Genomic DNA, 72,089 nt, shown 5'->3' on the forward strand with positions numbered 1-72,089 from the left:
AAAGAGCAAACATTGAAAACTAAAACTTCTTTATTCATAACTAAAATAGGATTGATTGAAAATGGGGTGTCATTGAATTCGGGAAGGATTGCCTACATATCTCCGGAATAGAGAATCAATCACTGTCGTAGTTCTAAGAAAGATGATATGATATAAAAATTACATCATGGATCACTTTGACAATAAGCCTATGGAGGGCGTGAGGAGATGAGTTCTTCGTGGACTTGTCTTCAAGCAAACGGCAACGTTACAATTGAATCTGGATTAGACTACCTATGTATCCTTAAAAACGAATTAAATCGCATGTAGTTCGGGTGGTGTTTGTTCTTATTTAAGCTACTTAGAGAGACATGTAAGGGGTTTGCCTTTTGTCAGCAGGGGTTCTTCTTCACAGCATCGGTTCTTCAGTCTATCTAGTATTTGACCTTTCACTACTTGCCATCATAGTTGGGTAGCCGGGCAAGGGTTTGTCAATAGCTAGAGTTTTACCCATGCTGTGCAGCCATTCCTAACCGAAGATAGCATTGTACGGAGATAGATTGTCCATCACATGGAAGGTCACTAGATGTTTAAATTGTTTTGCTTGTACCTTGACCTATATTGTTCCTATAGTGCAAAGTGGGCTCGCATCGAGGATTTGGATAATAGACCTTTTAAAGTTGACACTGTTGAGGATGCCCATCCTTTTAGCTATGCTTTTGAAGAGGACGTTACCTTCGACCTACCATGGCATCAAAGATTTGCAACTTGACAACAAGAGCATCATCGAGGGGATAGTGGGCAGTTTCTGGTCTGGAGGCCGTGGGGGTCTTGGGCTGATTTCATTCTCACATCATCATCATCCTTCCCTTCTGTGTCTTTTGGCAATGTTCCTATTTTCCCACTATGCTGCTGAGAACTCTGATCATTTCAGGCGCGCTTTTGAAGAGAATTGTTACTTGTTTAAATTTGTTTAGATGTCATAGAGGGTTAACATGTAAGTATACTTTTGATGTAATCAGATGTCATAGAAATTGAATAATTTAGGGGAAATTGATCAATATTGGGGAATTACTTTTTCATAACATACTAGTGGAATTAAGTATAATTGGTTATGGCACACCCAGATTGGGAATATCCACTTAGACACCCAAATCAAGATGTGTTGGCTGACACTCGGAAGGTGACGGAGCCATAAAGTGATGGTGATATGGAAAGTGCTACTAATTTAAACATAAAGTAACTAATTCTTAAGTGCGCATGTGAGCAAGATCAACCCATTTCACACAAGTGGTGTTCAGAGCATAAGTAAATTGGACTAAAATAATAGTAAGGACATTTATACCGGAAGGAAAAGTCTTCTACATGAAAAATTTTACCAGCAATCATCATCGTCACGAAACTTTGCCTCTAAAATCCTAAAGGGCCGAAAAACAAGGGTAACTGGGCTAGAAAATAAAGTTTTGTAAAACATTTTCGAAAAGTGTAACCCCTCATTGTGAAACAAGTATATAGTTTCTCGAAAATATCATAATAATAATGTGTAATAGTAACCTACAGCACAAGTGAGTCAAATGATGTAGAATAATACAACATGGTATCTCAACATCAAATCCCAATTCATTATCACAAGAAATTGATGCTCATTAATTTATGTAGGCACACAAGTCCATTGTAAGATATTCAGACTATGGAATAGGGTGGTGTAAGTTTTACATTCTAGTACTACATCATGTGAGTTGCATTAGTCATATCGCATATGAGTCCAAAAAATCACACACAATGACAGGCTAGCACCTAACTCTGGATCCAGAGCGAATGTAAACGGTGCATGTGAACTACACATGAAGTTGGTCCTTGGCCTAGAACAGTACAAATATATAAAAGAAACCATGCAAACATGTAATAATGAGCATATAAGATGCAAGGATGTCATGCCACAAGTTTATGCTCACAAATAATATTATAAATATAAAGTGTACGAAAAGTCTGTAAAGCTAAACGTGGCATGTCACATTAACTATATGTAAACCGGTATCAAGGAAAACCATATCTATATATATATATATATATATATATATATATAATACTCATCAAAACCAAAAGACCCACTCATAAGTACATGCAGGTCGTAACAGCGCAATTATTTTGCCAGCGGTTTGGATGGTCCTCATTTAAAGTATGACCAAAAAGTGGCCGGAGGTGGTCGAAAAAAATATTCCTCAAGGCTCTCGGACAAAAAGGGTTCTTTGTCAAATTCGAGTGGATTCAAACATGCAATGCTCAGATCCTATGTTTTGAGCCTCGAGGAGAAGGTTTGTGACCTTAAGTTTGACCAAATCAGTGTGGTTAGCCGAACTTCGTTCGAGAACCTATAAAGCTTGCCTGAAAAACAAGAGTTAGAGATTTGTCCTTCAAATGCGCTGAAAAGTGCATGCATGTTAGTAGAATATATCGGAAACTCAAGGAAAAGCTTATGGTGGAAATCCTGAGCTTACCGTGGTCGGAGGGTATTGGCAAAGCCACATAGGGGTAAGGATGGGCAACTACCCCTCCACTCACCAAAGATCCTTCCTACAACTCAGGTTTCCGTCTCTCTCCTCTGGTCTTGCTACTCTAGTGCTTAAGTGCTACGCTAGTTTTCTGCAGCAGCGCTACTGCGTTCTATTTTTTTTTTCATCAAAAACCCAGGCCAAACGACATCATTTTGGATAGGAAAAAATGGAAAATTTAAATGAAAACGAGTAAACGACATTGTTTCATTTCAAAATGAATAAATTTAAAAAACTAAATAGTAGAGGACAACTCGTCCCCAGTATACACACACCTACACGAATTGAATCCCCCCCTTTGATTAAGGAGATATTGAATAGGGGATGGGTTGCATGGGAGGACCAACTTCTACAGATATTGCAGATGAAACTCTATTTTGTAGTTTTAACAGCTAAAATTCCATTTTTATTGTAGAATTTCTAACAAATAAAAATTAAAATGAGATGGTCAAGAAAGATAAGCATATGGGTAAGGAAATGAGGCTATAAATGGTAGTTTAAAGGCTCTTTCTCTGGCTTTTGAGTTCTTCCTAATTCGGGTAGTGGAGATGATGAGAGAGGGAAAAACATACAAATACTTAATATATTTTTAAAGTTTTTATGGTCCCAAAACCACAATGTTAATGGTTAGAAGCAAGGACTTCGACCGTCAAGTGAGTTGATAGGACTCACTTTTTGGGCAAGTTGTTAGGACTCACTTTTTGAGCGAGACGGTATCCTTAACATTCTTTTTCATAAGTTTTTTTGTTTTAACTCTAAATTATGTTCTGCTTGCACTCACATATTTGTGGTGACAAGTACTATAAGATTATGGCAAGAAAGGAGACCATATATAAAGTAAGCTCAAATGTCTACGTAGGATTCCACTTAATTCAACAGGGGCATTTCGCACCCGAAAAACAAAGCACAAAACTCCAAGACTCACAAACTTTCGCCCCTCCACCCGACAATTCCTGGCTTTGCCATTGTCGGAGGGGCTAAGGTTTCACCGTCATTCGTAGATTCTCGAAATGGGAAAACTCCGATTTTTCTCCCTCAGTTTTTGTTGTAGCCAGAGGTTAGGTAAAGTTCAAGAGGACCTTAGGAAAATTTAGGGTGTTTTTGGGTGCGTTTGAAGGTGGTATTCTGGTTGTCTGGGTTGTGTCAACACGAACAAAAGAGTGCAGGGAAAGGGAGAACTACGGGAGAAAGTTAAGAGAGAAAATAGCACAGATAGTCTGTGAGGGAGTGAAATAAGAGTGATTGAGTGAGGTAGTAGAGAGTGCACACGGGGAAGAGGGATAGAACCATGGGGAAAAGAAGATGTGGAAAATAAAGAAATTAATGTAGATGATTAAAATAAGAAAAATTTGCTACAATTCATAGGTAATCACGATAAGGGATTTCAAATCCCAAAGTTAGGGAAATAGACAAAAATAAGACATTTTCTTAATCTTGGGATAGAAATAGGACAACTCGGCCATGCACAAGTCATGCACCTCATGCAAAACAGAAATTACTTAAATACCCACATAGATATACTAAAAATCATCAGCCTATTGCATCACTTTTTTCATTTGGAAGAGAGGGATGTCGAGAGACCTTTGTGAGCACTGAATTTCTGGTTGAGCTTAGATTTCGAAGAGATGGAAGTCCAAAAAGAGGTGAGAAGAGTGAGATGGAGTTTGGGTTGACCTCATACCTCTAATTTCGAACAAAGGGATGAGAAAAAGAGTTGAGAAGAATAAGCTGGGTTTTGTCCCATATTTTCTGTTGTGGCTTGAAAGTTCCATTTTTTTGGCGACTAAAGCTTCGACAGGCATAGTAAGGTAGGGTGTTTAGTTCTAAGTTTCTACATCAATGATTTATGGAATAAATGAGTTGTTTATAAGATGAATTAATACTTAGAAGTTAAATTAAGGTTTGTGTTTCATGTTAAGGCCTATGGGTTGTGGAATAAACTTTACTTTTTGACGTGCTACAAAAATGGGATGGAACAATTTCTAGTTTAAGTGTTCAATTGCAAAAATTTGTGAAATTTTTTTCGTAATGTGCATGTGGTGTGCATATGGTGTGCACAAATACAACTTAATATGAGAAGCATGAATTTTCACTAGTTATAATGCACATATGTTGGGCCCTGGAATTTAGCGAGTATGACCACACCCTGGTTGGGCTCGGTGAAAAAAAAATTAAGAAAAAGATTAGAGGACATTAAGGGTCATGCTTGTCTATGAAATAACAATAACGAGTATCTTGTTTTCCACGTGCACGGTTAAGCGATGGTTGATATACGTAACAAGACTTTTCAAACTACCACTGTAACCTTATCTACGTAACGATTATGTTTTAAGTGTATCCACTATACCATTAAGTTGCCGTTAAAGTTTCTTATTCATGCGAAAAGTAGCTCATTGCTCAATCTTCAATTTTGTGCATATCATGTGCATGTATTGTGCATATAATGAGCATGTGTGTATGTATAGTGTATATAGTGGTGACATCACAAGTGACGACGTCATTTTTCTAATTTCAAAGAGAGAGTTGTGAGCTCTAGGTTTTTGGGTTAGCTCAGATCTATTAGCATATCATGTAAATGTCATGTTCTAGTCAAAGATTTATAAACTACAAATCTCTAAGGGATTTCTAGAATCTAGTGTAACGACCCAAAATTTCTAATTCGGAAGCTAATTACTTAGATAGGCCCCAAATTCATTTTCTTAGCAAATTTCACTAAAAGATTAATCTCAGGTATTTTATTATGGCTGCATCTAACCTTCTCGTTAGATTGCCTACGTACCTTACTAAGGGATTAAGCCATTAGTAGTTCACATTACGCTTCTAGAACAACATACTAAAATTTCATTTCGATCCAATGATCGGACCTCCGCCAATCACAACATTAGAGTGGCGGTCGACGTTTTAATTTACTAACTTGCAAATCCAATTCGGGAAAATCCGTACGTCGGATTCCTGATCTGTAAGTTCTTAAGGTCCTCAAATATTATGTACTATAATGTCTCAAAGTTTGGTGACGATCCAATGGTTGAATGGTTGTCAATTACGAAAAATCGTACGATGGTACAATTATCCAAAAATTTGAATATTCAAATCATCGCATCAAATTTCAACGAACAGACTTTGGATATGGGCTCAGGACATCAAGGATGTCCCATTGACCAAAATCCATGTAAACAAATTCTCCCCCTCGCGTCGCTACATACGCCGCCGCGCGTGGTGGTTTCTGGCGACTGGAAACCTACTTTTTCGTCGAACTCCAAATTCTACGAAAATTTACAAGAAGATAAAGCTCAACAAGAGGAACAAGTTTTATACCTTTAACAAAGTCCAAAAGTGGACGGAAGAGGGTCAATTTCATTGATAAAACCAGCGGGTGCCTAAAGCTTCCCGATGTTGATTCGTCACCCACGGTGGTCTAACAGGATCAAAGCTAGTCGGGATTTACTCCTGGGATGATGGGCTACAAAACCCAGGTGGTGGCATTGGCCATCGCTTTGCTTATTCATCGAAAAAATGAAAAGGGTGGTCGAAGCACCATTGGTTTTCATCGGTTTTTATGGCCTCATACCGCCACATATGGTGGCTTATCAAGGTGGTTCTTGGTTGGATTTTGTAGAAGAGAGTGAGAGCTTCAAGACTAGGTCACGAATTGGGTTGGGGTTTCTGGGCCTTTTGGGTCAGTTTTCCTCTTTCTGGAAACTTCCTAATTTTGGTTGTCTAATTATAGAGACTTACTACTAATAGTAAGTCCACTTGTCTAAAAGGTTTCACTACTTCCGAGGCTCGTAACTTCTCCATTCTAACTTGGAATTAAGATCCGTTTGCACCTACATGCTTGTAGGGTCGTCCTCTATTCAAATATATCAAGAATTACGATAACCAAATAGGGCATTTTTCGTCATTCCCCACTTAACGAAAAATTATACGACATAATTAATTGGGTAAATCGCTGTTTACTACTCTCAAGTTTCGTGGTTTTCAACATTTATTACATGAAGTTTTTTTCGTCCCAGAGTCATACCTAAAGTGTTAATTTTGGGACAGTCTCATACATCCGTTAGTGTGGCTATTAAGTCTTCCGTTAACTGATGACGTGACACCCACGTGGACAATGATTAGGCGCTGTGTGTCATTAAAAAATTAAAAAAAAACTTAAACTATTAAAATAATTAATTAAATAAAAGTTAAAAAAAAAAAGAAAAAATTATTCCCCAGATCCCCTTCCCCACCCTGATCCCCTTCCCTTTTCCCTCTGCACCTCTGCACATCCGCTCTCACCTTCACTCTCCATTCTTTCTCTCTCTCACTCTCTGCTCTCTCACTTACTCTCACTTTCCGCTCTCACTCCCCAGATCCCTCTGCACCTCTACATATCCATCATTCTCCAGATCTCTTTTGTCTTCCCCACCCCGAGTGACTTGTTGTGACACGTGTGACGATAAAGGCCTTTCTGTGGAAGAGAGGGTCGCCGTGCTTCCATCCGAGGACGAGGGACTTGTCGGGTTCTTGGAAAGGTTGTGAGAGTTGAGGATGGTGCAGACGGTGTTAAGTTCTTGGATGGTGAAGGGGTCGAGAGGGTGGTGGGGGTGTCGGAGTTGTGGTCTTTGAGGCGGGGCGTTGGGATAGGAGGTTTGGATTGGATGCGGTATTTGGAGGAGCACTAGGCGGATTTTGTTGTGCAGTCAATGAGGTTGAAGACGTATGGGCGGCGCGTAAGGGAGGTGGGACCAAGTGAAGATGAGGACTAGGCCTATGCAGAGGTAAAGGGAGAAAAAAAACGTAGGAATCTCCGATTGTCCATGTATTCTGTGTTTCAGAGTTTGAGGGATGGGGAAAGATGGATGTGCAGAGGTGCAGGGGGAGAAGAGAGAGGAGTCGAGGTGGGGAAGACAAAGGGGATCTGGGGAATATTTTTTTATTTTTAGTTTTATTTAATTAATTATTTTAATAGTTTATTTTTTTTAAATATTTTTAATGACATGTGGCGCCCAGTCGTTGTCCACGTGGGCGCCACATCATCAGTTAACGGAAGACTTAACAGCCAGATTAACAGATGTATGAGACTGTCCCAAAATTAACATTTTAGGTATGACCCTAGGACGAAACATGTACTAAATGTTGAAAACCACGAAAATTAAGAGTAGTAAACAGAGATTTGCCCTAATTAATTCTTAATCCGGAAGCGGGATTTCACATTTTCCCCATTCGAATTTCATAACCATAAATCGATCTATTTCTGATTTCCTCCACCTAAACATTAACATGAATATCCACATAATTTCTAAAATTTTCAAGGTATTACATTCGACCCCCATTAAAATAAATCTCGTCCTCGAGATTTCTACCCTTGAAAAACGAAAAAGGAATTAGAGCTAATTCCACCATTCCGTTTTTAGTGAATAAAATCATAACCTAAATCTACGATTTTATTCAAGCTCAAAATAAATAATTCAACGAATCAAGTATCATGATTCTCACACATATCTCAGATTTCCAGCCACATTAATTGGTGGAAAATTTTCAAAAATTCTAGCCACACACGTTGGCAAAATAAATATCACATCAAGCCATAATTCACATTGGAAAAATAAATATCACAATCATTGGTAAACTACTTACCATCATTGGATATATGCAGCCGTCACCATGATTCTTCCTTGAAATTTCTAGCCACAATCACTGGCAATATCAACATCAGAAAATTTTGCCATTTTCATTATTGACAAACAAATATCATAAATTCAAACCATAGCCCTCATCGGCCAAATAATTATCAAAATACCAAGCCATAATCATAAGTGGCTAAGTGCATGTCCCAATTTCAAGCCAAAACCACTCAAATTGGCAAATCAAATATAAGAAATTCCCACCAAATCATTGGAAATTCAAATCACAATCACTGATAAAATCACTTACCATTATTAGTTATACACAGCCGTCACCACGATTCACCTTCAGAATTCGTGTGCCAACATAATCCAACCTGATCACCGGTCCCGCGGTAGATTACCCTCTCTTCAATCTAACCACAAGAGCACGAAGTAGGGTAACGAGATTTTCCATTTAATCCTACACCTCAGAACCAAGTACCCTCCCCTACAGGATATGGTACAAGTCTGACCGTGTAGGCCTCCAAAGGTTTAGGGGATCGAAACCCAAGGCAGTGCATGGTGCCCCTCACTCCTAGTAACTCTCAATCTAGGAGTGTCCATTTCCAAAGGCCATACCATATAGACTATCTCGCAGGAGTAGCCTGACCATATAACACCCTTTGAAGGTTTAAGGGATCGAAACCCAGGGGAACTTCACAGTCCCTTTCACTCTTAGATCATCAAAATCATCCTGGGAACCTGCATTTACAATCCACAGGAACCTGTGCTCGCAACAACACACATGAGTAATCCATAATACATGTATGTAACTCACATATTCATAGAAATTATGAAATATGCAACCACAATGCAATCATAATTTCCACCAACTGGACTCCATAATCACAATGGAGTCACACCATATATATATATATATATATATATATATATATCACATGAATGCCAACTCATTCACCAAAATTGTGAATAATGCATTCACCATGCATGTCACATGAAAGCCACTTCATTCACAAAAATTTTGAGATAATGCATTCACAATGCACATGCAATTCACATAAGTGCCTTATGATGCATAAAACTGATGAAATATTGCAATATCACAGCAATCACATTTCACATCATCAAACACGATACTATATATAAATATATGTATATATATTCCCTCTTTTACTAGTGCGAGATTCAAAACACATATATATCTCACATTAATGCCACATTAATCATAGAAATTATGAATAATGCAAAATCAATGCAAATCAAAATTCACATAGCATATTGTTCACAAAATTTATGAAATAATGCATTCACATTGCGTATCATATTTCACAGCAATAATAATTCAAGAATATAACAAATTAGGAAGTACGATCGTTCGCTCTGATACCAATTTTGTAACGACCCGAAATTTCTAATTCGGAAGCCAATTACTTAGATAGGCCCCAAATTCATTTTCTTAGCAAATTTCACTAAAAGATTAATCTCAGGTATTTTATTATGGCAGCATCAAACCTTCTCGTTAGACTGCCTACGTACCTTACTAAGGGATCAAGCCATTCGTGGTTCACATTACGCTTCTAGAACAACATACTAAAATTTCATTTCAATCCAATGGTCAGATCTCCGCCAATCACAGCATTCAAGTGGCGGTCGACATTTTAATTTACTAACTTGCAAATCCAATTCGGGAAAATTCGTACGTCGGATTCCTGATCCGTAAGTTCCTAAGGTCCTCAAATATTAGGTACTATAATGTCTCAAAGTTTAGTGACGATCCAACGGTTGAATTGTCATCAATTACGAAAAATCGTACGACGGTACAATTATCCAAAAATTTGTATATTCGAATCATCGCATCAAATTTCAACGAACGGACCTTGGATATGGGATCAGGACATCAAGGATGTCCTGCTGACCAAAATCCACGTAAACAAATTCTCCCCACATGCCACCACACCCGCCGCCTCGGGTGGTGGTTTCTGGTGACCGGAAACCCACGTTTTCGTCGAACTCCAAATTCTACCAAAATTTACAAGAAGATAGAGCTCAACAAGAGTAACAAGTTTTATACCTGCCGCGAAGTCCAAAAGTGGACGGAAGAGGGTCAATTCCACTAATAAAATCGGCAGGTGCCTAAAGCTTTCCGGTGTTGATTCGTCTCCCACGATGGTCCAAAGGGATCAAAGATGGTCAGGATTTACTACCGGGATGATGGGCTACAAAATCCAAATGGTGGCATCGACTATCGCTTTGCCGATTCACTGGAAAAATGAAAAGGGTGGCCAGAGCACCACTGGTTTTCATCGGTTTTTATGGCCTCACACCGCCACATACTGTGGCTAATCAAGGTGTTTCTTGGTTGGATTTTGTAGAGGGGAGTGAGAGCTTCATGATGGTGGTGGTGGCGTTGAAAAACTCCACCGGAGTTGGCCGGAATTGGCATCAAAAAATGGGATGTCGCGGGAGTCAACTGGGTCACGAATTGGGTTGGGGTTTCTGGGCCTTTTGGATCAGTTTTCCTCTTTCTAGAAACTTCATAATTTTGGTTGTCTAATTATAGAGAGTTACTATACTATTCCACGTGTCAAAAAGGTCTCATTACTTCTGAGGCTCGTAATTTCTCCGTTCTAACTCGGAATTAAGATCCGTTTGCACCTACACGCTCGTAGGGTCGTCCTCTATTCAAATATATCAAGAATTACGATAAAATATATGAGGAGAAAATACGTCCTCGTATAGTTACGCTAAACGAATAGGGCACTTTTCATCATTCCCCACTTAACAAAAAATTATACAACATAATTAATTCTTAATCCGGAAGTGGGATTTCACATTTTCCCCTTTCGAATTTCATAACCATAAATCGATCTATTTCTGATTTCATCCACCTAAACAATAACATGAATATCCACATAATTTCTAAAATTTTGAGGGTATTACATCTAGGCCCCAACATATCCTCCAACGCTGCCAATTGCATAATGCATGTCCACCAAAAAATCGATCTCGTTGCACGTATTGATACATATAACAAATTTGGGATTTTTTTCGAACTTCGAGGTAAAAGGAGTTCATCTGTAGAGGAGAGAGAGAGAGAGAGAGATTGCAACAGAAAAAATAGTGTCTTTAGTTTTCATAATGGATTTTCTTTCAAATTTGAAAAAAAATTAGACTGCAAATTGGTTTGGACCCAAATGGGTTTTGAATGGGATTTCGAATTTGGGGAAGAAGATGATGATTTGAGGAAGAAATTCTCAATCTGCAACTGCAAGTGATAAATGTGTTCATTTATCAAAAGGGCCAATCAACAAACACCAACTATCTCCAAATAAATCAAATCTTCCAACTAGGTTACAAAGAAGCAAAATTTGGTTGTTGTATGAATTTCAGAAAAATTAGAGGAGGGGGAGGGAGGCAGAGAGAGAGAGAAAGAGTAAAGACGGAGTAGAGAGAGGGAGAAATCAGAAAATGGAAGGAAATAACTCATTTATATACGAGGGCAATTTGGTCATTTCAAGGTGTAGAAATTTTTTTATTTATTTCCAATTGTTGTGCATGGAGTGTACATGTTGTGTGCATATTAAAAAAAATTCTATTTATGTCTCATGATTAAGAAAATGCCTATTTTGTCTATTTCCCAATTAAAATTAAATGTGGGTCCCACCACTTAATTATAGCAATAGGGTAGGAAATGTATTGAATTTATTTCTTTTAAACATAACTAAATCATATGGACTTCGAATTTGGTTCCACTCGTGCCCACACGATGACGACCACTACTAGAAACGTGTGTGTGTCTTTGGGTCAAGCCCAAATAATACTTAGTTAGGCACGAGGCCTAATTAATAAAAGGGTGACTTTGGATGCGGTCCCTAGCTATCAATATTTTTTTATTGAAGCCTTGCTGGTTTTCAATTTTTGATCGAAGTTCCTGAAATTAATGTGATAATTTATTTCTATGTATGTTACTATATTTTTTAAATTAAAAATTGAAATTTATAGTTGTTTATATTAATGAGATTTTAAATAAAAACTCATAATTTGTGGGATTAAAAATATTAAAATATAAATTATACTATTGTGTGTGTGTGTGTGTGTGTGTAAACATGGGTACATTCATCAAAATTAACAAAAAAATTATTGTACCAAAACATGGGTACATTCTTCAAAACCACAAAAAAAAAAAAAATAATAAAAAAAAAATAAGGGGGAGGAGGGGGGGGGGATATTAGGCTTAATAACATTAGTAAATTTCTTCATCTAAACTTGACATGGATACATTCTCAAATCAAAAGAAAAGAATGTCCCCATATAAGTTAAAAAATGGAGTAGAGAAAAATTGAATAGATTTTAAATTAAAAAAAAGGGTACATTTTACATATAACAAATTGGTATATTTAAGAAAGGGTACATTTTAACATTAAAATTTGAAAAAAATTACATGAAGGGTGCATGTAAGATTAAAAAATTGAAGAATATTTTATAAAAAGCTAATGGCTACAAACTTATTCTAATTTTTTATTTATTTTGGAAATGTTTTGAATTGAAAATTAGTTAGGACTCTAATAAAGGTGTGAGTATTAAAATTCTATATCAATTATTAATTTTTATTTTAAAAAATTATGTAACTAACATGTTAATTCATCATTACATCTTGGATCAAAATCTAAAAACCAATATGATTTCAGTCAATGAACATTAGCAACTAGGGGCCAGCTACTAATTTTAACTTAATAAAATACTAACAGAGACAGGCCTACTTGCCCACTTGCTTAACGAACCCAACGAATAAATCATTGATATTACAATCTGCAACCCGTAATACTGGCAACTCACTGTTGTTTGTATAAACAAGTAATGGAATCCCGATGGTGCAAAATTATCATTTTGCCCCTCTTTGGAAAAAGAGCATAAATCGTCCAATTTACACCTCATTCATGCTCACGTGTTCTTAAGGACACGTACTACCTAGAAAGATGTGAAAATGGACAAAGAGTGATAAAGAATCAAATGTCCACTTAGGATTTCCACTTAGCCAACCAAGGGCATTTTTTGAAAATTTTCAATGCTAGGGAATAAAATATGATTAAATTTGGGACGGGATGTGATAGGTTATGATGAATTTGGATGCCCTAGGTCTTGTTTCTTATGTTTTCAATCTATTATTTTCATGTGTTAAATTTGATGCTTAATAATTTTCAGTTTAATTCAAATTTTCATTCCACAAAGCTTCTCAATTAGATTTGTTAAAATTTCTGTGGGAAGATATTCGTAATTAATTATTATATTATTATTTCATCGTATAGTTGTGAGCACTAATTTCGAGATTAATGAGGTTAATTTGTGTTATTTTTGGAAAAGAAGATACTTTAGATATTTAAACAGTTAGATCTTAATTTTTTTTTAAAACAAATATCTAGTAATTAAAGGTTTTTTTTTTAATTAGCACCCCATATTAATATTTAATAATAATGAACCCATAAAATTTAGGTTTTAACCCAAAAACAGTTTTTCTCCTCCAACCCTTTTGAGTTAATTTAGCTTGATATTATTAAAGAATGAATTTAGAATAATTTTTTTCTTAATGTAACTTTTTACAAAAAAAAAATAAATAAAATTACGTAGACTATTCTAATCTATTCTAATCTAATTTTATGAACATTTTAACCTAAAAATATTTAGATTCTACTAAATATTGAAAAATGTGACAGCCCGTTCCTAATTTGAAGATTTTATTAAATTCTAAATGAGTGAATTGACAAAAACGCCCTTAGTCGCGAGATTATCAACTTTCGTTGACCATCATTACATGATGAGTTTTTATTTTACCATATTCTCGAAGTACTTGATGGTACAAACGTATAGGTGCAAGCGAAATCAAATTTAAAATTACGATGGAGATTTTACGGACTTACGAATATGAAACGCGATTTGGTAATTTTACATTTCGCAGGAGATATTTTCTGTTTCTCTTTTATGGCCTTGTCCCTTACACCTGTGTCTCCCTCGCTTTTTCCCCTTTTTTTTTTTTCTTTTGAAACACTCTCATCTCTCTCTTATTCTCCCCTATTATATTCACTCTCTCTCTATTCTTCAACTCTCTCATCTCTGTAAACACAGAGACTCGACAGCGGTCACCACTGCCTACCTCCTCTGGCAAGCTCCCCAGGAAATGCTAAACCACACCAGACCACCATGTCATATCCCCCTTTGTCTCTCTTGTGTTCTACACCTCTCTCCCTCAACCTCTCTGTCGTCTCTTTCACCCCTACAAACACTGGACAGCCATGAGGCTGAGATCATCATCATCGCCACTCCGGCGAACTCCAGACCACCACTGACTACCAGACTCTCTCCCACTTTCCTTACCTCATTCTCTCGTCCCTCCCTCTAAAAGTGCAGAGAAAACACATCATCGCCACAGCCATTTTCCTGGCAAAACTCCACTGTGCAACCATGGTAATTATCGAAATCCTTCAGATTTTTCCTTTCAAACATGATCTGGTACTGTTTGTAACCTCTATACTTGATTTGGAGGATAGTTGTTGCAGAAATGGCTAAGGGAGAGACTTCCCTAGATTATTGGAAACCTAGAACCGTGACCACCTGGCCACTTTTAGGCCATTTTTCCGGCCAACACATACCATAAATAGGCCCCACTTTGGCATATTTTTGTTCCATACATTTCTAGCTTCAAATTTGCTTTTGAATCATCGAGTTTGGTGAAGAATTAAGCATGGAATGAGCTCTCAAATTTAGTTAAAAAACCTGTAAAAATCTGAAAATCGCGATGACCGGCGCATGTATAGCGCGTGGCTGCCTATGTAGCCACCTTGTGGCGTCGCGTGCGGTGATGCATGGAGGAACTCGAGATTCCTCCTTAGGTTTCTCGACGTGCCGAATCCAAATCCGCCGACCGTTTTCTAAAATTCAACCATTTTAAAGTAGGTTCTTTATTAACCGTACTTTGTACAAAAACGTGTATATACGTTATATATTTATGTGAATGGTTTCGCTTCTAGGTGAAACGCATCGCAAGGATCTTTGATGTCTGGGGCCATTCTTTCACGTGTACATTCACATCGCACCGTAAGCTCACTTTAGATCCATTGTAGGTGCTAGTCTTGTCCTAGATTGCTATAGGTAATTAGGACTCGTATGTGATGCGCATAGCGTTAGTCTTCACGTGATTGTAGTACTATAGCATAAATCATTATTACACCCAATCCTGTTCATGTTGGAATATCTCTGCATGAACTCATGTGTCAGCATATGTCGATGAGAACTCGATATGATATGTTTATTTCTGTGAGATATTGTAATTAGTAGAAGTTATATGCTTATTTACGAATTGTTATGAAGTATTGCATTTTTTAGTTATTGCTGACTACGATAAGTACTTTCATGCTATACGTAGTATATTATATTTGGAAACTATACTTGTTTTACGGCGATGGGCTATTATGTTTTCAAAAAGGTTTCTACAAAGCTTTATTTTTAAGCCACTCACCCTTGTTTTTTCGCCCCTCCAGGATTTAGTGCCAATGTTCGTATCAACCAAGGATCTCTAGGAAACATTGATATCGGAGCTACTTCTGATGGTATAGTTTTTATTCTAATTTTACTATACTGTACTTATGCTCTGACATCATGTGTGAAATGAATCCATTCCCACCCATATGCGCACTGTTACATTTAGGCACTTTTAGGTTTAAATTTATTTACATTTTTTCACATCACTACACTTTATGGCTTCATCACCTTTTTTTGCCGACCAACAAAGCTAATTCGGAGTCCAAGTGGACATTTCAGATTGGGATGACAAAATCACTAAGCCGACACCGTAAAAATTGTGGAACACTATGAAGGAATATGAAACATATGAAATAATTTTTTTTAATTACTTTAACTGTTAGATTTAAATTTGGACTGTTAGATCTTTTTTTTTATCGTTGGATTTGACTATATTAGATCTTAGCAGTTGGATTCAATGAATTTATAAATATAAAATTAAAAAGAATACATGTATATGATGGCCAGCCCCATTAACCTGGAGGAATTACTTTAGTCTAAAGAAGGAGGCAAAATTGCACGGTAGAAATGAACAGTGTTTTGGACCACATTTCAGTTTATTTACAGGATTGCCACCCGGTTGCTTTTAACACACTTTCGTTTTATTTACACAATTGCCACTTAGGCTTAAGAACTGATTTTCAACCGTTCGCTGCATTTCAGCTTTTGACTCGGGGAGAGAGGGGAGGGGGATATCACGGCTGACAGATTGGAGAGAGACGATGACTCCCATTTTTAACTCGGAGACAGCTGGGTGTCGCTGTGTCGAGCGGAGAGAGGGGGACAGAGCGACTACAGAGCAGGGAGACACAGGGCCTGCATTTCAGCTTTGACTTGGGGAGAGAGAGGGGAAGGGGACATCATGGCTGACGAATTTGAGAGAGATAATGGCTCCCATTTTTTAGTCGGAGACAGCTGGGTGTCGCTGTGGCGAGCGGAGAGAGGGGGACAAAGAGACTACAGAGGAGGGAGACACAGGGCCTGACAGATTAGAGACGGATGGGAGCTACGGATTTGGACTGAGTGAGAGAAAGATTTTGCTAGCTCCTCTGCCAGGATCTATGGGATTTTCTCCCATTTTAGAGAGAGAGATGGACATGGAGAGAGATACAGAGCGGAAAGCATGGGTGTGTGTATTCTTTAGGGTTGACAGGTTACGAACAGAGTCGGTGATGAGGGGATGCCTCAGGGACGAATGGCAGGGTCTGGCCTTCATTTCTGTAGCTCGAGAGCTTCGGTGAGATGAAGGAGAGGAGCAGGGAGATGGGCTCGAGTTGGCGAACGACCGAAAAGATCTTCAGGGATTACAGTGATCGGAGAACCGACGCCGTCCACGATTTAACTAACGGTACTCCGATCTCTCTCTCTCTCTCTCTCACTCTCCTCCATTTCTCTCTCTTAATTTCCTTTTGGTTTTGGAAATCTCTGACCTTTTGGGTGATGTTGTTTTCTCATGTGGACAGAGAGAGAGGTCGAGCAAGGTTTCGTCCATTTCGGTCAACTTGGGCTACCCCCAACGTTTGGTAAGGTATCAATCTCTTCCTGGTTTTCACTTTGATTTTTTTTATGGAAGGTATGAGATTTCTTCAATCATACAATCAGCTTGCGCTTAATTATTCTTTCACTATATTTCACTGTTGTAGTCCTCAAATGACACAATAAAAATCCCAAGAAAAATTTTCTCACTCTGTAATTTCCCTCAGATCCCTCGCCGATCTCTTCTCTCGCCTATGTCGTCTTACTCCACCGTTCACGTCAGGAAGGCCCGTGCGTGGTTTTTTGGGTGGGGATTTCAGATTTTAAGGGGGAGAGAGGCTGTGCTTCGTTTCAATTGGGCCAAGCCTCTATCTGCAAATCGAGGCCCCGGTGAAGCATAAGCATTACAGGCCTGCAGTAAATTCTAGGTCACCTCCTCCGTCTCCGATAAGCTCTCCTATATACATAAGTATTAAAAGAACAATTTCCAATATTTAATTTCACCATTTTTTCACACTTCCAGTTGATTGTCCCTTGAATTTGTAGGGAAAGAAGAAGGAAATGTCGCGAGGTACGTCACCAGGTCACAAGCTGTCAAGCAGCTTCAAGTCAGTCTTCCCCTCTTCAGGTCTGTCTTTGGTATTCAAGTTGTAATTTCTGTATTTTCACATGATTTATGTAATTTATGTTAATCTAGGGTTTAGGGTTTGTGCATTATTCGGATTTATCGGTTGAATTATTGATGATTGCTTAATATATGTGCATGTTGTTGGAAATTATAGAAAATTGTGTATTCTAAAGGGCGTGTTCCCTTGGGAGCTGAAGAAAAAGGTGAAAGGAAATCACCATACCTATTATTACTTGAAGGATGTTTCTTTCGTTCAGCATGAACCGCTACTCGAGTAGTTGAGAGAGATAAAAGCATACGAAAGAAAAGTAAAGAGAGCCGATGCAAAGAAGAACAAGGAACGAGCTGCTCTCCTGAAAGAAAGAAGACCCACTTACAAATTAGATAGAATTATTTTGCAGAGGTTTGTTGGGTTTTTCTTACTGTTAAAAAATTAGTTGCATGTCTGTTATTGTATGTAGGGTCTCTGACAGTTGTTGTTTGGTATGTTTGGAATTGCAGATATCCAAAATTCGTTGATGCACTTAGAGATATAGACGACTGCCTCAGCTATTGAGGACAGAATTGATGTCAAACGCATTCATAACGGTCGAAAGGTATATTTGAATTTTTCTAAAAAAAGGAGTTCTGAAGTATGAAATGATGCTTAGTTACTTCTAGGAGTTAATCGTTTCGTGGAATCTTCCCTTTATATTGGTGTTGCTTTCGTACCAGGTTGAGTCATGAATGACAAGCTTACATATCTTGGACTCATAAATTGCATAAAGTCTTTGTATCTGTTAAAGGCATATATTATCAGGTTTGGTTATGTACTGTACACTGCTTATCAAATCTTCAACTGTGCATTTTATGTTATTGTGTTATTTGGGTATGAATTCTTCCGTTGTTTGTCCATGCAAGTAGAGGTTAAGGGGAAAAAAGTCAGATGGTTGACCCCTCACCCTTTGCACCAAGTTTCGACTGATGATATTGATTATATTTCGTACTTTGTATTTCTTTTTGCCCGTTATCAACCTCTGTTCGATTCTGGAGTGGGAGTTTGATAAAGAATGTGACTTTGAGATGACAGAGTTTTTGAAATTGTGTTGTAGCCATATGTGAAGCTAAATGATGCAACCTTTGATCTCTCCCATCTGAATAAAGCTAAATTTTTGTATTAAAATGTTATAATATTCAAATGTATACTAAGTTTCTCGGTAGCCAAAACAGACCCTTTACATGATTTTGTCTAGAATTCATTTAAAGATTTAAAATTTCTCTTCACTCTGTTAATGGGTTTGATTTTTCCCTATCTGTTTTGCAGTTTGAGTCTACTGAGTTCTGCGGATTCACTCAATTGCAATCATCTCTTCTGCAAGTAATCTCTACCTTCATTATTATTCGCATATGAATGTTAGGTTTTATTTTGATGTATTAATACTTGGAATGTGCTTGATCATATTGCCAGTGTTTGCTTATTTTTTACAGCATTTGCACCGTGAAGTCAATGAAATCGGGTTCCATTTGTCCAGTTTATAAAATTCCATATCGACGCAGAGGTATGAATCATGATAATTTTATGTGTGCAATGATCAATTGGCGATGATACATCAATCTTTTATGTTTCAGTTTCTTTTGTGTTTGTGTAACTGATCCTAGGATGTTTGTTGCAGGCACTGGGAAGACGACTCTGTCTACGGATCATAATCGGTATCTAATTGGATTTGATGAGCACTGCTGGAGCAACAATGGTGTGTCAAACATTGAAGGTGGTTGCTATGCCAAGTGCATTGATTTGTCAAAGAACTGGGAACCAGATATTTGGAATGCTATCAAATTTGGGACTGGTACTTAACATCATGATTTAATTGAACATTCTACTTTAAAAATGACAGTTAGCGCGAAATGTTTATGTTCTGTGTCATGATTGGAGTGATATTTCAAATTCTTATCAAATATGGTTGCAAGTGTTTGTCAGTTTTGGAGAATGTTGTGATCGATGACCATAATCGAGAAGTTGATTACTCAGAGAAATCTGTTACTGGTAAGTAATTTAAATTTTGGGGTATTTAGTTGAAAGTTTAATTTTATAGTTTAGTTTAGTTTTTTATTTATTTATAATTTTGGTATTTTTTTTGTGTTTGATTATATTGAATTCGGATTGAACTTATGTTTGGGCTTGATATTTTCCTACAGGTTATGATTAAGGGAGCTTGAAATAGTAGTTGGATTTCATCGTCGTTGGTAAGGAAGACCTTCTCCCTTCTCATTTCCATGCTAATCATTCCAATTTTCATTTTTGTGTCCAATTCTAAATTTTAGAATCAGGGTTTAGATTAGAACCATGTGTTACACATTTGGGATTTTGACTACAGTTGGTATTTCATATTTTCCCTCTTTTTTTTTTTTAGAGACAATCAACTGTTATTAAGCTGTTTTGGTAGTGATTATAACTTCCTTTAGAAATAATGAATCAAGTGATAGAGAGATAAGCTAATCGAAACAGTTCAAATATGAAGGAAAAAAGGTTTTGCTTTTTTAAGGTTTCAATTTTTTTGAAGTTTGGAGGCTTATGTCAATCTATAACAATTGTTTGAATGGTTGTATCTAAGTATGCATTATACATTCAATTGAGCCGATGATGCATGTGTGCCAATGAATTTTGAAGAGTTCGGCTTGGTTTTCTCTCTTTGGTCTTTAACATGAAAGGTGAGGCACCTGTTCGTTGACTAATTGAGTCCCTTCTCCAAGTTTTTAGTATAGATTGGGTCGCTGTAATTTGCTTTTATGAGCACATCTGTGACTAAAGAAAATTTAAGCTATCAAGTTCCCAAAATGTCCAAGGATATATCAAGTTTAACAAGTCACGAACTGTGATCAATCGAAATGCAGTGAAATTAGGGATTTTACACTAAAAAACTCAGTTAACTTTATAGACCATAGGATTAGCATTCTGTTGCACATGTGAGTATCATTAACCTGCTCATTTTATTTTTCTGGATAAGAAACAAACTGTCATTGAAGGGAGAAGACACTGTACAAAAACAAAGTTTATGTAAGATTTATATACGTGAGATCTTTGCTGCCATAGTTTTTACTTGCTATATATATTGGGTCATAGTGGATAGCTGGGATAACCTCACAATAAGTATGTATTTTTCTTCTATATAATCAATTCTATAGCTGTTGTTTTTTCCTGATCCATATTTGTATTCTACATGTTATCTTTGTGACTGGCTTATCAAGTCACTAAGCAGCAAGCGGATGTGCTGTTTTTAATTTTAGTCAAATGGAACAAACTAATGGTCTAAGAGATTGCCTAAATGGATCCTAGAATGGTAAAAAATGCATAAAAGTTTGAAATAAATTGAGATCCAATATTATGAGTTGATTATCAGTACCATACATAAAACAAGGGAGTTCTTGATTCAAAGGTGAACCATTCCATGAAATTATGATATTCTGAACAATGAATTTGTGTTTTCAGTTAAACAAGAAGCTAAAGCGTAATCAAAGGATTTGTTGACCTATTGTGGAAGGTGAGATGCCAACTTTGTTTCCCAATGCTTATCTTTTATGGAAATTTTAATATTTTATATTTTGAAACTCTAAACTGATTGTCCTTCATGTGTTTTATGTAAATAGTGACATATCTATGCACAAATGATTACAATCAGTTCATCGAAATCTTGGTTATTTAAATTCTTAAGAGATGCCTATGTTGATTTGTGATTTTGTTGCCCCGTGTTTTACTTTGTTGGTTGGCAAGAAGCATGTTCAGTTGATTCAATTTATTCTTTTACTTTCTATGACAAAGCAATCCTTTGCAGTCCTTTGGTATCAAGGTTTTTTTTTTTTTCCGTATAAATCTGGTGCCCTACATGCAATTACATATGCGTGAGAGACTTTTTAAATTAGACGCACTACACACTTCTTACGAATTTTATAACGTCAGATTCTCATTCAGTTGCTGTTTTAAATTTGGGCTTCCGTTTGGTTGAGCAATCTTTTCTCCAAAAGGTAACATTGTTTCTAATGCCTAATCAAATTTTGATTTCTTGGGTCATTACAATTTATGTAGTTTTGTAAAGAGAAATTTTTTACAATTGCAAACAACTGCCAGATTTTATTTTGAATTCCGAATATGCCAATAGAACCATATAATTATAATAGTTGGGCAGTTACCGTAAATCTTTTCTTGACGTTTTTTAATGGATATATTAGGGGGATGGACAGAAGTCCCCGGCAGCAATCTCTTTGTGATCATTGCTGGGATAATATCTTGGTCATTTTGAGTTCGGATTCAGCTAGCATGTGGTAAGCGTTTCTTTTCCGATTACTTTCATTTGTTTATTTGTGAATCAATAACTTTTTAAGGAATAATGAATGTCACAATTGCTGATAAATTGATACTTTGTTCGGAGCTTGAATTGTAGATTTGTGCAAGCTATCCATATATGGATCAATGCTATGGACTCTTCTCAACTTATGGACCTCAAATTTCAGTGCGTCTTCCATCATCTATCCTACCTGACTATGTATGGAGCTATTACATTTGCAATCATATTAATTCCTTGAAAACAATATTTATATTTCTCTGTAAACTGCTGATTTTGTAATATACTGTCGTTTCCTTGCTGATACAAAGTAGTCTCAATCTTCTGAGGGAGAGAGGTGTTGGGTGCCTGAGACGAGGGGTTTCAGGTTAGGGAACCAAAACGTTCAGTTTCGTCCTATTCATTGTACAATGACTTTTCATGTCAACTCAGTTGAATGTATATAAAAACGAAGCTGCATATCTTACTAACTTCATTCACTCACCTATCCCTCTTTTCATTTATGATTGTGTTAAATTTATTCAGGTAAAATGTATAATATTCATGCAATTCAAGGTGATGCATTCAAGTCCCGTAGCAACGCGCGGACACATTTTCTAGTCTTAATCTAAATTTGTTCCATAAATGAGTTTTGGGTTAAAACTCATATTTGCCCTAAGAATTAGAGCAAGTTGTTAAGTTCAGGACCTAAAATTTGAGTTTTACTACAAGGGTTGGAGTAGGTCTAATATGCAATGACAATTTCCACCTTATAAGGTTTAAAAAAAGGGAGTTTTAACGAAAAGCCCATGGTACTGTTCACTTTAATGAAAAACCACATTTTTACACTAAAAAGTTAAACATGATACTATTTACTTTACCCTTTATTTTGTCCTGATCGTTAAAACTCAAAGTTTTCAAGTCATTTTCATTAGTTTTCCTTTAAAAAAAAATACTAAATACATCCCAAATCACTTTTAACATGTATTTCACAAAATTATTTATCTTCTTTAACTCTCTAAACCATTCTCACTCTCCATTATAGAACAAAAGTCTAACTAATGAAACTACAAACACATTGATTGAAAAAAATTATTTTTGATGAATAGAACTTCGAAGCTTCGCCTTATTCAAAATGTACCGTTAGAGGTGGATAAAGGTTAAACTTCATTGGTGTCAAATTACAATCCTCACCTTCTTTCTCAAAGAAGATAATGGTGATGCTTTTTCACATAATCATGTTCTAAAATTTGATGATAATGGTGAGGTGTATGAGTATGATATGTGATGCATAAAATATCATTTAGTGTGCATCTGAAGGGCAATACTTTATACTGTCGAATTAATATAATAAGCCTAATTAAAACACAAAAAACCAAATATTCTGAAAGACGATTGAGTATTTAATTTTTTCATTTTGTTTTTTGTCAGACGGTCAGCTTTTTAGTTTTTACCAATGGTATACTATTCTCTTTGGATTTTCTTTGTGAAAATCCGAAGGATTAATTAATTGAATTTGTTTATCGTACATCATTTAATTAAAAATTATTTTAAATTTTAAATTTAAAATTAAATATAAATAATACTTAATGAAAATTGATCACACGATATATAATGAACGAACACGATTAAATGATACCCGAATCTCAAAAAAAATTGGAAGAACATTCTCGTCCTTTACCAATCACAAAAAAGAAGGAAAGTCAAAATTGTGATCTTCACTCCTAAATTCAAAGGACCATGTGAATGCGATACTTGCATTAAAATACAGGTGCCGTCAGTAAATGAAGTTCTTCTGAAAATAAAATATGCCGTTATTACTTTTCAAATCGTCGTTTTGTTTCTTTCTTTTTCATTGTTATTGGAGTGGTTGTTGGGTTAGTTTAATTTCGATATATGAATTTGTAGCTGAGTAGCATTGCCTCTGAAACAGCAGCTGGGTTCCTCTCGCTTTGCTCACAGAAATGGCCAACGAAAGAGACGCAGCGGCAGGAAGCGGTGGCAGCCTAGTTTTTGCAGTTAACGGAGAGAGGTTTGAGCTCCCGACCGTTGATCCTTCAACCACTCTGCTCGCCTTCTTGCGTTCTCAGACGAGATTCAAAAGTGTCAAGCTCAGCTGCGGTGAAGGTCTCTCTCTCTAACTTTGACTGTGCTCTGCGTGTATGATCATGAATTTCTGTGGCTTTTTGATGTATATTATAAACATGATGATTGATGAGTATCATTTGTGGATTTTTGGACGACTTAGTCGTACGTGCTATGAAAGAAAAATTGCGTGTTGCTAAAATTGCGTGTTGCTATGAAAGAAAAATTGCGTGTTGCATGCTATTGTTGAAAAATTGCGTGTTGCATGCTATTGTTGAAAATGAGTAGGAGCTAATATTGCGTGTTGCTATGAAAGAAAAATTGAGTGTTGCTAGTCCACCATATATGTATATTATTTTTGGTTTTATATTTATAAATTCATTGAATCCAACAGTTAAGATATAATTTGATAAAATTCAACCGTAAAAAAAATATCTAACGGTCCAAATTTAAATCCAATAGCTAAAGTAATTAAAAAAAAATTCTTTTATGTGTTTCATATTCTTTCATAGTGTTTCACGAGTTTCATGGTGTCGGTTAGTGATTTTTCAATATTTGTCGGAATCTAAATATTTTTAGGTTAAAATGTTCATAAAATAAAATTAGAATAGTCTACATAATTTTTTTTTCTTTTAAAAAGTTGCTTTAAGAAAAAAAAAATTAGCCTAAATTCATTCTTGAATAATCTGGGAAAATTTAACCCAGAATGGTTCCAGAGAAAAAACTGTTTCTGGGCAAAAAATTTTAGGTCTTAGCCTAAGGGTTGGAGATGGTCTAAGAGGTTGGACTATTCTCCATATTGCCAATTGGTTTTATGGTGGAACCTCAACTTTCTTTATGGTACTAGAGCAGGTTGTCACACGTGTGAAGCCAAACGACCACATGTGCTCCAGGTCACCCTGTTATGTTGTCCACGTGTTAGGCTCGAAAAATTCACCACACGTGAGGAGGCGTGTTGAGAATGAGCTCCACGTCACCTCATTATGTTGTCCACGTGTTCGGCTCGAAAATTTTTTGCCACACGTGAGGGGCGTGTATTGAGAATGAGTCCCACATTGATGGGAGAATGGACCTTGTATGAGCTTATTAGAGGTTGGACTACTCTCTATATTGTCAATTGATTTGATGGTAGAATCTCAACTTTTTTCAATTATGATCAAACTTTGTGTTTCTCATATAAAGAATTCTGAATTTTTGGTTTAGCATCCTGAAAAATTGTTGCAAAATAAAGTAATTCAGAAAACGAAACTAGTACTCACCTCGCTTCCGAGGTGACCAACTGATGCTTAAAGAGGTTTCTTTTTGTGACGAAATGTCTGTAATTTAAGGTGTTTTTTCTGCAGTGATCATATTAAATGAGATTGTAGTTTGGGTTTCAAAATTTTCAAGGAAAACTACTTCTTACTATAAATCTTTGGACACGTTTTATGATATGCACTTATAAAAATCGGGTGCAGGTGGTTGCGGTGCTTGTGTTGTGCTACTGTCCAAGTACGACCCTGTTGTCGACGAAGTGAAAGATTTTACTGCAAGTTCATGTCTCACTCTGCTTTGCAGTATAAATGGATGTTCAATTACAACATCCGAAGGCCTTGGAAATATCAAAGACGGGTTCCACCCAATTCACCAAAGGTTTGCTGGTTTCCATGCTTCTCAATGCGGCTTTTGTACTCCTGGCATGTGTGTTTCACTCTTTGGAGCTCTTGTCAATGCTGAAAAGGCGAATAGACCTGATCCCCCTCCTGGGTTCTCCAAGCTTTCTGTTTCCGAAGCTGAAAAGTCTATTGCAGGTAACCTCTGTCGATGTACTGGGTATCGACCAATTGCTGATGCCTGCAAGAGTTTCGCATCTGATGTTGACATGGAGGATTTGGGATTCAACTCCTTTTGGAAAAAGGGAGATAGTAAGGAAGTAAAAGTAAAGAGTTTGCCTCTATATAACCGTAATGGTGACATCTGTACATTTCCGGACTTCTTAAAAAAAGAAATTTGTTCTTCCATGTCTTTGGATCCTGCGAGATATGGTTGGTACAATCCTGTCAGAGTTGAGGAGCTTCAAAACTTATTGAAAGATAATGATTTTGATAATGCAAACGAGATGAAATTAGTTGTTGGAAACACAGGGACGGGCTATTACAAGGAGCTAAAGCGCTATGACAGATACATTGATCTCAGATGTGTTCCTGAATTATCAATGGTTAAGAAGGACCCTGTGGGGGTTGAGTTCGGAGCAACTGTAACAATCTCTAAAGTTATTGAGTCTTTGAAGAAGAAAGACAACGGTGGATCTCCATCAAGAGGTGGTGATGTTTCAAAAAAAATTGCCAATCATATGGAGAAAATTGCTTCAGGGTTCATCAGAAATACAGGTAGTATAGGAGGGAATTTGGTGATGGCACAGAGAAAATGTTTTCCTTCAGATATTGCTACAATACTTCTTGCTGTGGATTCAGAAGTAGATATAATGAATGGTGCTAGATCTGAAACGGTTATGTTAGAGGATTTTCTGAAAAGGCCTCCATTGGATCCGAAAAGTGTACTTTTAAGTGTTAAAATCCCAAATATGGAAGCAGTTAGAAAAGTTTCTCCAGAAACCAACACCATGTTGCTGTTTGAAACCTATCGAGCTGCACCAAGACCCCTAGGAAGGGCATTAGCTTATTTAAATGCTGCCTTCCTAGCAGAGGTTTCGTTCGGTAAGATTTCCAATGGAATTATGGTGGATCATTGTCGTCTGGCTTTTGGTGCTTATGGAACTAAACATGCAATTAGAGCAAGAAAGGTCGAGGAATTTTTAACTGGAAAAGTGCTGAGTCCTGGTGTTCTATATGACGCTATTAAATTAGTTAGGGATGTTGTGGTTCCTGAAGAAGGAACTACGAGCCCTGCTTACAGGTCAAGCTTGGCTGCCGGTTTTCTTTTCGAGTTCTTTAGCCCCTTAATTGACAGTGAAAGTTGCAAAGGATTCTTGGGAAATACTTTGTTGGCCGATGCTTCCAAGTTAAAAAGGAACAAAAGTGCTACCGATAAGATGAGAACTGTTCTGTCATCTGGTAAACAGGTGATTGAATTAAGTACAGAGTATGATCCGGTTGGTAAACCAATTACAAAATCTGGAGGTCTCCTACAAGCTTCAGGTTAGTTATCCTTCACATACATGATTATATGGATGTCTAATTACTAAGCATCCTTTTATTTTTTTATGAGTGGTGGGAGGGAGGGCTAGCACGCTACAGCCCGAACAAAATGAAAAAAAAAAAAAAACAACCAAACTCTAAAAACTGCTAACGAACCAAGAGATAGCAGCTTTCCAATAGCTCCCACGAAATCTTCAAAAATCCTTCTTTTCCTCTTCATCCAAACCACCCAAAACAAGGTGAGGATCATAGTGCCCCCCATAACCCTAGCTTTCTTTCCCTTCAAACCATAGTGTGAGCCCCACATAAACTTAGCTTTCTTTCCCTTCAAACCATAGTGTGAGACCCAAGTTAAACAAAGTGAGGATCATTGTCTCTTTTTTTTGGTATTGGACTTAGTTTGCAGGCCTGTTCTCTGCTCCAAAATGTTCCCTTTTATCTAGTTGAGAAAATTGTAGTATGATTTATTCGTTAACAATTATGTTTAGGATTAGAATGACAGGTTCTTGTTTTTTTCCCGCAGGCCGGTCATGTTAAATACCTAAAAGTAGGTGGGAGTTTGAATTATATACTTATAATATGCTTATAGAAAGGTCTCATTTTCCATCTTTTGAGATCATTCTTTTATATAAGAAACAAAATCATAATGAAACCAAAATTGACAAAATACAAAGTGATGACCAGTTGTGGGCAATTTGTTCACCTGCTATATAGTATTGTGTCCTCCCGCTGTCTCTCACTCTTTTGCTCTCTTGCTTTCCCTGGAGAGAGAGAGAGAGAGAGAGAGAGAGATAATTTCTTAACAGATCATGTTTCAAATGATTCTCTTTGTATCTTTATGGCACCAAGCTTTCGTTGACCTTTTGTCTTTTTTTGTTTTAATTTGTTTTGTTTCCTCGTTTGTAATAGTTATTGACTGTTTTCACAAAACAGTGGGTGTGCTACAACTTCAGTGTTAATTGTTTCTTCTATAATTCTTTTGTTTCAACTGACTATGTATCTTTTCCATTTTTTTATATATCTTCTTGAGTGCTTCTAGCTCGTGACACAAAAGTACTTATCTCATTCATGACCGTCAATTTGTAGGTGAGGCAGTCTATGTAGACGACATTCCATCTCCGAAAAATTGCTTACATGGAGCGTTCATTTATAGTACAAAGCCTTTGGCTAGAGTGAAGGGAATAAAATTTGAACCTAAATCACATCCAGGAGTTACTGCACTGATATCTTTCAAAGATATTCCCAAGTCTGGGGAGAACATTGGGTCTAAGAATTTTCTTGGTACAGAACCTCTGTTTGCTAATGATCTTACAGAATGGGCTGGTCAGCGTCTTGCTTTCATGGTAATTCAACAATCTTGTGACTATATCTAACGATCTTAGTTGGGATGAATGCCAATCGTTATCCATAATTGTAGACTATACGCATAATTTTTCTCCTTTCTTTGGATGTGTGTCAGTTTACTCATCAAAAGAAAGTTTTGTAGGTAGCAGATACGCAGAAACATGCAGATATGGCTACAAACTTTGCGGTGGTTGATTATAACATGGAAGATGTAGATCCACCTATCTTATCAGTCGAAGAGGCAGTTAAGAGAGCAAGTTTTTTTGAGGTCCCTCCTTTCTTGTATCCGAAACAGGTCGGTGACATATCAAATGGAATGGCTGCAGCTGATCACAAGATTATTTCCGCTGAGGTACTTGAAATCAATATGACATTCTTTCTTTGTTTCCCGGTCTCCTTCCCACACTAATGTTCTGCCCTTTTTGTACTTTTCTATGTTCCAGTAATTTGGATTTTGGATATTCAACTTTGTTCCTTGGTTTTATTTATATACATAGAAAGGACTTGTGAAATGGGAGAAAATACGAGTATAAGAGAATGTTGGCTTGGTTTTCAAGTAGAACCGCCCACTAACTTACAAATCCATGCATATCTTGCTTTCAGATCAAACTTCGTTCACAATACTATTTCTACATGGAGACACAAACAGCCCTTGCTGTACCAGATGAAGACAACTGCATGGTGGTTTACACTTCAAGTCAAGTGCCTGAGTATGCACACACTACAATTGCAAAATGTCTTGGTATTCCTGAAAATAATATTCGTGTAATTACAAGAAGGGTCGGAGGGGGCTTTGGTGGAAAGGCCATGCAATCAATGCCTGTGAGTATAATACCTACATAAATCTCTATATTCCTTCTTTATTACTGTCTATCTAATCGTGGACGAGATTGTCCGTTTAACTGTAGATTAAGCACTTGTTATCACAGTGAACATGAATATAATATTTCTGTTAGACAATGAATGGAACCCAAAAACTTAAGCTGCTAGGAAGCGGGCCAACATTGTGTATTAAGCTAACATTCTGCGCACATACAACTCCTATCCTGCATGTGGAGAGTACACAAATGCAGATTAAGAGAAACGTACTGGTGTAGTCTCATTATGCACCTAGAAATTTAGACATAAGTTGGGAATGAGTGTAGGAGGTTTTTTAACCAAAGAACTTCCAACCAAGCCCTTATATATACACATACACATAGATGTAGATATATAGTTCATATATAAAATGATATTTGATTCTGACCCATATAAGTTTTTTACCAGCGCACCAATAAAACTTGATCATGGTGTCAAGTGGGAGATCTTAGGATCCTGCAACTACAACCTCCCTGCGAATGTTGAACTCTGTATGATTTTAAAATGATCAATAACGTTCATGTTAAAAAATGTTTGTTGAATATAATGTCTTGGCTCTCTAGTGGTGCAGAGAGGTGTACACGTGAGGCGAAGTTTTAGAAAATAAAGCAATAGTTAGCATTTAGTGTCAGTTCTGGGAATAGTGGTAAATCAAATTGTTCTATGTGCTACTAGAGTTGGAGACCTTCGATGCATATCATTCTGATCATACTACTCTAAACCTCCAACTTTTTTATAAATTTCAGATCTTGAGCTTTCTAGTGGTGGGGAGAGGGTGTTGTATTCTTTAGCGGTGGTGAGAGGCCTACTAGAATATAAATGATTGCTGGTGTGTATCCTGATAAATTACGATTCTTCAGGATCAATAGTAAACCAATAAACTTTATCTTACACATGCGTGCAGACACCAGACACACTCACACACACATAATATATACGTGCATATATATATATATATATATATGTATGTATATATCACTTGCTATGTTTATGGTTTTTTGAGTACTTGATTCCCAATGCTCAATAGAATATAAAGCTGCTGCAATTCTGATGTTTAGGTCGCAACTGCATGTGCTCTTGCAGCACACAAATTACATAGACCTGTACGGATATATCTCAATCGCAAGACTGATATGATAATGGCTGGAGGAAGGCATCCCATGAAGATAACTTACAGTGTGGGATTCAAGTCTGATGGGAAGATTACAGCTTTAGAACTTGAGATATTGATAAATGCAGGGATTTCCATAGACTTTAGTCCATTATTGCCAAAAAGTATTGTGACTGCACTTAAGAAGTATGACTGGGGTGCTCTGGCTTTCGATATCAAGGTGTGCAAAACAAACACTCCAAGTAGGTCTGCTATGCGGGCCCCTGGGGAGGTGCAGGGGTCATTTATCGCTGAAGCTGTACTTGAACATGTAGCATCCATCCTTTCTATAGAAGTAGATTCTGTGAGAAGCGTTAATCTTCACACATCTCACAGCCTTGATTTGTTTCACAAGCAGAGCGCTGGTGAACCCCTGGAGTATACTTTACCATTGATATGGAACAAGTTGTCCATGTCTTCAAGCTTTAACCCAAGGACTGAGATTGTAAAAGAATTTAATAGGTGTAATAAATGGCAGAAAAGAGGAATTTCTCGAGTACCGATATTGTATGAAGTGTCATTGAGGCCAACTCCGGGAAAAGTAGGCATTTTAAGTGATGGGTCTGTTGTTGTTGAAGTTGGAGGAGTTGAACTGGGTCAGGGACTCTGGACGAAGGTAAAACAGGTGACAGCTTTTGCTCTTGGTTCGATTCAATGTGATGGTAGTGGAGATTTCTTGGATAAAATACGTGTGGTGCAATCAGATACATTGAGCTTAATTCAAGGGGGAATGACTGCTGGGAGCACTACATCTGAGACAAGCTGTGAGGCAGTTAGACTTTGCTGTAATATTTTGGTTGAGAGGTTAGCTACTCTCAAGGGGAGATTGAAGGAGCAAATGGGCTCTATTAACTGGGAGACTCTTATTCAGCAGGTATTCTATTTGGATTGAGGGGAGGGCTTATTTCACTCGTGTGCTCCTTTGTTGGAATGCAAATAACACTACCATAATAGCATGTTATTTGCAGTGTCCCAGAGGAGCAAAAATAGCAATCACCATGAAATTATTGATGCATCATTTTTTTCTTTTGAAACATTTCATTAACTTATTGATTTGTTTCAAATCCATGCCATGGCGCTCCAATAGTTCACACACTGAATCTGGAAGAACCCAAGAAACTCAACCCCAGACAGAATAATTGACATTGAGACACAATTTTCTTATGAGTACAAATAAAACTTAATGAGTTATCAAACTTTCAAGCTTGCCCTACTTCCCAGTGGCTTCTCCTTATAGCTTTTGAAGGCCACTGAAACACCAAACTCTCTCCAAGAAATATATATCAAACAAAAATAAAAATCAAATAAAAAATAAATAAAAAATAAAAAATAAATAAAACTCTCTTTAACTTGCATTTTTCTTTATTCCCAAATTTGATGTAGTTGTTGCAGTTTATATTTCTTCTGTCAAAATGCAGGCATCCTTGCAAGATGTGAACTTATCAGCAAGTTCTTATTATGTCCCTGATTCTGCTTCCAGGGCATACCTTAACTATGGTGCTGCTGTGAGTGAGGCAAGTTTGTGTTGACCGTCTTACTCCTTCATTTTCATTCATGTGTATTGTTGAATTTTCGGCAAGATGCAGATTTACATAATGCAGAGCAAATCATAGTGCAACGTCACAGTCATAGAGACCAGTTTTTTCTCATTTAAAATTTATAGATTAATAACATTGAAACTACTTGATCACAGGTGGAGGTAAACGTTCTGACTGGACAAACCACAATTCTGCGATCGGATATTATCTACGATTGTGGTCAGAGTCTCAACCCTGCTGTGGATTTAGGACAGGTTAGCATGATTGAACTTGCTACTCAGATTTTTATAATGTTTACATACATTTTTTTATTTTTTGCATTTTCTTTTAATTAAGCTCTACCTAGATTTTGTTTTTTGCATCGCTAATCAGTAGGTTCTGCCTTGGAGAATTTTTCAAATTCCATTGTAAGAAAAGTTAGTAGTTCGGTTTATTTTATAAATTTTTAGGTACTTTCATTCTTTAGCGTCTTTAGGCTTTCTCTGTTCGAAGAAGTGTAGCATTTTCATCATCTAGTCATCTTTGGAATAAGAATCCTAGTTTTCAACTTTTCTACAATCTGTTAAGATCCCTAATGCCAGTTCACTGGCACGTAGTTAATGTGGTTTAGTTAAGTTTGACATTACATGTTTCTTGCAGATCGAAGGTTCTTTTGTTCAGGGTATTGGGTTTTTCATGCTTGAAGAATACTCGGAAAACTCTGATGGGTTGGTGATTTCAGAAGGTACATGGACATATAAGATTCCTACGGTGGACACCATACCCAAACAGTTCAATGTTGAAGTATTGAACAGTGGACATCATAAAAAACACGTGCTCTCTTCAAAAGGTCTGCCATGCCGTTCCTTGCATACTTCTACTTATCCCAACTACAACTGATACCAGAAAAGTATTTTGTGTGATTAAAAGTAGGCGAATTTTGAAAAAATTGAGATTATGTTGATACAAAAATTGAAGAGTCGAAAATTTTGTGTTATTACATAAATTGGAAAGCTGAAAATTTTATGTTAGTATGAACATTTCAATTAAAGAAGAGCATGTTTCATCATAAAATTTGAAAAGTGTTGTGTGAAACTCACACATTGAAAATCGTTTGCGCAGCTTCTGGTGAGCCACCATTACTTCTTGCGGTTTCTGTTCACTGCGCTACAAGGGCTGCCATTAAAGAATCAAGAAAACAGCTTCTTCAGTGGGGCGGCCTAGATGGATCGGCATCAATATTCCAGTTAGATGTTCCTGCTACCATGCCTGTTGTGAAGGAGCTGTGTGGACTGGAAGCTGTGGAGAGGTACTTGGAATGGATTGTAGGCAGAGAATAAACGTACGTTATGGCTGGAAGGCATGATCATGCTAGTTAATTTGTCCATCACAGCCAAAGAACCTAAAATGTGAGTCAATCGCCGTCACTTGATCTCAATAAGGATACGAATATAGGTTTTTCAACAGATTTTAGGTCTGTTTATAGTGCAAAACCAATAAAAAAACGAGAATTGGCAATAGATGAACCATTCCATCTCACGTTACTTGTGTTTAGGTTCGTTGTCCAGTTTTTGAACATTACTGTTGAATAAGCTTTTATCTGTAAGACAACTAAACACGAACCATCTTATTATACCTTTTGTGTTTGCAACTTGTATTGAGACAAATTGTGTTAGACCAAGGTTCATTCGACCGGAGAATGGTTCGTAATCTCGGAGATTGGGTTGTTTTCTGTCTATATTTATATTTGAGGAAAATTCTATGCAGTGAGAGTGCTTAGAATTGGGGTCATTATTGTTCAAACACTCATCCCCAAGAGTGCTGAATTAAACCCCTATACCGTGAAACGGTGTACTAGGTTGGTGAAGGAACCCAGTAAGCTGCAGAGAATAACAATAATAGTAAAACATAAGAGCATTTGGGCTCCTTAAATGAGCTCCTAGCTATAATTTAGGGAGGATCTCAAAATAATCAACTCTATTCATGCTCTGTAGCCACCTCTTAGGGATGCCTAGGCGCTAGGTGGTTGACCACTGCCACGATTAATCCCTATCTATTTATAAAAATAAGAAAGGGCGCCTAGATCTTCCTAGATGCCCGTCCAGTTACCTAAGCCGCCTAGCCCGCCTTGGCGAGCATAGATATCTTTCATCTTACATTTTATCTTTTCAATAAATTGTAGGAGACTTGTTAGATACTTGTATGAACACTCATTATATCCTTGTTCCCCATATTTACAACATGATCTAGTACTTTATAATTCATATATTGTTGGAAATAAAATAGAGAGTAAGAGAGAATACAAAGAGACAAGTGAGCAAGTTGAGGAGAAATCAAGGTGTGTCTCCTTTCTCATTAGAGTGCCTATTTATTGGCGTAAGATTTACATAGAAAGGTGTTCAACTATTAAGATATTACATATTTGACCCAGAACTGAACAACATAATAAATATTGTTAATAACACTCCCCTTGGGTGTTCACCAACCAATGGTAGTTGCCTCGACAAACCTTACTTGGAAAACCCAGTGGGAAAACACCTAAGCGAACTAGAAATCAGGCACCACGATTATGAAATATTGGCATGGTGTTGGGCACGTATAATATTGCCTCGCTAAAATCTTGATAGGACAACCCAATGGGATAAAAATTTGGTTGAAGGGAAAAAGAGCACAACACGCTTATATGTCCATTATAGCTAGGACTGGCAAACGGGTCGTGTCTATCGTGTTCGTGTCGTTTTCGTGTAACACCTGTTATCTTAACGAGTCGTATCGTGTCACACCCGTTATGACCCGTTAAGAAAAAAATATATTTTTTTAAAATTTGCACATACCACACATTGCCACATAAATATTACTTCAAAACATTAAAACATTTCTCGTTCAAGTACTATATCTACACTCGAAAATAAAAGCCTAATAAAAAAAATAATACATACACTACTAATCTATTACAAATATTAAATGTGCAAGGATAAAGAGTTTTTGTTTTTAAGATTGTAAGTCTTTCTCAAAAGTTTACACCTCCATTTACAAAACCTTCAATTTACATCGATCATCATGAAATTGTATTGGAACTTTGGCTTGATCTATTGCCTTCAAGAGTTATGTTGAAGATGTTTTTAGTAAGATTTTCCACGTCAGAACTCTCTTCCGCATAAACTAAGTATAGAAAAAGTAAACATTAAAAATCATTCAATTATGAAAAGTTAAACAAAATAATTATGAAAAGAAATAAAATAATAATACTATACCATATAAAAATATGTTACCTCCTTTTCCAAATAGTTGATTCATACTTTTATTAAGTATATAAATTATAACATAAGATTTTGTGATATCCACATCCACTAGTGTAAATATTTTAAATTGAAGATCAAATTCATTCTTTGTATTCATATAGGGTCAAGGAGTGTAGTTCTAAAAATCATCAAAATCGCAGTTAAAATAACCGTTAAATCGTGATTTTTCGTTTATAACCGTTGAAAAGCTTTGTCCCGTTACTTGATCTCTGAATGTTTTTTTTTTGTGATTTTTTGTTGATGTGATCTCCAAGCATATACAAACAATTTTGACGGTTTGGATCGTTGAAATTAGTTTTGGGGAATTCGTAAAACGATAGATTGACTAACACTTAGAGTTTATTTATACTTTTATTAAGTATAACATAAGATTTTGTGGTATCCACTTGTGTAAATATTTTAAATTGAAGATTGAATTCATTCATTGTATTCATATAGGGTCAAGGAGTGTAGTTATAAAAAATCATCAAAATCGGAGTTAAAATAACCATTAAATCGTGATTTTTCGTTTATAACCGTTGAAAAGCTTTGTCCTGTTACTTGATCTTTGAATGTTTTTTTTTTTGTGATTTTTTGCTGATGTGATCTCCAAGCATATATAAACAATTTTGACGGTTTGGATCGTTGAAATTAGTTTTGGAGAATTCGTAAAACGATAGATTGACTAACACTTAGAGTTTATTTATACTTTCATTAAGTATAACATAAGATTTTGTGGTATCCACTTGTGTAAATATTTTAAATTGAAGATCGAATTTATTCATTGTATTCATATAGGGTCAATGAGTGTAGTTATAAAAAATCATCAAAATCGGAGTTAAAATAACCGTTAAATCGTGATTTTTCGTTTATAACCGTTGAAACGTTTTGTCCCGTTACTTGATCTCTGAATGTTTTTTTTTTTTGTGATTCTTTGCTGATGTGATCTCCAAGCATATACAAACAATTTTGACGGTTTGGATCGTTGAAATTAGTTTTGGAGAATTCGTAAAACGATAGATTGACTAACACTTAGAGTTTATTTATACTTTCATTAAGTATAACATAAGATTTTGTGGTATCCACTTGTGTAAATATTTTAAATTGAAGATCGAATTCATTCATTGTATTCATATAGGGTCAAGGAGTGTAGTTATAAAAAATCATCAAAATTGGAGTTAAAATAACCGTTAAATCGTGATTTTTCGTTTATAACCGTTGAAAAGCTTTGTCCCGTTACTTGATATCTGAATGTTTATTTTTTATGATTTTTTGTTGATGTGATCTCAAAACATATACAAACAAGTTTGACGGTTGGGATCGTTGAAATTAGTTTTGGAGAATTCGTATGCCATCAATCAAGTTCCGCGTGTGTGTGTGTATATATATATATTTATTAAGTAGATTTAAATCAATTTATTTTGTACGTATAAATTATAATTGACTGGTACACGGAATAGTACATACATTACGTGTCACGTGTGTCATTATAAAAATAGTGAGATATGTCATGACAGTCATGTGTGTGATAAAAAGTTAATAACTTAAAAAAAAAAAAAACAAAAAAATTTCTCACCACTTCTATTAATTTTCATTTTCCCTCTCTTTTTTGTTTCCTTTTCAACTTTTTCTTATCATTTTCACTTTTCCCTCCAACATCTTTCTCTAATTCCCTCACTTTTTTGTTTCATTTTCAACTTTTCTTAACATTTTCATTTTCCCTCCATTTTTTTTTTCAAAAAGGGCGGCAAGTTGGCAACGGCAAGAAATTCATTATTGAAATTTGAATGGAAACAAATCACATCAAATTTCAATGGATGCAATGCAATGCATCATATTCATGCATATTAAATTATTAATTGATAATTATTATAGTTTTTATAAAATTTAATATATATATATAATTATTATAGATAGACTTAATATTTTGGAGGTATAATTATTATAGTATATATAATTATTATAATTATTATAAATTTTATAGTTAATTTAATATATATATATATATATTATAATTTTTAGGGGTATAAAATTGTAAAATTAATGTATATAATTATTACAATATTTTTTTAGGGTTATAAAATTATAAAAATAATATTCTTCTTATCGTGTATCGTGTTATCCACGTGTATACCCGAACCAACCCGTTATCTTAACAGGTGCTTATCGGGTTACCCGATAACGACCCGATTGGTTATCTTGTCGACCCAAACACCTGTTAATTTCGTGTCATGTCGTGTCGGGTTATCGGGTCGTGTCAGGTTATCGGGTCGTGTCAGAAATTGCCAGGCCTAATTATAGCATATTGTCGAAGACTCCGCCTAATGAATAACTCCGGCGAATACACGCCATATACACAAATCGCCTTATAGACTCTCCAAAAGTTCTACCGTAACTCTTAACTCTTTCAAGAATATGTTGCAACAATAATTTTAGTTCAAACAAACAAAAGTACTCATTGAGGTAATATAAACCAAATTTATCTAGAATAGGTATTGAGTACATATTTTGAGCTTTATGCTCTTAAATTGAAATCTTTGGATACAAATTTTATGGCATTTTCATACTTTAAGAAATGGCTTTGAGAGATAAATTCTCAAGTGGTTAGTATGCAGTCTCCACATGCCATAAGTCTCACATCTAAAGTAACATTGTACTTATAGAAATATGGCTACATATATGATGACAAAAAAATGCTCATATCTATTATGAAGCATCATGCCATACTAGTGAGTTTATTTCACTAATTACAAACACCCAAGAATAATTTGGTGTATATATTACAGGTTTCTTATTCCACGTTTTTCAATAAATCAAAAAATTAGTGACACACCCCGACCCTGATATCGAGCAGACACCAAAATCGTGGTGTGATGGTCACCACCCAAATGGGTGATGAAGCCATGATGACACACCCCGACCGAGGTCAGGGCGTGCTGGCCGTCACACTAAGGTGACGTAACCATGTGCACGTGCGGAAGCTAATAAGATAGTAGTATAAAAGTACGAATAATTTAAAAACTAGCATACAAAGTACTAAGACAAGTGCTAGCGTAAGTGAGGTACAAATTCTGAGCAAGACTACAGCAGTCCAAAAGAAAAGTTGCGATAGAAGTACACCCGAAGGTGACCCTACGCTGGTGAGTATCTGTCAGAAAAGCCGGGAGAATCCTCTGGGAAACCACCGAACCTGCTAAGCAACTAGAACCTGGAGGGGCGCAAAAAAACAAAAGCGTGAGTGGGCAAAAACAAAGCTCTTTGAAAACCATTTAGCAAAATACATTCTAACCCCCCGCCGTAAAACCTGTATACTTCCCAGAAAATAAACATGCTCAAGGGTATGCCAATCATGCTCAAGATATGCCATGTCAAAACCTCATAATGAAATGTATGTGCTCAGGTATGAATCATATCAATAACATAACATCTGGCAGCCGGAGTCACCTAACGTGACCTGTACGGCTGCATATAGAGCTCAAATCTCAACTCAATAACTGAACCTGCCCACGAGTCGGAACCACCTAAAGTGGTCTGTACGACAGGCCTGGGTGTAATACATATGTACGCTCTAGTGCTACGATCACGTGAAGACTATGCGAATAATCGCGGGTCACCTACGAGTCGGAACCACCTAAAGTGGTCTGTACGACAGGACTGTGCACCTAACTTGGATCCAAGCTGAGCGTGTGGTGCGGGAGGTGAACATCACGTGAAGGACTGTGCCCTACTCTGGGCGGGAGCACTAACACCGGGGGTGCAGGTTATGAGCTCTCTAAGCATCTCAAACCACTACTGAAATGTAAACGTGAATACCACTTACCTGGCACTTACCTGTGCGTCCACAGCACCAAATATGCATATGTATATGTGTACCACTACTAATGTATGCAATGATGCATAAACGATAATAATATGGTGCATGGCATAAAACACTTAACCCTTTTTAAACAATTTCTGGGAAAATAATGTATATAGGTATATACGGAAAACAAAAGCCCACTCACTGGTATGTGGAAGGGTCGTAGCCCCCTTGCCTCGAGTGCGAACGCTTGTCCTCGGGGTACGCGTCACCTATATGCGAAATAACTATAAAAACGTTAACTTTAAAGCACATAACCTAACTTTCGTAATAACTTCTCATACATTGCTCAAAATGGACAAATGAATATACCAACGTGCTCTACACAACCTCAGGATCACAACCATATTTTTAGAAAAATTTTCCTCCGCCGCACGCGCCCCCACGCACCGGCCAAGGCACGGCCACGCGCAGGCACGTGCGGTGCACACGGACGGCGTCAACTGACGCCGTGAGGAATATTCCGTTATTTCTAACGAATTCCGTCATCGGCGTCAGGAATATTCCATCAACTCTAACGGAATATTCCGTCACCTTCTCCGTTTAATCTCCGGTGCCGTCGCCGGAAAATTAGGAAACCTGCAACTCGAGTTTTCTCACTCGTTTCTCAACCGTTTTTCACGTTTCTTCCACCAAATTAAAGCTTAGGACTAGTAGAACACGTCCATACAAGTTTTAAGGGCTAAAACTCACGCGATCTTACCTGTGCAAACTATTCAAAACCGGCCAACTTCGAACCAGGCTTTCCCGACGTCCAAATTCGTCCAACGAAGCACTCCGAGGCTCCTTGGGACCTCATTAAGACACTTACGAGCTTCAAAATTCCAAAAACATGCTAGATTAAGGTTTGCATGAACAGTACACAAATCGGAGTTTGTGAAATCGATGTGAAAACGTCGGAGTTCTCACCTGAAAATGGTATGGCTGTGTTCCCCTCGACCTCACGAGCTCAACTGTGTCCTTGGTTTCCTCGATCTGTGAACGTTCGAGTGAGTGTGTGTTTGTCCGTACGTTTATGGTGAATGGGAAGGGAGAGAGAGACACGGGACAGAGACAGGAGCAAGGGATAGAGAGACAGAGAAAGTGACAGTGTGTGAGTGTGTGTGTGTGTGGCCCAGCACATGCCACACCACACAAAACAACCAATAATGTCAAAGAAACGAACTGGGGGTAAAGTTGACAATTCACACGTGCGTTTCGATATTCCCAGGACGGGATGTCACAACCTTCCCACCTTAATAGAATTTCGTCCCGAAATTCAAAACAACCAAGTAACAACCCCTAGTGGTCAAAGAACAATCGAGGATACAAATCCCTCATCCGATCTTCTGTCTCCCACGTAGCTTCCTCGACTGAATGATTCCTCCACAAAACTTTCACTAAATTCACCGTCTTGTTCCTCAGAACCTTCTCTTTCCAATCGATGATCGTCACCGGTTCCTCGTCATACGTCAAATCTGGATTAATCTCTAACGGTTGAGGAGGTATCACGTGAGATGGATCAGTAACATAGTGTCGGAGCATAGACAAGTGAAAAACGTTATGCACTCTAGCCAACTCCGGAGGCAACTCCAACCTGTAAGCTACCTCACCAACTCGTTCTGTGACCACGTATGGTCCAATGTACCTGGGACTCCACTTCCCCTTCTTCCCAAACCGCACGACACCTCTCCATGGTGAAAGCTTCAGAAATACCCAATCTCCGACCTCATACACTCTGTCAGTAGCATGCCGATCCGTTAAACTCTTCTGCCTGTCCTGAGCTGCTTTCAGGTTAGACTTAATTACCTGAACATTCTGAGTAGTCTCCTCAACAATCTCCGGACCCACTAAAACTCTCTCACCAAGCTCTGACCAACACAACGGTGTGCGACAAGCTCTGCCATACAATGCCTCAAATGGCACCATGCCGATACTCGAATGAAAACTGTTGTTGTAGGCAAATTCCATCAAATCTAACCGCTGGTGCCAAGCGTCACCAAACTGCAACACCGAAGCTCGCAACATATCTTCCAAAGTCTGAATAGTTCTCTCTGACTGTCCGTCTGTCTGTGGATGATACGCTGTACTGTAAAGTAGCCTCGTGCCCAAAGCTTCCTGAAAAGCTACCCAAAACTTCGATGTAAATCGTGGATCACGATCCGAGACAATACTCATTGGGACACCATGATACTTCACAACCTTCGAGATAAACAACTCCGCTAAACGGCTCAAAGAATACTTCTCTCTCACTGGAATAAAATGTGCCGATTTAGTAAGCCGATCAACGATCACCCAAATGCCGTCAAAGCCATTTTGTGTACGCGGCAACTTGTACACAAAATCCAGAGTGATATTTTCCCATTTTCACTCTGGAACGGGAAGCGGCTGCAACAACCCAAACGGCTTCTTCCTTTCTGCTTTAACCTGCTGACAAACCGCACACCTGCTCACATACTCGGCTATCTCCCTCTTCATACCCGGCCAATAATAAAATGGTCGAATGGTATGATACATTTTAGTAGCTCCTGGATGCATGGCGTAAGCCGAGATATGTGCTTCATCGAGAATTTCTTTCTTCAACTCCACATTATTAGGCACGAACATTCTACTCTCCAGCATCAACATGCCATCCGAATCACAAACTCTGAGGTCTCGCCTCCTTCCTTGATCTCGAGCTTGAATTAGTTCTTGAGTCTCCTGATCAACTACCTGAGCTTCAAGTACTCGATTAACAAGAATTGGCCTAACTTGGAAATTAGCAAGTAACGCCACTTCTCGATCTTCTGCTTCTAACCTTACTCCCGTAGTACGCAAGTCCACTAAAAGAGGAACATGACTCGCATACAACGCATTAATACGGCCCTGTGACTTCCTGCTAAGTGCATCAGCCACTACGTTTGCACGACCAGGGTGATAATCAATCGTGCAATCGTAATTGCTGAGCAATTCCAACCACCTCCGTTGACGAAGATTAAGTTCCTTCTGAGTAAAGAGATACTGAAGACTCTTGTGATCTGTAAAGATCCTACATTTCTCCCCGTAAAGATAGTGTCTCCACAACTTCAACGCAAAGATGATAGCAGCCAACTCCAAATCATGTGTAGGGTAATTCAACTCATGAGGTTTCAACTGCCGCGAAGCATAAGCAATCACCCTACCATGCTGCATCAATACACATCCCAGACCATTCAAGGAAGCATCGCTATAAACCTCCAAATCACCACTATCGTCTGGGAGTGCCAAAACAGGTGCATGAGTGAGACAATGCTTCAACCGCTGGAAACTCTGCTCACACTTATCATCCCACTCAAATTTAACATCCTTCCTCGTTAACCTCGTCAGTGGCAAGGCAATCACCGAAAAATCCTTAACGAATCTCCGATAATACCCTGCTAAACCAAGGAAACTTCTCACCTCGGTGACGGTTCGTGGTTGCTCCCAACTCTCCACAGCTGCGACCTTCTGAGGGTCCACCAAATTACCCTGAGCAGAAATGATGTGCCCCAAGAACGCAACTTGATCTAACCAGAACTGGCACTTGCTAAACTTAGCATACAATTGGTGTTCCCTCAACCTCTTTAACACCAAAGTAAGATGTCGAACATGCTCCGCCTTCGACTTAGAATACACCAGAATATCGTCAATGAAGACAATAACAAATCTATCCAAGTAAGGCTGGAATACCCGATTCATTAAATCCATGAAGGCAGCTGGTGCATTCGTCAACCCAAACGGCATAACCAGAAACTCGTAATGACCGTAACGAGTCCGGAACGCCGTCTTAGGGACGTCATCCCTACTAATCTTCAGCTGATAGTACCCAGACCTCAAGTCTATCTTAGAGAAGACTCAGGCACCTCGAAGCTGATCAAACAAATCATCGATACGAGGCAATGGATAACGGTTTTTAATCGTCACCCGATTCAATTGCCTGTAGTCGATACACAGCCTCAAAGTTCCATCCTTCTTCCTCACGAACAAAACTGGAGCGCCCCAAGGTGAAGTACTAGGCTGAATAAACCCCTTATCCACTAATTCCTGTAACTGCACTTTCAAGTCCCTTAACTCCGCGGGAGCCATACGATAAGGAGTTAAAGAAATAGGATTAGTACTTGGAAGCAACTCAATAGTGAACTCCACGTCTCGATCTGGGGGTAAACCAGGTAAATCCTCGGGGAAAACATCAGGAAAGTGTCTGACCACTCTCACGTCCTCAACTCTGTTAGGAACAGCCTCATCTAACACCACATGAGCTAGGTACCCCTGGCAACCCTTAGACAACAACTTTTTCGCTCGCAACGCCGAAATAACGCCGTGTCTCACCCCACTCTGCTCACCCACGAAAGTAACCACAGGTAGTCCAGGACGATGAAATGTAACCACTTTCCCGTAACAGTCAATGTTGGCACGATAGAAATGCAACCAATCCGTGCCCAAAATCACATCAAAGTCCACAATATCTAACGGAATAAGATCGGCTGACAAAGCAACACCCTCTACAATCACTGGACATCCTGGGTACACACAATCTACGACACATCTCTCTCCTCTAAGCATAGCGAACTCTAAATCGTACCCTAGAGGTGTGGGGCGAGGTTGCGTTACTTGAGCAAATGTATGAGAAATCACGGAATGTGTAGCTCCACAATCAATTAGGACTCTAGCAAAATAACCAAGAATGTTTAAAGTACCCATAATCAAGTCTGGGTTGTTCTGGGCATCATGCAGAGAAATATTGTGAAGGCGCCCCTGGCCCTGCTGACGTCCGCCGCGGCCTCTGCTTGCCTGAACACCGCGTCCCTGAGCACTACGCCCCTGACTGGGCTGACCTGGTTGTCTCGAAGACCCTGCACTGCTGGTAGCAATCTCACCCTGCTGATACTGTCCTCCCTGATACCACTGAGAGCCACCTACTGAAGTTGGAGGATACGGCATATAGCCGCCCGAATACTGAGGATAGCCACCCTGGGAATAGGGATCCTGGGGATACTGACACTGCCCCGGAGCATAAGGGACAGCATCACCCTGATAGTGGTAAGCACCACCTCGACCCGTCTAGCCGTAGCTACTAGGACCCTGGATCTGCTGGAGCGGTGCAGGTGGTGGCATAAAGGTCTGCTGCGGTTTCTGCTGCTGACCCTGGGGACAATTAGCAGCTCTATGTCCCACCTGTCCACACGTGAAGCACCCACTGCTACCACGCCTACACTCGCCGAAATGCCGGTTGTTACACCTGCGGCAAACTGGAGCTCTGCCTCGACCACCATCACCCTGCCTCTGGCCTCTAGCACCACCAGAAAATCTACCACCACGACCCTGCCCAGTGGCACTGAAGCCATGATGCGAGAATTATGCGCACACAAATTAAACCCTATTTGTGACAATTGTAGTAATGATGTAAGTAGGGATCGTTCTAGACCGGGGATTAAGAGGGCTTGCTAAAACCTCTAAATTGACTCAAAAACATAAAAACAAAGTGAAAAATGTTCACAAAGACTCAAAGGACTCAAAACAAGTTCAAAAGACTCAAAACTGCCTAAAAACACTAACTAGGCAGTTTCTGACCTTAAACCCAATTTTGGACGAATTTAAGATTATGGCTTGATTCAAAACACTTTAAAACATAAACTAAACAGATTCTAAGCACTAAAGAACAAGAAGGTAAAGGGGGGGTTTTGATTTGATGAGAATTGAAATAACAAAGCAAGTTGTAAAACTAGGCAGGTTATAAAACGGATTTGAGAAACAAGATGATGGATGGATTAGTTAGAGGTCCATTCTCCACACATGACACATTTGTATATGAATCGATTCTCCAATTGCTTTTCATTAACTATGATGCTCAACACCCCAAGTTAACCGTGATGCACTAATTAACCTTCAAATCTTCCTTATGTCAATGAATTGGATGATGCATGCGACAATTCAAATCATTCTCCAACGGTCCTCAACATGAATGCATAGGAGAGGTACAGTGAGAGATCATTATGCTCTATGAAAATTATAAATGTTGACGAGGCAATTGTAACTATGAATGCATGAAACTCTTGCCAAGAATTCAATTAACGCGGTTGTGACTAGCAACCTTCACTACTCATGTTTATAAACTTGTGACGATTAGGTGAAACTCGTTTATAAACTAGCATCGAGTTTATGCATGAAGACTAAGTATGCATCCCTAATCAACATACAAAAGCAAGTTTTTAATAAACAGATAATTGAATTGCAATCACAACTTAACAAATCACAATTGGAAGAAATCAATTCATATTTCAAACATGTTCATGGCTTCAAACTTTCCCCTAACTAATTAGGGGTTTAGCCACTCATGATTACAACAAACTTAGAGAGTAATAACAAAGTAAATATTGAAAACAAGAACGAAGTACACCTAAAAATTCCAACAACTCAATCTTGAATTGTATGAACGTTTAGGCCTCTTCTCCTCTAGTTGCTGCGGCACAAGGGGTTTTGGTGAGTTTTTGGGGTTATGGATGATGTAGAATGATGTGTTTAGGGTAGGGATGGATGTAGGGGAAGGCAAGGAGTGTTTTTGGTCATCTTTACACTTAAGTACATACTTAATCATCATTCCCACAGATTTTGGTCATCTTTACACTTAAGTACATACTTAATCATAGTCACCACATACTAGTTCACAATTAAGCATTTAAAACCATGTTTTGAATGTAGTAACATGCCTTAGAGAATTCCCTCAATTCCTTACTAGAATGCACTCAATTTTCACACAGATTTTCTAACTCCACACCCTACACTAGGTATATGTGAGGAGATTGATGTAAATATGAATTCTAACACTCACATATGTTATATCAAAGAAAGCATTTTCTGGATTTACGACAATGACATGAATATGATCTCATGAATGGAATACTACTACTTAGAATGAGAACCAGTGATTCCATATGCTCATACCAAATTAAAACTCCACAAATTGAACACATAACATCAAGATAGAAGTTGAGGGTTGTAACGGGGTTAAGGGTAATGGTTTAACAAAGTAAAACAAAGGTTCTTAAAGTAATAGGAAGCGAAGTAATGAAATTGACACTTAAACTCACTTTTAATGGCAGAAATCAACTTTTAAACACAAGGGAAGATTCATGCAACAACTAGGGTCAAATTCACTCTTTTGGACCCTTCCTTCAATAACCAATACTTGTGAGATCATTCTCACTTATTTTTCAACTCTTTTTCTTTCTTTTCAACACTTTTCTATTTTCTTTTTATTTTTCCACGAATTTTTTCTTTTTTCTTTATTTCATTCTTTGGCCGTGCCCTATCAAATTCCCCCACACTTATTTTCTGCAATAAATTGATCAAAAGGAGTTCATTCTAAGTCATGCTTCACTATCCTTTAAGAACAAGGGTATGGAAAGTCCTAATCTAGGCTAGGTGAGGATAATGTGGTTAACAAAGAAAATAAGCTTGAAAAGGCTCAAAAGGGGTAATCCTACAATACATGTGAAAAGGGATAGGCTTTTTGGCTTTGGCTTGACTAACAACTTCATCTTATTGTATGTTATGCAATCAATATCATGCTTTGAATGAATTGGGCATGAGTTCTAGCATTTGGAACTATAATGAAATGCATTCCAAGTAGCAACCAAGCAAAGAATGATGAGATCATGCAACGACTTTAGAAAACAAGAAATCACAGATTTATACTCTCCAAAGAACGTTATAGGCTCAAGTCTCACAAGGATGTAGCTTTAATTTAAGTTCCTTCGTTCAAGCATGTTACAAAAACGAATTTTTCTTTTATGATTGCATGTGAAGTCATACATTATAACCATAACCAAGCATATACCAAGAGTAAATCAAACTTTTCTCCATGTTTATAACTCTTTTTAACAGTCATGCAATTACAAACCAAATCCTCATCATTGTGTTGGAAGGTGACCTACGACACAAACAAACACACAAAAACAACTTTTTGGGTTTTTCAACACAATTTTTCAAATTTTTATGGTATTTTCGGATTTTTAAATCAACACACTCTAAAACACTCTAAAATAGCTTAAAAACACTTAAAAACAGTGGGAAACAAGTTTAGACATGTTAGGTGGTAATACCCTACGAATTTCGTACAAAAATATCTCAAAACAGAATGTTACCCCCCACACTTAAACTAAACATTGTCCTCAATGTTTTAGACTAAACTTAACAGCAAAGGAACACACAAATAAACACATCACACATAACATAAAGTAAGCAACAACGGAAAAGGTTTAGGGACGCAAATCTGAGTTTGGAGCAATTCCCAAGTTCCTCCTTCGTTGATTGTATGGGTTGCCTCCCAAGTAGCGCTTTCTTTTACGTCTTGCAGCCGGTCGAACACCTCCATCAAGCTTCAGGGGAGGCCACGGCATGGAGGGGTGTTTCCTCCACAACATGCTCTTCAAACAAAGTGTAATAAGGCTTTAATCTATGCCCATTTACCTTGAACTCGTGGCCACTTTTTAAGCTTTGGACTTGGACTGCACCATGAGGAAAAACATTAGTAACAACAAGAGGTCCAATCCACTTAGAACGTAACTTACCAGGGAATAACCGAAGTCTTGAATCAAAGAGCAACACTTTCTGCCCCTTGGAGAATGTTTTGGTACGAAGCATCTTATCATGATAAGCCTTCGTCTTGTCCTTGTAGATGCGAGCATTCTCGTAAGCCTCGTTCCTAATCTCCTCAAGTTCATCCAATTGGAGCTTCCTATGAACTCCAGCAGCGTCTATGTCCATATTGAAGGTTTTCACAGCCCAATGTGCCTTGTGCTCTAGCTCAACGGGCAAATGACATGGCTTACCATATATAAGCCGAAAAGGTGACATGCCAAGGGGAGTTTTGTAAGCCGTACGATAGGCCCACAATGCATCGTCTAAGCGCAAACTCCAATCTCTTCTTGAGGGTCCCACGGTTTTCTCTAGGACTTGTTTGATCTCCCTATTTGAAACCTCAGCTTGCCCATTAGTTTGAGGGTGATAAGGTGTTGAAACCTTATGCGTAACGTTGTACTTCTTGAGCAAAGCTTCAATGGTGCGGTTACAAAAGTGAGAATCCCCATCACTAATTAAAACTCGTGGCATCCCAAACCTGGTAAAAATATTAGATTTTACAAAATCTGCAACAACCTTAGAATCGTTAGTACGGGTGGCTTTGGCTTCCACCCATTTGGAAACATAATCGACAGCTAGCAAGATGTAAGTGAAACCAAAAGATGGAGGAAAGGGGCCCATGAAATCAATACCCCAAACATCAAAAATTTCCACAAATGAGAGAGATCGCTGTGGCATTTGGTCCTTAGGTCCTATGTTCCCGGTTCTTTGACACTTATCACATGTTAAACAAAACATTTTAGCATCCTTAAAGAGATTGGGCCAATAAAATCCAGATTGTAACACCTTTAGGGCTGTCCTTTGGGTGCCAAAATGTCCCCCACATGCATAAGTATGGCAGAATGTAAGAATGGAATTAAATTCGGATTCGAGCACACATCTACGCACAATCTGATCCGGGCTGAATTTCCATAAATATGGATCATCCCAAACATAAAAACGTGCATCATGAACAAGTTTATCACGTTGGAACTTACTTAGGTTACTAGGAACTTGCTTAGACACCAAGAAATTGACCAAATCGGCATACCAAGGGGTTCTTACCTCAATGGACAGAAGTTGCTCATCCGGGAATGTTTCTAAGATGGGAATGGACTCCTCTTTACCCACCATTCGGCTAAGGTGGTCAGCCACCACATTTTCACATCCTTTCTTATCTCGAATTTCAAGATCAAACTCTTGGAGTATGAGCATTGATAGGAGCATATTCATGCGACTTAAATGGCTTGTTCTCGTGCATTTACGTTATGTTTCTTTAGTTATTTTAGTACTTTAAGCTATTTTCGTGTGTTTGTAGGTCCAAAGGGCTAAAGGAGCAAAAAGATGCATTTTGGAGATTTTTGGAGCACTTTTGGGCTAAGGATGGATAGCTTATGCTTGGAGCCAAAGTGTTGGACGAAATTGAAGACCTAATTGGAGCCAAAGTGTTGGAACCTTGTTCTCTTTAGTTTTAGGACATTTAAACCTTTCCTAATCCCAATCATGCCATGCATAACACACATCCATTCTAACACATTGTCATTGCACATGCATTTCCTTCATTAATTAACCCACATGCTCCCATTACTTATCATAACCACATATCATATCACTTATCACTTATCACTTATCATCATCACTTTATCATATCACTTATCACTTATCATAACCACTTATCACATCATAACCACATATCATATCACTTATCACTTATCACTTATCATCATCACTTTAGCTTTAATTCACATGAACATTCACTCACCACAAACATTTCACATGCTTTCCTATTCAATTAAATCAGCCACATGCATTCATCATCATAACCTAGCTGTCATTCCACTTCATTGCACATGCATCTTCAAAGAAATCAGATTTCCATCATATTCACATGCATTCATCATCATAACCTAGCTGTCATTCCACTTCATTGCACATGCATCTTCAAAGAAATCAGATTTCCATCATATTCACATGCATTCCATCTTTTAATTTAATCACATGCACATTCACCTTGCTTTGCAGAAAATCCACTTCATAACACATGCATCTTGGCAGATTTCACATGCACTCATGCACATTCACCTTAATCATTCACATAGCTTTAATCCACATGCATTTCCACCTAGATTTCCACCTCACAACCACCAGAAATCAACCAAAAACGTGCATTCCCTTTCATTTCTGTCAAAACACATGCATTTCCACCCTTTAATCACATGCACAAACAGCCACATGCATCTCCCATCACCATTTCAGATTTCCACCAAGTTCCTAGCTGTCATGTTCCCCCCCATTTCACCTATAAATACTCATTCATTCATTCTCATTCATACACAATCCATTCACCACAGAAATAAGGCCTTTGTGCCAGAAATTCACCCATTCCAAACACTCTTCCATAAACTCATCCATTGCAGAAATGTAGACCATCAAACCACCCCCTTTGTGCCGTGAGTCTTCCCTACAAATCCAAACACCATCCTTCCATTCCTCCACTACTACCCAAACCATTCACACCATCAAACTATCCTTAGACCTTGTGCTACAACGAAGAGGAAGATAAGAGTGCCTAAACGTTCATACAATTCAAGTTTGAGTTGTTGGAATGTTTAGGTGTTTCTTTGATTTCTATGTTTAATTTCAATACTCTTTGTTTTGTACGAATGAGGCATGGAAGAAAAGAGTGCCTAAACGTTCATACAATTCAAGTTTGAGTTGTTGGAATGTTTAGGTGTTTCTTTGATTCTCTTTGTTTTGTATCATAAGGAACTAAACCCCCCTTGGCTAGGGGGTAATTTGAAATATATGTTTATGCTTGCATTTTGATTTGATTACTTCTAATTGCGTTTCATAAGTTGTGATTCAATTTGTTTAACCGTTTTATTGATAACTTATTTATGTATGTTTATTGAGAGTGCACGCTTAATTTTCATGCATGAATATGACGCTAGAATATAAGTGAGTTTCACCTAATAGTTACGAACTTATATTCATAAGTAGTGGAGGTTGCTTATAAACAATCGCGTTAAACGAATTCTTGGCAAGAGTTTCATGCATTCATAGTAACGAATGCCTCGTCAACACTTATAATTTTCATAGAGCGTAATGATTCTTGCTTGTACCTCTTCTATGCATTCATGTTGAGGACTTGTGGGGAATGTTTTGAATTGTCGCATGCATCATCCAATTCAATAACGTTAGGAAGATTTGAAGGTTAATTAGTGCATCACGGTTAACTTGGGGTGTTGAGAATTCATGGTTTATTGAAATGCAATTGAAAATCATTTAGTATGCAAGTATAACATGTATGGAGATGAACCCCTTGGCTAGCATCCATCCATTCATTCCATTTCATCACATTCATATATACTATCTGTCTTAATTCGAATCTGTACATTTTATTTAATTTCGTATAAAACTCAATCCCCCTTTACTTTATTGTCCAATTTAGTAGAAAGTGTTTTAGTTTATGTTTATAAGTGTTTTGATTCATTTTGTTACATAATTTCGTCCAAATTCACCAAAGTGCTCAAAACTGCCCAGAAAGTGATTTTAAGGCAGTTTTGAGTGTTTTGGGTGATGTTTGAGTCTTTTGGTTTGTTTTAATGTTTTAAGTGTTTAGTTTTACATTCTTTGAGTTAGTTTATGTTTATAAGTGTTTTGATTCATTTTGTTACATAATTTCGTCCAAATTCACCAAAGTGCTCAAAACTGCCCAGAAAGTGATTTTAAGGCAGTTTTGAGTGTTTTGGGTGATGTTTGAGTCTTTTGGTTTGTCTTAGTGTTTTAAAGTTTAGTTTTGCATTCTTTGAGTCTAGTATAGTGTTTCATATTGTTATTTTACGTTTTTGAGTCAAATCCAAGTGGTTAACAATCCCTCCTAATCCCCGGTCCAGAACGATCCCTACTTATACTTATACTACAATTTGACGAAAAGAGGGTTTAATTTATGCGCGTATAATTCTTGCATCCGATTCGTGAACATATCCTGGAGTGATTGGGTTCTTCGTCCGGCTGCAAGACGTAAAAGAAAGCGCTACTTGGGAGGCAACCCAATGCAAAAAAAAAAAAAAAAAAAAAAAAAAAAAAAAAAATAAGAACAAAAAAAAAAAAAAAAATTTCATATATTAAATAAAATACTAAACATGGAGAAAGGTGTTGCTTCACAAAGGTTGTTTACGTGAAGCCCCACTACGAGGCGTCGAAGCGGAAGGCTTTGAAGCGGAAGGCATCGAAGCGGAAGGCATCGGAGCGGAAAGCATCGGAGCGGGAGGCATCGGAGCGGAAGGCATCGGAGCGGGAGGCATCGGAGCTAGAGCATTCCAGGCCTCAATACTTGGCCAAGCGCTGGATGAGCCAGGAAAAAGGTGCCTCTGGAGGAAAGACGAAAACCTTTGACGGTCACTGTGAATCCGACCTTCAGACTCTTGCAGCTCATCAAGCTTCCTCTTCATGCCCGTCGAATAGTTGTTTGCAAGCACATGCAAACTTCTATTCTCGTACTTAAGCTGCTGGATCTCTTGCTTAAGACTTTCCACTTCTGCCATCAATGATTCCACCTGACGGGAGCGGGCAAACAGGCGTTGGCCCATGTTGGACACAGAACTCGCACACTGAACACTAAGTGCGAGGGACTCTTGAACGGCCAAGTCATCGGACCGTTCTGACAGCAGCCTACTATCTTTTGGAGTTAGGAGTTTCCTAGCTACTATTGTAGCTGTTGTGGCGTCCTGCATCACGGAGTCTTCACCTGAAAGAGGACCGTTAGAAGATAAGAAAGAAGGGCGCCATACGTTACCTTGACGCGGCGCGCCCGTATCACTGCTAAGGCTCAATTCCAAGCTAAGGTTCGATGAGTTTGCCATTTTTCAAAAGTGTTCAAAGAGAAGGGATGGAGTTAAATTTCAAAGGGCCGGAGTCGATTTTCAAGAATGGGAAATCTTCAGAGTGTGTTTGTTGTGGTGATCGATAGCTCAATAAAAAAGCCAAGGCGACGCGTCCACCAATTCAAAAAGCCGGAATTTCCGGCGTAATTTAGGCGACGCTTTCTCGGCTTTTCAGAAGACGCGTTCAACTTTGTCAAAAGATTTCTTCTTTTCAGACAACACGTGGAGGCCATCATCGCAACTACACGTCTTTAGCCGACAAGCGCAAAGTTCGGCGACGCTTTCTCTTCTTTTCAGAAAACGCGTGCAGCTTTGTCAAAAGGAGCCGCATCCGCACTACCACGTGTCGTTCAGAAAGCAAAGGGGCGTCGTTCAGAAATCGAAGGGGCGCCTGCTCAGAAATTGAAGAGGCGTCGTTCTGATATCGAAGAGACATTTGTCGACAAGGGTAAAAGAATAGTACCACCATTTGATATTATCTCTATATATGTCGACCTTCGTCTTTTATGGCAAGGCAAACCTGAAGAACCATGCCCAACCCTCCCTCACCTCTGAGGGCGCACTCCCAGCAAAGCCTTTCGAAATACTCAATTCTTTCTTCTTCCCTAAAGATGATACCAGATGCCTGGAGTACAGATGACCCAGGAGGAAACGGCGGATTGAAGTATGCTGATTCATTCACCGCTTCTTCAAAAGCAAAGGTATCTCATATCATCAAGGTCAAAAGCAAAAGTATCTCATATCATGCTCTTTCCCTGTCTTTTTCTTTGTCCTTGTTCTTACTCGCATGGCAAAGTAAAAGAAGCAATCAGCCGGCACTTGGAGTCAGTCTTCCGATCTGGAGCCAACTGCCTGGAACCTATTCCTGATTGCTTACCTAGCGTTGCTCTCGAGTAGTCATCTTCAACGGTTGATACACTTCCAGAGAAGGGACCACTTCTGCAAAGGGGAGCGAGTAAGGCAAGTGAAAATGATACATTGAAGCATGTGGAGACAAACTTAGGCTGAGTTATCCTCCAACCCTTTTCAATACAAATTGGAAAGATTGAACAAAGAAACAGACCAAAGGGGTAAGCTCAGACCTTCGGGGAAGACCAAAAGAATCCTCCAGCCCAGTAGCACAAAGGAAAATCAACAAGTGGAGGAGACTAAAGGGATTCCTGCTGCCCAGTTCAAGAGTAGCACAAAGAAAAATCAATGATGGGCGGCAACCAGTTCGAGAGTAAGCCTGTGGAATCATCAAGATCAAGCCTCAATGCAATCAACAAAGAGAAGAGGGAATTTACACTCCATAACCAGATTTGCGTCCCTAAACTCTTCTCTTTGTTAATTACATTCTGCCATGTTTAGTATGTTTAAATGCTTTTTGTGTGTTTACTTATGCTTTGTTTAAATCTATGCTTAAAACATTGAGGACAATGTTTGATTTAAGTATGGGGGGGTAACTAATGTTGTTAATGCAAATTCGTGGGATTTTATCACCCATAACTTCAAATGTTGTTCCTTGCTGTTTTAAGGTGTTTTTAAGTTGTTTTAGAGTGTTTTAGTATGTTTTGTTTTTATAACTCCGAAAATCACATAAAAATTTGAAAAACATGTTTTAAAAAGCCTAAAAAGAGTGTTTTGAGTCGTTTTTGTGTGTTTGTGTCTTAGGGTACCTTCCAACACAATGATAAGGATTTGGTTTGTAATTGCATGACGGTTAAAAAGAGTTATTAACATAGAGAAAAGTTTGATTTACTCTTGGTATTTTTTTTGCTTGGTTATGGTTATAATGTATGACTTCACATGCAATCATAAAAGAAAAATTCGTTTTAGTAACATGCTTGAAGGAAGGAACTCAAACAAACGCTACAACCCTGTGAGACTCGAGCCATTACCTTCGTTGGAGAGTTATTTTCTGTGATTCTTTGTTTTCTAAAGTTGTTGCATGATCTCATTATTCCTTACTTGGTTGCTACTTAGAATGCAATCGTATCATGATAGAACTAAATGCTAGAACTTATATCCGTTTCATTCAAAGCATGACATTGAATTGCATAACATATATCAAGATGAAGTTGTGTAGTTGCCACCCTAACCAAATAGCCTTACTTCCCATATTTCGTATTTGTTATTAGTTTTAACCCCGTTGAACCTCGTTTAGCCTATTTTCTTTGCTAACCACATCACCCCTTACCTAGCCTAGATTAGGACCATTCGTACCCTTGTTCTTGAAGCATAGTAAGCATGACGGATAATGAATTCCTTTTGATTAATATGTTGCAGAAAATAAGTGTGGGGGAAGGGATTTTTGTGTGTATGTATGTGCCTAAGTCTTAAAGGAGGCACGGGAAAAAGTAAAAAAAAATGTGAAAAAAAAAAAGAAGAAGAAAAGAAAGAAAAAGAGTGAAAATAAGTGAGAATGGACTTACAAGTGTGATTGTTGAAGAAAGGGCCCAAAAAGTTTGAATATGGCCCTAAGTTTTGTGTGACTTTCCCTTGGGTGTTCAAAGTTGACTTCTGCGTTCTAAAGGGAATTCTAAGTGCCTAATTCAATACTTTGCTCACTATTGCTTAAAGAACGTTTGTTTTCCCTATCCTTTCATTGTTAGCCAACTCCCCAAGCCCCGTTACAACCTTTGACTTCTATCTTGATCGTTATGTGTTCAATAATGTGGAGTTTGGAATTGATATGAGCTTATGGAATCACTGGTTCTCGTTCTAAGTAGTAGCATTCAATTCATGAGATCATATTCATGTCATTGTCGTAAATCCAGAAAATGCTTTCTTTGATATAACATATGTGAGTGTTAGAATTCATATTTACATCAATCTTCTCACATATAACTTAGTGTAGGGAGTGTAGTCAGAAAATCTGTGTGAAAAACGAGTGCATATCTTGTAAGGATTTGAGCAAATTCTCTAAGGCATGTTACTACATTCAAAACATGGTTTTAAATGCTTAATTGTGAAATAATATGTGGTGACTATGATTAAGAATGTACTTAAGTGTGAAGATGACTAAAATCTATGGGACTAATGATTTTTAACTTGTCATGTGCATTGGAAATCCTTGAGACGATTGTTGGAAGGTTTAGGTTGTGTTTTTCTTGTTCAGTGTCGTTTTGTTTTTTATTTCTTTTGTTTTGTTTTGCTCGAGGACTAGCAAAAGATAAGTGTGGGGGTATTTGATAGGAGCATATTCATGCGACTTAAATGGCTTGTTCTCGTGCATTTACGTTATGTTTCTTTAGTTATTTTAGTACTTTAAGCTATTTTCGTGTGTTTGTAGGTCCAAAGGGCTAAAGGAGCAAAAAGATGCATTTTGGAGATTTTTGGAGCACTTTTGGGCTAAGGATGGATAGCTTATGCTTGGAGCCAAAGTGTTGGACGAAATTGAAGACCTAATTGGAGCCAAAGTGTTGGAACCTTGTTCTCTTTAGTTTTAGGACATTTAAACCTTTCCTAATCCCAATCATGCCATGCATAACACACATCCATTCTAACACATTGTCATTGCACATGCATTTCCTTCATTAATTAACCCACATGCTCCCATTACTTATCATAACCACATATCATATCACTTATCACTTATCACTTATCATCATCACTTTAGCTTTAATTCACATGAACATTCACTCACCACAAACATTTCACATGCTTTCCTATTCAATTAAATCAGCCACATGCATTCATCATCATAACCTAGCTGTCATTCCACTTCATTGCACATGCATCTTCAAAGAAATCAGATTTCCATCATATTCACATGCATTCATCATCATAACCTAGCTGTCATTCCACTTCATTGCACATGCATCTTCAAAGAAATCAGATTTCCATCATATTCACATGCATTCCATCTTTTAATTTAATCACATGCACATTCACCTTGCTTTGCAGAAAATCCACTTCATAACACATGCATCTTGGCAGATTTCACATGCACTCATGCACATTCACCTTAATCATTCACATAGCTTTAATCCACATGCATTTCCACCTAGATTTCCACCTCACAACCACCAGAAATCAACCAAAACCGTGCATTCCCTTTCATTTCTGTCAAAGCACATGCATTTCCACCCTTTAATCACATGCACAAACAGCACATGCATCTCCCATCACCATTTCAGATTTCCACCAAGTTCCTAGCTGTCATGTTCCCCCCATTTCACCTATAAATACTCATTCATTCATTCTCATTCATACACAATCCATTCACCACAGAAATAAGGCCTTTGTGCCAGAAATTCACCCATTCCAAACACTCTTCCATAAACTCATCCATTGCAGAAATGTAGACCATCAAACCACCCCCTTTGTGCCGTGAGTCTTCCCTACAAATCCAAACACCATCCTTCCATTCCTCCACTACTACCCAAACCATTCACACCATCAAACTATCCTTAGACCTTGTGCTACAACGAAGAGGAAGATAAGAGTGCCTAAACGTTCATACAATTCAAGTTTGAGTTGTTGGAATGTTTAGGTGTTTCTTTGATTTCTATGTTTAATTTCAATACTCTTTGTTTTGTACGAATGAGGCATGGAAGAGAAGAGTGCCTAAACATTCATACAATTCAAGTTTGAGTTGTTGGAATGTTTAGGTGTTTCTTTGATTCTCTTTGTTTTGTATCATAAGGAACTAAACCCCCCTCGGCTAGGGGGTAATTTGAAATATATGTTTATGCTTGCATTTTGATTTGATTACTTCTAATTGCGTTTCATAAGTTGTGATTCAATTTGTTTAACCGTTTTATTGATAACTTATTTATGTATGTTTATTGAGAGTGCACGCTTAATTTTCATGCATGAATATGACGCTAGAATATAAGTGAGTTTCACCTAATAGTTACGAACTTATATTCATAAGTAGTGGAGGTTGCTTATAAACAATCGCGTTAAACGAATTCTTGGCAAGAGTTTCATGCATTCATAGTAACGAATGCCTCGTCAACACTTATAATTTTCATAGAGCGTAATGATTCTTGCTTGTACCTCTTCTATGCATTCATGTTGAGGACTTGTGGGGAATGTTTTGAATTGTCGCATGCATCATCCAATTCAATAACGTTAGGAAGATTTGAAGGTTAATTAGTGCATCACGGTTAACTTGGGGTGTTGAGAATTCATGGTTTATTGAAATGCAATTGGAAATCATTTTATTATGCAAGTATAACATGTATGGAGATGAACCCCTTGGCTAGCATCCATCCATTCATTCCATTTCATCACATTCATATATACTATCTGTCTTAATTCGAATCTGTACATTTTATTTAATTTCGTATAAAACTCAATCCCCCTTTACTTTATTGTCCAATTTAGTAGAAAGTGTTTTAGTTTATGTTTATAAGTGTTTTGATTCATTTTGTTACATAATTTCGTCCAAATTCACCAAAGTGCTCAAAACTGCCCAGAAAGTGATTTTAAGGCAGTTTTGAGTGTTTTGGGTGATGTTTGAGTCTTTTGGTTTGTTTTAATGTTTTAAGTGTTTAGTTTTTCATTCTTTGAGTTAGTTTAGTGTTTTATATTGTGTTTTTACGTTCTTGAGTCAAGTTATTACTTAATTTCGTCCAAATTTGTGGTTTTGCTCAAATCTGCCCAGAAAGTGGTTTTTAGGCAGATTTGAGTGTGTTTGTGTTGTTTTGAGTCTTTTGGTTTGTCTTAGTGTTTTAAAGTTTAGCTTTGCATTCTTTGAGTCTAGTATAGTGTTTCATATTGTTATTTTACGTTTTTGAGTCAAATCCAAGTGGTTAACAATCCCTCCTAATCCCCGGTCTAGAACGATCCCTACTTATACATATACTACAATTTGACGAAAAGAGGGTTTAATTTGTGTGCGTATAATTCTCGCATCAAATTTTGGCGCCGTTGCCGGGGATTAGAAAATTTGCTAATCCCTTGGATTGTTTTATTTTTGTTTGTTTTTATTTTTCCAGATTCTTAATTTTTTTTTGTTTCTTGTTTTAGGTACTAGTTCATGACTCGGAGTTCTCATCCGCATCATGAACATATCCTGGAGTGATTGGGTTCTTCGTCCGGCTGCAAGACGTAAAAGAAAGCGCTACTTGGGAGGCAACCCAATGCGCTGAATAAAACAAAGCATGTTCATAAAAAAAAATAAAAAAAAAAAAGAAAAAAAAAAAAAAAAAAAAGATACTAAACATGGAGAAAGGTGGAGCTTCACAATGGTTGTTTACGTGAAGCCCCACTACGAGGCGTTGAAGCGGAAGGCGTCGAAGCGGAAGGCATCGAAGCGGAAGGCATTGGAGCGGAAGGCATCGGAGCGGGAGGCATCGGAGCTAGAGCATTCCAGGCCTCAATACTTGGCCAAGCGCTGGATGAGCCAGGAAAAAGGTGCCTCTGGAGGAAAGACGAAAACCTTTGACGGTCACTGTGAATCCGACCTTCAGACTCTTGCAGCTCATCAAGCTTCCTCTTCATGCCCGTCGAATAGTTGTTTGCAAGCACATGCAAACTTCTATTCTCGTACTTAAGCTGCTGGATCTCTTGCTTAAGACTTTCCACTTCTGCCATCAATGATTCCACCTGACGGGAGCGGGCAAGCAGGCGTTGGCCCATGTTGGACACAGAACTCGCACACTGAACACTAAGTGCGAGGGACTCTTGAACGGCCAACTCATCGGACCGTCCTGACAGCAGCCTACTATCTTTTGGAGTGAGGAGGTTCCTAGCTACTATTGTAGCTGTTGTGGCGTCCTGCATCACGGAGTCTTCACCTGTAAGAAGACCATTAGAAGATAAGAAAGAAGGGCGCCATACGTTACCTTGACGCGGCGCGCCCGTATCACTGCTAAGGCTCAATTCCAAGCTAAGGTTCGATGAGTTTGCCATTTTTCAAAGGTGTTCAAAGATAAGGGTTGATGGAGTAAATTTTCAAAGGGTCGGAGTCGATTTTCAAGAATGGGAATTCTTCAGAGTGTGTTTGTTGTGGTGATCGATAGCTCTATAAGAAGCCAAGGCGACGCGTCCACCAATTCAAAAAGCCGGAATTTCCGGCGTAATTTAGGCAACGCTTTCTCGGCTTTTCAGAAGACGCGTTCAACTTTGTCAAAAGAATTCTTCTTTTCAGACAACACGTGGAGGCCATCACCGCAACTACACATCTTTAGCCGACAAGCGCAAAGTTCGGCGATGCTTTCTCTGCTTTTCAGAAAACGCGTGCAGCTTTGTCAAAAGGAGCCGCATACGCACTACTACGTGTCGTTCAGAAAGCAAAGGGGCGTCGTTCAGAAATCGAAAGGGCGCCTGCTCAGAAATCGAAGAGGCGTCGTTCAGATATCGAAGAGACATTTGTCGACAAGGGTAAAAACACAGTACCACCACTTGATATTATCTCTATATATGTCGACCTTCGTCTTTTATGGCAAGGCAAACCTGAAGAAAATGCCCAACTCTCTCTCACCTCTGAGGGCGCACTCCCAGCAAAGCCTCTTGAAATACTCAATTTTTTCTCCCCCAAAGAAGATACTAGAAACCTGGAGTACAAATGAGGCAGAAGGAAACGGTCGGTCGAAGCATGTGGAGACAACCACAACAAATACATGTGCTGCTTCATTCGCCGTTTCTTCAAAAGCAAAGGTATCTCATATCATCAAGGTCTAAAGCAAAAGTATCTCATATCATGCTCTTTCCCTGTCTTTTTCTTTGTCCTTGTTCTTACTCGCATGGCAAAGTAAAAGAAGCAATCAGCCGGCACTTGGAGTCAGTCTTCCGATCTGGAGCCAACTGCCTGGAATCTATTCCTGATTGCTTACCTAGCGTTGCTCTCGAGTAGTCATCTTCAACGGTTGATACACTTCCAGAGAAGGGACCACTTCTGCAAAGGGGAGCGAGTAAGGCAAGTGAAAATGATACATTGAAGCATGTGGAGACAAACTTAGGCTGAGTTATCCTCCAACCCTTTTCAATACGAATTGGAAAGATTGAACAAAGAAACAGACCAAAGGAGTAAGCTCAGACCTTCGGGGGAGACCAAAAGAATCCTGCTGCCCAGATCAAGAGTAGCACAAAGGAAAATCAATGATGGGCGGAAACCAGTTCAAGAGTAAGCCTGTGGAGTCACTATGATCAAAGCCTCAATGCAATTACCAAGGAGAAGAGGGAATTTACACTCCATAACCAGATTTGCGTCCCTAAAACTCTTCTCCTTGTTAATTACATTCTGCCATGTTTAGTATGTTTAGTTGCTTTTTGTGTGTTTACTTATGTTTTGTGTGAATCTATGCTTAAAACATTGAGGACAATGTTTGATTTAAGTGTGGGGGGGTAACTAAGTATATTTGATGCAAATTCATGGGATTTTATCACCCATAACTTCAAATGTTGTTCCTTGCTGTTTTAAGATGTTTTTAAGTTGTTTTAGAGTGTTTTAGTTTGTTTTGTTTTTATAACTCCGAAAATCACATAAAAATTTGAAAAACGTGTTTTAAAAAGCCTAAAAAGAGTGTTTTGAGTCGTTTTTGTGTGTTTGTGTCTTAGTATACCTTCCAACACAATGATAAGGATTTGGTTTGTAATTGCATGACGGTTAAAAAGAGTTATTAACATAGAGAAAAGTTTGATTTACTCTTGGTATTTTTTTTGCTTGGTTATGGTTATAATGTATGACTTCACATGCAATCATAAAAGAAAAATTCGTTTTAGTAACATGCTTGAAGGAAGGAACTCAAACAAACGCTACAACCCTGTGAGACTCGAGCCATTACCTTCGTTGGAGAGTTATTTTCTGTGATTCTTTGTTTTCTAAAGTTGTTGCATGATCTCATTATTCCTTACTTGGTTGCTACTTAGAATGCAATCGTATCATGATAGAACTAAATGCTAGAACTTATATCCGTTTCATTCAAAGCATGACATTGAATTGCATAACATATATCAAGATGAAGTTGTGTAGTTGCCACCCTAACCAAATAGCCTTACTTCCCATATTTCGTATTTGTTATTAGTTTTAACCCCGTTGAACCTCGTTTAGCCTATTTTCTTTGCTAACCACATCACCCCTTACCTAGCCTAGATTAGGACCATTCGTACCCTTGTTCTTGAAGCATAGTAAGCATGACGGATAATGAATTCCTTTTGATTAATATGTTGCAGAAAATAAGTGTGGGGGAAGGGATTTTTGTGTGTATGTATGTGCCTAAGTCTTAAAGGAGGCACGGGAAAAAGAAAAAAAAAATGTGAAAAAAAAAAGAAGAAGAAAAGAAAGAAAAAGAGTGAAAATAAGTGAGAATGGACTCACAAGTGTGATTGTTGAAGAAAGGGCCCAAAAAGTTTGAATATGGCCCTAAGTTTTGTGTGACTTTCCCTTGGGTGTTCAAAGTTGACTTCTGCGTTCTAAAGGGAATTCTAAGTGCCTAATTCAATACTTTGCTCACTATTGCTTAAAGAACGTTTGTTTTCCCTATCCTTTCATTGTTAGCCAACTCCCCAAGCCCCGTTACAACCTTTGACTTCTATCTTGATCGTTATGTGTTCAATAATGTGGAGTTTGGAATTGATATGAGCTTATGGAATCACTGGTTCTCGTTCTAAGTAGTAGCATTCAATTCATGAGATCATATTCATGTCATTGTCGTAAAGCCAGAAAATGCTTTCTTTGATATAACATATGTGAGTGTTAGAATTCATATTTACATCAATCTTCTCACATATAACTTAGTGTAGGGAGTGTAGTCAGAAAATCTGTGTGAAAAACGAGTGCATATCTTGTAAGGATTTGAGCAAATTCTCTAAGGCATGTTACTACATTCAAAACATGGTTTTAAATGCTTAATTGTGAAATAATATGTGGTGACTATGATTAAGAATGTACTTAAGTGTGAAGATGACTAAAATCTATGGGACTAATGATTTTTAACTTGTCATTTGCATTGGAAATCCTTGAGACGATTGTTGGAAGGTTTAGGTTGTGTTTTTCTTGTTCAGTGTCGTTTTGTTTTTTATTTCTTTTGTTTTGTTTTGCTCGAGGACTAGCAAAAGATAAGTGTGGGGGTATTTGATAGGAGCATATTCATGCGACTTAAATGGCTTGTTCTCGTGCATTTACGTTATGTTTCTTTAGTTATTTTAGTACTTTAAGCTATTTTCGTGTGTTTGTAGGTCCAAAGGGCTAAAGGAGCAAAAAGATGCATTTTGGAGATTTTTGGAGCACTTTTGGGCTAAGGATGGATAGCTTATGCTTGGAGCCAAAGTGTTGGACGAAATTGAAGACCTAATTGGAGCCAAAGTGTTGGAACCTTGTTCTCTTTAGTTTTAGGACATTTAAACCTTTCCTAATCCCAATCATGCCATGCATAACACACATCCATTCTAACACATTGTCATTGCACATGCATTTCCTTCATTAATTAACCCACATGCTCCCATTACTTATCATAACCACATATCATATCACTTATCACTTATCACTTATCATCATCACTTTATCATATCACTTATCACTTATCATAACCCCTTATCACATCATAACCACATATCATATCACTTATCACTTATCACTTATCGTCATCACTTTAGCTTTAATTCACATGAACATTCACTCACCACAAACATTTCACATGCTTTCCTATTCAATTAAATCAGCCACATGCATTCATCATCATAACCTAGCTGTCATTCCACTTCATTGCACATGCATCTTCAAAGAAATCAGATTTCCATCATATTCACATGCATTCATCATCATAACCTAGCTGTCATTCCACTTCATTGCACATGCATCTTCAAAGAAATCAGATTTCCATCATATTCACATGCATTCCATCTTTTAATTTAATCACATGCACATTCACCTTGCTTTGCAGAAAATCCACTTCATAACACATGCATCTTGGCAGATTTCACATGCACTCATGCACATTCACCTTAATCATTCACATAGCTTTAATCCACATGCATTTCCACCTAGATTTCCACCTCACAACCACCAGAAATCAACCAAAAACGTGCATTCCCTTTCATTTCTGTCAAAACACATGCATTTCCACCCTTTAATCACATGCACAAACAGCCACATGCATCTCCCATCACCATTTCAGATTTCCACCAAGTTCCTAGCTGTCATGTTCCCCCCCATTTCACCTATAAATACTCATTCATTCATTCTCATTCATACACAATCCATTCACCACAGAAATAAGGCCTTTGTGCCAGAAATTCACCCATTCCAAACACTCTTCCATAAACTCATCCATTGCAGAAATGTAGACCATCAAACCACCCCCTTTGTGCCGTGAGTCTTCCCTACAAATCCAAACACCATCCTTCCATTCCTCCACTACTACCCAAACCATTCACACCATCAAACTATCCTTAGACCTTGTGCTACAACGAAGAGGAAGATAAGAGTGCCTAAACGTTCATACAATTCAAGTTTGAGTTGTTGGAATGTTTAGGTGTTTCTTTGATTTCTATGTTTAATTTCAATACTCTTTGTTTTGTACGAATGAGGCATGGAAGAAAAGAGTGCCTAAACGTTCATACAATTCAAGTTTGAGTTGTTGGAATGTTTAGGTGTTTCTTTGATTCTCTTTGTTTTGTATCATAAGGAACTAAACCCCCCTTGGCTAGGGGGTAATTTGAAATATATGTTTATGCTTGCATTTTGATTTGATTACTTCTAATTGCGTTTCATAAGTTGTGATTCAATTTGTTTAACCGTTTTATTGATAACTTATTTATGTATGTTTATTGAGAGTGCACGCTTAATTTTCATGCATGAATATGACGCTAGAATATAAGTGAGTTTCACCTAATAGTTACGAACTTATATTCATAAGTAGTGGAGGTTGCTTATAAACAATCGCGTTAAACCAATTCTTGGCAAGAGTTTCATGCATTCATAGTAACGAATGCCTCGTCAACACTTATAATTTTCATAGAGCGTAATGATTCTTGCTTGTACCTCTTCTATGCATTCAAGTTGAGGACTTGTGGGGAATGTTTTGAATTGTCGCATGCATCATCCAATTCAATAACGTTAGGAAGATTTGAAGGTTAATTAGTGCATCACGGTTAACTTGGGGTGTTGAGAATTCATGGTTTATTGAAATGCAATTGGAAATCATTTAGTATGCAAGTATAACATGTATGGAGATGAACCCCTTGGCTAGCATCCATCCATTCATTCCATTTCATCACATTCATATATACTATCTGTCTTAATTCGAATCTGTACATTTTATTTAATTTCGTATAAAACTCAATCCCCCTTTACTTTATTGTCCAATTTAGTAGAAAGTGTTTTAGTTTATGTTTATAAGTGTTTTGATTCATTTTGTTACATAATTTCGTCCAAATTCACCAAAGTGCTCAAAACTGCCCAGAAAGTGATTTTAAGGCAGTTTTGAGTGTTTTGGGTGATGTTTGAGTCTTTTGGTTTGTTTTAATGTTTTAAGTGTTTAGTTTTACATTCTTTGAGTTAGTTTATGTTTATAAGTGTTTTGATTCATTTTGTTACATAATTTCGTCCAAATTCACCAAAGTGCTCAAAACTGCCCAGAAAGTGATTTTAAGGCAGTTTTGAGTGTTTTGGGTGATGTTTGAGTCTTTTGGTTTGTCTTAGTGTTTTAAAGTTTAGTTTTGCATTCTTTGAGTCTAGTATAGTGTTTCATATTGTTATTTTACGTTTTTGAGTCAAATCCAAGTGGTTAACAATCCCTCCTAATCCCCGGTCCAGAACGATCCCTACTTATACTTATACTACAATTTGACGAAAAGAGGGTTTAATTTATGCGCGTATAATTCTCGCATCAAGCATCCAACGAATGAGTCTTGGCTTGGCCTCCTTCTTGGTGAAAAGATACTTTAAAGCTGCATGGTTAGTGAAAACAATGACTTTAGTGCCAAGAAGATATGATCTAAACTTATCTAATGCAAATACAATAGCCAAGAGTTCTTTTTCGGTTGTCGAATAATTTAGTTGTGCATCATTCAACGTTCGTGAGGCATAGTATATGACATGCGGCCTCTTGTCCTTCCTTTGCCCTAAAACAGCCCCTAAAGCATAATCAGAGGCGTCACACATCAATTCAAACGGGAGACTCCAATCAGGGGGAGCAATGATTGGTGCCGTGGTCAACAACTCCTTGAGTTGATTGAATAAAGCTGTGCACTCCTTGATGAATTCAAACGCCACTTCTTTTTGTAGGAGACGGCAAAGAGGTTGTGCAGCTTTTGAGAAGTCTTTGATAAACCTACGATAGAATCCTGCATGGCCAAGAAAAGAACGAACCTCTCTAACCGAAGTTGGAGAGGGTAAGTGACGTACAAGATCTATTTTGGATTTGTCTACTTCAATGTCGTTTTCAGAGATGATATGACCTAAAACTATGCCTTGTTTAACCATGAAATGACACTTTTCCCAATTAAGAACAAGTTTAGTTTCAACACAACGTTTTAGAATCAAACTAAGATTATGCAAGCAACCATCAAAAGAATCACCAAAGACGCTAAAATCATCCATAAAAACTTCAATGATTTTCTCAACATGATCAGAAAATATACTCATCATGCATCTTTGAAATGTAGCAGGTGCATTACATAAACCAAAAGGCATGCGACGATATGCAAATGTACCAAAAGGGCATGTGAAAGTGGTTTTTTCTTGGTCCTCGGGTGCTATGACAATTTGATTATAACCAGAATAACCATCAAGAAAACAATAGAAAGCATAACCCGCTAACCTTTCGAGCATTTGGTCAATGAATGGCAATGGGAAGTGGTCCTTCCTTGTGGTGGCGTTTAACTTCCTATAGTCGATGCACACCCTCCAACCAGCTTGAATACGCGTACGAACAAGCTCATTTTCGGCATTTTCAATCACAGTCACTCCAGATTTCTTTGGAACGCATTGCACGGGCGAAACCCACCTGCTATCAGAAATAGGATAAATCACTCCACAATCAAGTAATTTGATTACCTCTTTCTTAACTACTTCCATCATCGGAGGGTTGAGACGGCGTTGCGCCTCTCGAGATGTTTTGGACCCCTCCTCTAGAAGTATGCGATGCATACACATAGTAGGGCTGATTCCCTTTATGTCGGCCAAGGTCCATCCAATTGCCGTTTTGTACTCTTTAAGCACTCGCACCAATTTGATCTCCTCTTGTGCCGTGAGTGAGGATGAGATGATGACGGGCAATGTCTCATCCTCTCCCAAGAACACGTACTTCAAATGACTAGGCAACGGCTTAAGTTCAAGTGTAGGTGGCTGCACAACTGAAGGTAGCATTTTATTAGCCGAAACTGAACTTAAAATAGAGTCCAAAAACTTACCTGAATGTGGTGGCATTGACTCGAGGGCGGCCACCATCTCAATCATATCTTCACTAGGGGGCACGGCCAAGAATTCCCCATGCATGTTGTGGGGTGCCTTGGTGGTTATTTCAATGTTTTGCATGTCTCTTCCTTGGGCAATGACCAATTCAAGTGCATCGTCCTTCAAATTGTCTAAATAGTCCTGCGCCAAAGAGTCAATTATATCAATAGCAAAACACGAATGATTCTCACTAGGGTACTTCATAGAATCAGAAAGATTGAAATTAATAACTTCCCCATCAAATTCCATGGTCAAATTGCCATTATACACGTCAATCTTAGTCCGAGCCGTTTTCATGAATGGCCTTCCAAGGAGGATGGGCAATGAGAGAGTATGTTCGGATTCATCCATTTCAAGCACATAGAAATCCGCCGGAAAGACTAAGTGATTGACCTGCACTAACACATCTTCCAAAACTCCCTTTGGATAGACATTAGATCTATCGGCCAATTGTATAATAACACCATCATTTTTCAATGCTCCTAGATTCATAGATGCATAAATTGAATATGGCATGACATTTATTGATGCACCTAAATCTAACATGGCAGATTCAAAACGAGTATTACCAATGACACATGGAATTGTAAAACTACCCGGATCCTTGCATTTAGGGGGTAGTTTTCTTTGCAAGATGGCTGAGACGTTTTCACCCACTTTGACAACCTCCTTGGTCGAAATCTTCCTCTTATTAGTGCAAAGTTCCTTCAAGAACTTGGCATACCTCGGGACTTGCTTGATTGCATCCAAAAGAGGGATATTGACTTGAACTTTCCGAAACGTCTCGAGAATGTCCTTTTCGGCGTCCTCTTTCTTTGTTTGCATGAACCTACTAGGAAAAGGCACATTCGAAGGAAAAACATTAGTAGGAATTGAACTTAACACGTTTTTACCTTTATTGGATAGATTGGGTGATTTAGGGCCACTAGAAGCTTGCGGCAAAGGGGGATCCTCCTTTGCCGTGGGTTTGGTTATTTCCCCTTCTTCAAAATGCAGTTTTTCATCCTCTTTGTGACCTGTTTTTGATGAAGAACCTGTCCCCACTTCTTTTCCGCTTCTCAACACTATAGCTTTGGCCGATTCGAATCCACCTTTCAAATTCACTTGTGTTGAACTTGGTAACTTACCTTGTTCTCTACTAAATTGCCCCATGAATTCAGCCATTTGTCCCACTTGTCTCTTCAAATCCGTCACCTCTCGAGCTTGATTTTGTACCTCATTGGCGTGGTTTTGCATGTCCTTGGCTTGTTTTTCTTGCCCCTGCGCCAATGTAGTTAGTAATTGAATAACTTGAGAATTATCAAAAGACAAACCTGAGTTGTTTTGGGACGATGGTGGTTGGTTAGATTGGTATGGCCGTGGGAACCCAGGGGGGTTTTGTTGAAATCCCCTTTGTGGTGCAGATTGTTGGGGCTCTCTCCATTTGAAATTAGGGCGATCTCTCCATCCGGGGTTGTAGGTGTTGGAGTATGGATCATGTTTGGGTTGGTTTTGGCCTTGGAAACCAATGGCATTGGCAGACTCCCATCCTCTATTCTCTATCAACTGAGGGCATGTCTCGGATGGATGCCCTTGCATTGAACACACGCCACACACTTGGTTTTCTTGTGGTTTTGACCCCTTGACAACCTGAGACACGAGAGAAGTAAGATTAGCCAATTGTGATTGAATATCAGAAATTGCACTTACCTCATTCACACTTTGTTGCCGTGGCCCCTCTCTTTGTCCAACACCTTCATATTGTTGAGCGTTGTGTGCTCAGTTGGCAATTAGAGCTTTGGCATCCACTAGAGTCTTGTCCACTAATGCACCACCCGCCGAAGCATCTAGCATTTGACGTTCCATGGGAAGGAGTCCCTCGTAGAAATATTGAATGAGCAGCTCCTCCTTCATTTGGTGCTGTGGACATGAAGCAACAAGTGATTTAAAACGTTCATAATAAGATGGAAACGACTCACCTTGATTTTGTTGGATGCCACTAATTCGTTTCCTCAAGAGAATGATCTTGGCAGTGGGAAAGAATTTCTCTAAGAATGCACGTTTCATACTTTCCCAAGAATTGACAGTTCCAGGGGACAATTCAAACAACCAATCTTTGGCCTTGTCCATAAGTGAGAATGGAAAGGCCTTCATCTTCAAAATACTCCCATCCACGTTGATGGGTGTCATACTTGAGAAAACTACTTCAAATTCCTTAAGATGTTTGTTAGGATCTTCCATGGACAACCCATGGAATTTAGGAATATGATGTAATAAACTAGATTTAAGTTCAAATTCTTCCGTCTTACCTTCAGCTGCCGTAGGGTATTGTATGCATAAAGGAACGGCATTGCCCATACCTGAGGCAGAGAGCTCTTTGATGGTTCGATTGTCCACGGCCATGGTTGGTACTTCCTCTTTAACCCAATCCGTGGCCTTCTTTTCAACCTCAACTTCAACTTCTTGCTCTTCTAATTTAGGTTCGGGACTAGGAGGATTAGACGCTTGCGATTTCTTCTTCCTTCTCACAGTCCTCGAAATCACCGTCAAAGTCGGAGATATGCTCACGAACAGGTTGTGAGGCACAGGTCATAAACTAGTACCTGCACACAAGAACAAACAAGGTTAGCAATCAATCTAATAGACTCGGCACAAGTAAGGAAATAAGGTGCCACACACGGCACAAAAACAAAACACACACTAAACAATTTAAACAAGACTCAAGACAAGGGATTAACAACTTTGCTAATCCCCGGCAACGGCGCCAAAAATTTGATGCGAGAATTATGCGCACACAAATTAAACCCTATTTGTGACAATTGTAGTAATGATGTAAGTAGGGATCGTTCTAGACCGGGGATTAGGAGGGCTTGCTAAAACCTCTAAATTGACTCAAAAACATAAAAACAAAGTGAAAAATGTTCACAAAGACTCAAAGGACTCAAAACAAGTTCAAAAGACTCAAAACTGCCTAAAAACACTAACTAGGCAGTTTCTGACCTTAAACCCAATTTTGGACGAATTTAAGATTATGGCTTGATTCAAAACACTTTAAACCATAAACTAAACAGATTCTAAGCACTAAAGAACAAGAAGGTAAAGGGGGGTTTTGATTTGATGAGAAGTGAAATAACAAAGCAAGTTGTAAAACTAGGCAGGTTATAAAACGGATTTGAGAAACAAGATGATGGATGGATTAGTTAGAGGTCCATTCTCCACACATGACACATTTGTATATGAATCGATTCTCCAATTGCTTTTCATTAACTATGATGCTCAACACCCCAAGTTAACCGTGATGCACTAATTAACCTTCAAATCTTCCTTATGTCAATGAATTGGATGATGCATGCGACAATTCAAATCATTCTCCAACGGTCCTCAACATGAATGCATAGGAGAGGTACAGTGAGAGATCATTATGCTCTATGAAAATTATAAATGTTGACGAGGCAATTGTAACTATGAATGCATGAAACTCTTGCCAAGAATTCAATTAACGCGGTTGTGACTAGCAACCTTCACTACTCATGTTTATAAACTTGTGACGATTAGGTGAAACTCGTTTATAAACTAGCATCGAGTTTATGCATGAAGACTAAGTATGCATCCCTAATCAACATACAAAAGCAAGTTTTTAATAAACAGATAATTGAATTGCAATCACAACTTAACAAATCACAATTAGAAGAAATCAATTCATATTTCAAACATGTTCATGGCTTCAAACTTTCCCCTAACTAATTAGGGGTTTAGCCACTCATGATTACAACAAACTTAGAGAGTAATAACAAAGTAAACATTGAAAACAAGAACGAAGTACACCTACAAATTCCAACAACTCAATCTTGAATTGTATGAACGTTTAGGCCTCTTCTCCTCTAGATGCTGCGGCACAAGGGGTTTTGGTGAGTTTTGGGGGTTATGGATGATGTAGAATGATGTGTTTAGGGTAGGGATGGATGTAGGGGAAGGCAAGGAGTGTTTTTGGGCAGAAAATATGAAGAATGGTGAAGTATGGTTGTGTTAGAGAGAGGGAATGAATTTCTAGCGTGAATGAATGTGTATGAGAGGTGGTGTCAATGGTGAATGAATGCATGGGTTTTTATAGGGGGAATGGGAGAATATGTGGCTGAAATAATGATGGAAAAACAGCTAGGAAAAGAACGATTACAGAGTGAATGGTGGCTGCTAGGGTGAATTAGGGTGAAACAAAATATGAATGAAAGTGAATAAATTAGAATAGGGATGCAATGGTTAAAGGGCTAGGGTTTAAGTGCATAAAATGGACCCAAAATGCTCCCCCTTGCACGGCAAGGGAAGGGAAATAGGGTTAAGCCCATTGTTTTGTGTCCTAAAGTGCCTACAAGGCCTTCAATTTCGTCCAACACTTTGGCTCCAAGCACAAGCTATCCATCCTTAGCCCAAAAGTGCTCCAAAAGGCTCCAAAATGCACTTCTTTGCTCCTTTAGCCCTTAGAACCTGAAAACATACGAAAATAACTTAAAAGACTTAAAGAACTAAGAAATAACAACGTAAATGCACAAGAACAAGCCAACTAAGTTGCCTAAATATGCTTCTATCAAGCCACCACTAGAAGAACTCGAACTAGCACCACCCCTCTTGAAGTTCTGAGTCTGGCGAGGCCCGAGCGACGCTTGACCTTTACCCTTGTCATCCTTCTTCTGATTGCCACCTTTTTCTTCCTCATCACTATCGTTCGACATATTCTCTGAGTCCTCAATCCTCAATAATATCTCGTAGAAATCCTGGTAGGACTCACAGTGTGTAGTAGTCGCCATAGAACGCCACTTCTTCCTGGTGCCCAAACGGAAACGACGGAGCATCCCTGCTGGGTTACCGGCAACGTCAGGATGGTAGCGGGACAGATCAGTAAACTTGCGGTAGTACTCATTAGCCGTCATCTTCCGCTGTTTCAGCTCGGTGAACTCCAC

At 38.1% G+C, this 72,089-nt stretch overlaps 2 protein-coding genes and 1 long non-coding RNA gene across 4 annotated transcripts; all 3 read left to right on the forward strand.

The window, feature by feature from the left end:
- The first annotated feature begins 16,371 nt into the window (after positions 1 to 16,371).
- On the forward strand, positions 16,372 to 17,611 carry LOC137742584 (uncharacterized). The gene is made up of 3 exons (XR_011069419.1): positions 16,372 to 17,060; positions 17,176 to 17,240; positions 17,416 to 17,611. It is a non-coding gene; the product is annotated as an uncharacterized lncRNA (long non-coding RNA).
- Positions 17,612 to 17,735: 124 nt separating this feature from the next.
- On the forward strand, positions 17,736 to 22,016 carry LOC137742585 (phosphoenolpyruvate carboxykinase (ATP)-like). Of its 2 annotated transcripts, none has more exons than XM_068482494.1 (11): positions 17,736 to 17,816; positions 17,971 to 18,219; positions 18,318 to 18,412; positions 18,531 to 18,615; positions 19,120 to 19,173; positions 19,284 to 19,354; positions 19,469 to 19,642; positions 19,774 to 19,839; positions 19,992 to 20,039; positions 21,283 to 21,334; positions 21,751 to 22,016. In XM_068482494.1, exons 4-9 carry the CDS (start codon positions 18,539 to 18,541, stop codon positions 20,000 to 20,002), a joined length of 453 nt encoding a protein of 150 aa, XP_068338595.1. In that variant the 5' UTR covers positions 17,736 to 17,816; positions 17,971 to 18,219; positions 18,318 to 18,412; positions 18,531 to 18,538; the 3' UTR covers positions 20,003 to 20,039; positions 21,283 to 21,334; positions 21,751 to 22,016. The 2 variants fall into 2 exon arrangements, with proteins under 2 accessions (XP_068338595.1, XP_068338596.1); XM_068482495.1 differs by having other exon boundaries at positions 21,763 to 22,016.
- A 1,704-nt stretch (positions 22,017 to 23,720) lies between these two features.
- LOC137742705 (indole-3-acetaldehyde oxidase-like) lies at positions 23,721 to 33,980 on the forward strand. Its single transcript, XM_068482645.1, has 10 exons — positions 23,721 to 24,238; positions 25,654 to 27,333; positions 28,420 to 28,676; positions 28,820 to 29,029; positions 29,281 to 29,499; positions 30,594 to 31,559; positions 32,104 to 32,199; positions 32,379 to 32,477; positions 32,863 to 33,052; positions 33,325 to 33,980. The coding sequence occupies exons 1-10, from the start codon at positions 24,076 to 24,078 to the stop codon at positions 33,540 to 33,542; spliced, it is 4,098 nt and encodes a 1,365-aa protein (XP_068338746.1). The 5' UTR covers positions 23,721 to 24,075; the 3' UTR covers positions 33,543 to 33,980.
- The last annotated feature ends 38,109 nt before the right edge of the window (positions 33,981 to 72,089 follow it).

This window comes from Pyrus communis, chromosome 8 (assembly GCF_963583255.1).
Source record: "Pyrus communis chromosome 8, drPyrComm1.1, whole genome shotgun sequence".
In the NCBI taxonomy this organism is placed as follows: Eukaryota; Viridiplantae; Streptophyta; class Magnoliopsida; order Rosales; family Rosaceae; genus Pyrus; species Pyrus communis.

Excerpts from the sequence above, each read along its gene's own strand:
- LOC137742585 (XM_068482494.1), top strand. The coding sequence starts at position 18,539 with ATGAATGACAAGCTTACATATCTTGGACTCATAAATTGCATAAAGTCT. Across the intron at positions 19,174-19,283 it reads TGCAATCATCTCTTCTGCAA|CATTTGCACCGTGAAGTCAA; the intron begins GTAATCTCTACC and ends TATTTTTTACAG. Across the intron at positions 19,643-19,773 it reads TGCTATCAAATTTGGGACTG|TTTTGGAGAATGTTGTGATC; the intron begins GTACTTAACATC and ends AGTGTTTGTCAG.
- LOC137742705 (XM_068482645.1), top strand. The coding sequence starts at position 24,076 with ATGGCCAACGAAAGAGACGCAGCGGCAGGAAGCGGTGGCAGCCTAGTT. Across the intron at positions 29,500-30,593 it reads AGGCCATGCAATCAATGCCT|GTCGCAACTGCATGTGCTCT; the intron begins GTGAGTATAATA and ends TCTGATGTTTAG. Across the intron at positions 33,053-33,324 it reads ACACGTGCTCTCTTCAAAAG|CTTCTGGTGAGCCACCATTA; the intron begins GTCTGCCATGCC and ends TCGTTTGCGCAG.